The 72,089-nt window shown below is 36.3% G+C and overlaps 1 non-coding gene across 1 annotated transcript; it reads left to right on the plus strand.

The window, feature by feature from the left end:
- Positions 1-31,515: 31,515 nt before the first annotated feature.
- On the plus strand, positions 31,516-31,622 carry LOC120245421. The gene has a single exon (XR_005531776.1). It is a non-coding gene; the product is annotated as a U6 spliceosomal RNA (small nuclear RNA).
- Positions 31,623-72,089: the final 40,467 nt, after the last annotated feature.

Consider the following 72,089-nt stretch of genomic DNA (forward strand, 5'->3'; position numbering starts at 1 on the left):
CCATTGACTTCTGACAACATTCTTAAGCATTCTAGTCTGTAGCTGTACCCTCATTTTATATAGTGTTTAAGAAACTGAGGCCTAGAAGAGTCAAAGCCCAAGGCCACAGTGTTGAACAAGGGCTAACATTTAAGGGTGCTGACTCCCTGTATAGTTGTCTCCTGTGCACAGGAAAATTTGGAAAAATGCTTAGCTATTTTAATAATAATAATACAGTCTATAATAATATATTATTACTGTAGTGTGTTTATCAGTATCTGTAACATATCATTAATATTAATATATTATTATTGCAGTATGTTTATCATTATCTAAGTAATATTGTAAAAACTCCCTTGGGCCAAAAGGTGAGGGGCTTGCAAATGAGGATACCAATCATTGTTTGATCTCAAACTATATTCAGGTAAAAGGTCAGGGGTTGAGCAACCTAGCTCCTCCTGCCTGCAACAAGCCCCTGAGCTGTAAATCTTTACTGAACATTGTGATTAGAACGGTCAAACATGTTCTTCAAGCAACTGTTAAGCAACCCCCACTTCTAACCACAAAATTCTCACTTATGTACACTGGCTTCGCCCCTCTCCCTATATAAACCCTGAGCTATGGCTCGGCGGGTCACTCTTCCGAGGACTCTTTGGGTGCTCGGGAGGGGCCATCCGGCCGGACTAAAATAAACCTGAATAACCAACTCCTTTTGTGTTTGTGAGCTTTGTCCTCAGTGATTCTCCTTTGGAAAAGGTGGTCTAACAATATATTATTATTAATATTAATATATTATTATTATTTCAGTATGTTTATCATTATCTAAAAAGAAAAATCAATAAGAGAAATAAGTCTATCTTTTGTGGTTCATCTATACCATGGAATACTACATGGCAATGAGAAAGAATGAAATCTGGCCATGTGTAGCAACATGGATGGACCTTGAGGGTGTTATGCTGAGTGAAATAAGTCAGGCAGAGAAGGACAAATATCATATGTTTGCACATATAGGAGGATTAGGAGGAACTTGACTGAGGAACAAGGGGAAGAAGAAGGGGGGAAATGGTGGGGGAAAGGGAGAGAGGCAAACCATGAGAGACTCTTGAATGCGGACAAAAACTAAGAACTGATGGATGTGGGGGGGGAAGGGGGATGGGCATGGAGGAGGGCACTCGTGGGGATGAGCACTGGGTGTTATGTGGAAACTAATTTGACAATAAACTATTTGAAAAAAAATAAAATAAATCTCTATCTTTGGAACTACTGACTTGTAAGTAAACTGACTCACTTAAAAATCTGATGTGGATATTGTTTGGATCTTTTATGTTAATTTTCATTTTCTGGAAGATTTGGATGTTAAGGAGTAGAAAATGTATTAGCATATACTTATGTATGCATGAAAGAACATATTTTACATGTAAAATGACTTGATTGTAAATCTTCATTCCAGAACTCATTTAATAGCTGGGATGGGCTCTATTATGTCTATATTTAGCATTTACTAGATATCCACACAGTTTGCATTGAAAGAAAAAAATTAATTTGTATAAATGTTTTGCCAAATGTCAGAAAATCCCATATAATTTAGAATTAGCAGGTGTTATTTTCAAAGAATTTGGCAGATTAATAAAATAATGACCAAATAATATAGGCTTCAGATTTCAACAAAGCATTCACTGACAATGCCCCTCATTGCAATCTACTGCCAAGGTGGAGAAATGTGGCTCAGATAACCCAGTGAGGGTTCTGCAGTGAAATATGAGGACTCAGGAGATGGCTCACTGTCACAAAAACAGTCAACTAACACCTTTACTGCAATGATTCTCAAACTTGGCTTTATGATAGAATCATCTGGTTAGTTAAAAAAAAAATACTAATATGTGGCTCTACCCTGACTTAATTGATGTAGGATGTAGCCTATGTAGTGCAATCTTTAAACAATTTTTTAGTGGTTCTACTGTACAACCAACACTGAATGGGAGACACTATGATGCATGCAAGTTACACAACCTGCATTTTATTATCTGAGGATAAATACTTGGTAGTGAGTAGCCTATAGGGAGATTTCAGATCTAGGTTTTATGTTTGGGTGTTTAGATTTTATGCTAAGGCCAATAGAGGGTTGCTTGAATTTTATGTGATACGAATTTTAAAGAGATTGCTGTGCTGTGGTGGAGAATGGTATGGAAATGGGTCTCATGTCATGCAAGGAGGTGACTTATTAGAGTATTTCAGATCAGGTGTGTTGGCGGCCTTGAAAGGGTGATGGTAGTAGAGATGGAGAGAAGCAAATAGATTCACAAGATATCTAGAAAGATCTGGTGGCAATGCATATGAAGGTGAAAGAATGGAAGGAGTCAGGAATGACAAGCATTCTTCCCAGAATATCAAACTTCTCTTACTATAATTTAGCATTTCCTGTAAAGATCCGGGAAATTCTTCATTTCTGTGGCATCATTAGTCAAAAATCAGAGAATGCTGGTCATCACAGTTCAATTGCCCTTTTAAATTCTGTTGGTTAGAAAGAAAACTTTTGAGTTATCATTGTTACAACTGACTCTTCTACATCATGTCAAAATGAGTGGAAAATTTTTAACTTGCAGAAAAAAATTTATTGCAGGTGGACAAATGAGTCTGCATTTAAAACCAATCTCAATTAAATTATATGAGTAAAAGAAAAACATGCTTTGTTAAATTTTAAAATAAAACTAATATGTGTCTTTCAATTTGCCTTCAAAATTTCAGATTTATCTCTCTTTCAGGAATACAGTGGTGAGAAAACACAACACTTCAAAACTCCTCTAAGAACTACTTTGTAAAAATGGCAAGTTTAAGAGCAGAGTGGTTGACAAGGCTCTGGAAATCCTAAAGGAACAATTTCCAAATATATCATGAGAGTGAGAAATGAATCACAGAGATGGATGTAGTCATAGTTTTCAACTGCAATTCAGCTCCATCAGTAGATTTTTTATAAGCATTCTGAAAGAAAAAAATAATATATTTATGGTTAGAAAATGAAAATTGTACATTTCATTTTTTTGGTTCAGTATGTGGTGAAAGTGGTGTGGATGCCTCCTGCTGCTTAAAATCATTGGCTCACTGGGTTGCACCATTCATTATAACAGGCATCTGCATCCATGAGACTAATTTGTATATGAGTATATAATCCATATAAGGTAGGTTACAGCCTATGTTTAGATAATAATCTCCCTGCTATTTATAGTTACATTTGGTTTCAACTCAACTGGATGAGTATGACTTTTGTCATCCTTACAGAGGCATGTTAAACTCATGTCCCCACTATTGGGTCCTTTTATTTATATCATGTGTCATGTCTGATGCCCAAAAGATAATCAGTCAATGGCTTCCCATAAACATATCATGGGAGATAAGAGTCAGACTATTGACTCGTAGACATTAGGTGTGTTTATTTCATGATGCTATCACTATCCTAGGGTATGGAGTATCAATTTTTGAAAAGGTGTTATCTCTGTAGCTTGTGTGTGTATGTGTGGTGTCTGTGTGTGTGTGTGTGATGTGAATTTTGCTGAAAAATTCTTCAAAACTACAAAGAGCTTGTTTCTTAGGCAGTAAAAATGTACTAATCAACTAGAGCTACTTTAATGTGTAAGATACATAAGGGTTTCCTTTATTGAAATCCATTGTGTTTCTAGAAACCAGATCTTAAAGCAAATTGTTAAAATATGAACTAATCAACTGCTTCTGCATTGATTAATAGTGGGAAATTTCAACTTGTGAGAAATGTACATGTCATAGAATTATATTATGCAAACTTGGTGTATTTACTATTTATGCTGAGTCTGACAATTGTGCCCGTATATTTTTGTCTTTTTTCCTTCAAGAAAGCATCATGTACGGTAATTATGAACTCTTCATCTATATGAAATTTCAATTGATAATTAGTTTGAGTAATGACTTTGTATCGTAACACTAAAACACAGCAGAAGTGAGCTATGGATTAAATGTTGAGAGAACTGAGTAACATAATATAAAGCAACTAATGTAGACATTGCTAGTTTGTTCATAGCTATAGCTGGATTAGTCAAATCACATATAGCATCTATGTACTATGGGAAAGGCTCAGGAAAAAAAAGTTCTTATAATGAAAGGAATGCCAGAACCTCTGAAAAAACTTTAGCAAGTGGTTGAAGAGTTACAGTCATGCCTCACTGGCTCTGTGGGTGTCACTCACTACAATGAAACACATATATGGTAAAGAAGAGAAAAAGAATACAGCAGTTGGATCTTCTGAACAAAAAGGAAGAGAAAAACAGGAACTGAAGGCATCCATTGACATTGAAGGATAGTGTGGTGAACATTCTGCAGATATTCTTCTTCATTCTGTCTTTTCAGATGCACCTGAACTTAATCTCCTGGAGAATGATATTTTGGAAATGTCAGCCACTTTTTTAAAGGAAAATCTATTGTTTCACATTCTGCCTTTCTTTTTCCTGCAAATTATATACACAGACAGTCAGGAAAAGATATGTTTGGTAGGTGCTATGAATTGGGGGAGGTTATGCTCACTAAATAAACGTGTATCACAAATATTTTGAATTACTTCTGCTGAAAAAATTAGGAAAACATTCATAAAAACAATCTTCAATTTTTTAAAAAAGTCAAAGATCATTTCAGTTGTATGTTATTGATATGAAATAAATGTACATTTAAACAGTTTCCATATGAAAAATGTTAAGTAATTATACAGAAGAAACCAATAGGTCTACTGGTAGATAAGTACTTTGTCTTTGATTCCATGCATTTTTTCTTCTTACATATTTGAGATTGCTCACTTCATAAATGTTGTCACTTTGAATGTCAGTAGGAGTGATAAGATGATATTTCTGTCATTATTTGTTTCAGGGTTTTTTTTCCTTTTTTTTTTTTTAGATGGCAAAAGGTACTATTTTGCATGCAGTATAATATGTATTTATTTTAAATGTGACAGGTATCAACATGAATTTGAAGGTCATATTTATTGAATCATAATATTTTAGAGCTAGAAAGAAACGTATAGCTCAATTAATTAAACTCTTGTACTCCACTGATGAGAAGAATAAAAGATCGACTTTCCCAAAGACCAACAGCTGATTTCCTTTCTTCACTAATCTGAGTGAAGATTAGTTTTCTGGTTTTTAACATAATCATAAGCTCCAACACTGTGTAGTGGTATGTCATTTGTTCAACTTTAAACCTCTGTTTATTCATAGATCTATTTTTAGGAATCTACTTCTGGTTATGATTTCCCTATTTGCAATGACAATGATGATGATGGTAAAAATAATGAGAAGGCAATAAAGACCTATGATACAATAATCAGTTTTACCGATGTCAGTGGATTTAGAATTTCATAACCACCAAAAGATTCAGTGACACAATCTTCCTACACATGTCAGTACAGACCCACAGTTTCCTCAAATCTTCCCATCCTTGCCAACAACTCTGTTACTGCTCAGAGTGCGGTCCGCTCTGCTAAACTGAGAGCTGGAAGGCAGAATCTCAGGTACATTCCAGTTCTACAGACCCACAATCTGAATTTTAGCAAGGTCATTTCGCAAGCACAGAAGAGCTCCTGTAGAGTCTCTTGGATGAATCTCATGCACCTCCCTGATGAGAAGTTAGACTGGTCAAAGGTCAATCTCAGACTACCTCTTTAAGGTTGCAAACCTCTGTGCTTTTTGTTTTGGGGCAGGTACAGGCCACACAACCTAGACTCTTTCTGTGGCACTTCTAAAATATTTGCGATTGCCGAAAAGTGAGGGATGGTATAATTTCATGCCAGAACCTGGTGGCGGCTGTATTAATTACCATTTCATGGATATGTGGTGTGCTCTATACTTAGAAAAGAGACCTGGCCCTTAATAGAAGTGGCTTTGCACTACATAGCTGTTAAAACTTCCAGCAAATGCTACCAGATAAATTATAAGGGTGAATTAAATAGTGCCCTTTATAAATAGTCACAAAAGACCTCAGCAGCTGATTATAGTGTGGGTGTAATTTGCAGAAAGGTTTGCTGTAGGCATGAAATTATAGTAGTGCTATTGGAATATAGCCAAGAGCCTAGCCATTTCCAGTAGCTGTATCACCACTTGTTAGTATACTTATTCAGAACTGAGTCAGAAGGATGGATGAACTCTAATGAATCATCAAGTCTTCATCTAAAACACTTAATCTAGCTACTACTTTTCAAATGAGCCTTGTTTGTGCCGACCCCTGCCTGTGGGTTGTCATGATGTCCTAGAGATAAAGGCTTTCTGCCAAATGAATAAAATCTTCACACAATTTTTATTCGGAGCGAGTTCTGGAATTTTGTCTAGATCTCTGTGGTCCAGAGGGTCATCATATATGAGGAGTGGTTCTAATGAATCCCTAACTCTTTGCCCTGAGTGCTGATTTGATTTCAGAGCTCAGTGTTTCTAGCATTAATTTAGTCTATGACTCATTGGCCTTAAGTCACTTTTGACTCAGAATGAGCTGGGAAATAGCATCTTTGTATAGTTGCAGTTATTTATTTATGTATATATGTATGTATGTATATATGTATGTATGTATGTGTGTATGTACGTATTTTGAGAAAGAGAGATAGAGAGTGAATGGGGGAAGGGCAAACAGAGAGGGAAAGAGTGAGAATCCCAAGCAAGCCCCATGCTGTCAGTGCAGAGCCCAATCCAGGGCTCAAACCCACAAATTAATGAGAGATCATGACCTGAGCATAGATCAAGAGTCAGACAGTTAACTGACGAGCCACCTAGGTGACCCTATTTGCTGTTATTTAGCAATATATTGTTTGTCACTATGGTCTGCTGTGGTTTGGGGACAGTTTGCTAGGGAGCAGTTTCCCCTTCTGAAGGTTTACTTTCTCACTAAATAAGCCCGCCCATTTTCCCATTTGATTGGACCAGGGTTTTTAAAATTATGTGTGTGTGTGTGTGTGTGTGTGTGTGTGTGTGTGTGTGGCTGTGTGGGATTTCCATGTGCCTTCTATAGAAATCATAATAGGTGGATTTATACAGACCTTACTGTAGATGAGGCACTGTTTTTTTGCACTTTATAAATATGATCTAATTTAATCCTTACTCTGACCAGGATTTGGGTACTCTTATTATCTATTTTATAGATAAGGAAACTGAGGCACAGTAATGTTAAGTTCCTCCATCAAGGCCATGAAGCTAAAAAGGAGGAGCCAAAACTCAATTTGAACCCAGGTGGTGAGATGCTAACTTATACTGTAATAGGTAAGTTGACATTGCACCTGTCGTTAGTGGAGGAATAGGGGGAAAGGGCAGTGGAAACCCTAAGGAGAGGCCCTAAGGGGAATGTCTCCAACTCTCCCCATGGCCTCAAGGTGATGAGTAGTGAAACAGAGAGAGACAGGCTCTTCTTTGCATCTCCTCTGGCTGGGGAGCAGAAACGTAGGGGGAAAATCCTGGCAGACAAAATAAGGAGCTAGTCACGAATTCCTCATTCCAAGAAACACATGCCAACTCTTAGACAGGCTCAGGCGGCCACACATTTAGGGTCTCTAGCACACACAGGCAGAGGGTTTCACCACCAGTCTGCTTTCTGTGAGTGGAAAAGAGTCAGGCCGACTCTGGGGCAGTTGGCCAGACTGTGAGGAGTTAAATGGAAAGATGTAGGCTGATGGAAGCAGATCCAGAAATCCTGCTTGAGTTCTCCAGGCCCAGATGGAGGAGGTACTCGTAGGCAGAAGAGGGTGTGGCCTGGTCAGCTGTGATTTCCTGGGGGCTGGAGAGGACAGAACTCAGCCAGTCTCGCTCTCCCCGTACTTTGTGCAAAACAACCCCAACTGCGTTTGTGAGATTATATAATCTTGAGTCTTGAGAAGATAGAATTTCTTAAATCCAGAGCTTATTAAAAGTAATTTGGTACACTTCTTAGAGATAGGAGACACTACCACAGGAAATTATGCTACTGTAAGGAGAAACGTTTTTAATTATTACTGGAATAGGGTGGACTCCACTGGCATTAAAAACATTTAATATTAAAGTAAAATGTTATTGCCTGCCACTTCCTTTTCTCTTTAGATCATTAGCATAGGATTAAACATTTTTAAATGGGGTTTCAAACCCATACCAAGCAGCTGTCTTCTATTTCAAAAGACAATGCACTCATACATATGTATTATGCACTTAATTAAAACTGTTGCATTTTCATTTTTAAAAGTTCTGATGGTGTCCTGCATTTTTTAATAGTTTAGATCTCTGGACTGCCATCAGCTTGCATATTTTACATGAGGAAGGAGAGTTTGGGTAGGATAAGCATTCCTAAATTCCTACAATTGGACGGGTATGGCCAGAAATGAGCTGTACACTGGCCTGTTCCACTGTAGCTGTTCTACCATTAGGTAGTCATTTCTTTTACGTAACAAGGAGGTTATTTTTCCCTCTGAAATTTATTATAAAAATGATATATATTTATTATAAAAATGATATATATTATAAAAATAATATATATTATATTTTAGAAAGAATAAAATAAAAATTATCTATAATTCTATTTCTCTGAGATGAACGTTATTTATTCTATTACTATATATTTTATTTCTATTATTTTATTTATATAGAATCTAGACATTTAATAGAATTTGAATCATACATATTTTAAATACGTGCTTTTTAGTTTTCACTTTGTTTTATGTGGTGAATCTTTTTCCCTGCCATGAACTCATCTTCAGAACATGACTTTTCATGACTTCATGATGATGATAATGATGATGATCATTATGGCTATATTTGAACTTCTTTATAATGTATGTAGTTTAAATTATAGAGGAATAGAAATGTAACAATTATATTGGAAAGAGGAAGAAGGCTGATATGAAGTAGTATAAGATAAATTCTTAGGCATCAAAGTATGAAATAAATTGATAATATGTAGAAATAACTTAAAAAATAAAAAGAAATCATAGTCTAAGCAGCCAAGAGCTAGGAAGATTTAAAAATCTACTTTCAAACAGAGGAACATTTTTTAGAAAAGAGGAATTCAAATAGGAGGCTGGTGATTTTTATTGTAAGTTCCTCTAAAACTTGATTCTTAACCATCTGCATATATGTTTTGACTTTTTAAAAAAAGGTGTAAATTAACTCTGGCAAAGAGTTAGACATTAAGATTATCCTCAGAATCTCACACCTGAAGTTGTGGCTGCATGTGCACCTGTCCATGCAGAAGGCTGGAAGGGGAATTCTCCATCAGAAATAGCAAAAGAGGTAGTAGCCGCCAGGGGTGGTGCCTACATGCTAGCCTGAGGCCCTAGGGAGCTGAGAAGAAAGAGAATTCAGAAACTTCTCTAACCCACAGTTCTGCTTCAGGCTAATCTAGCTACGATTTCATCAGGTCAGATATAGGATCTCAAGAGAAATGAGCAAGGTCCCTGGAAATGGACAGTTCTTCCAAATCTTATCATTAGGTAGAAACAGAAGGGAGCAGTGTTCTGACCAACAAGTCTTTTCACCACTGACGTGCAAAATCCTCTCTTTATAAACTGTGTAGTGTGTCTAAGCCATTTTGCTGTGGTGTGATTTTGTTAAAATAAATATGTAGCTGGGGAGCCTGGGTGGCTTAGTCGGTTAAGCATCCGACTTTCGCTTAGGTCATGATCTCGCGGTTGGTGGGTTCCAGCCCCGCATCGGGCTCTGTGCTGACTGCCAGCTCAGAGCCTGGAACCTATTTCGGAGTCTGTGTCTCCCTCTCTCTCTGACCCTCCCCTGCTCACGCTGTCTCTCTCTCTCCTAGAAATAAATAAAAAATAAAAATAAATAAATATGTAGCTAAAAATCACATTTCCAAGATGAAATATTTGGAAAGGAAACAACATCTAGTTTTCCTCTGGTGAATTGTGGGTTAAAATTAAAAAGTGAGGCACCTGGGCTGTTCAGCTGGTTTAAGCATCCAACTTCAGCTCAGGTCGTAATCTCACAGTTTGTGAGTTTGAGCAGCGCATTGGACTCTGCGCTGACAGCTCAGAGTCTGGAGCCTGCTTTAGATTCTGTGTCTCCCTCTCTCTCTCTGTCCTTCCCCTGATCACACTCTCTTTCTCGGAAATAAATAAACATTTTAAAAAATAAAAAAGCATCTTTCATTTTTTTTCTAGAAAGAAAGCATGCCCATGCATGCATGCAAGGGGAGGAGGGAGACCATCCCAAGTAAGCTCCCCACTCAAGATGGAATGAGCCAGGGCTCGATCTTATGACCCTGGGACCATGACCTGAGCCCAAATCTAGAGTTGGATGCTCAACCAATGAGCCACCCAGGCACCCCAAAATAACAAGCATCTTAAATCTAACGGGAAAATGCATGCTACCATGCCTATATCATGTTTGTCCCTATAACCCTTCTCTCTTTTCTCTGTTCTAGTTCTGAGTTGAGTTGTGCTAACAGTTTGATTGATGTGTTTGGAAGTTTAGATTAAGAAGCCAGAAAGTTGGAGGAAGGCAACTGGTTATTTTATTGATTTTATTAATATTTTGAGGTGTTTACAGTGTGCCAGAAATTATGTCCGACAGATTTACAGTGGTTGATAAAGCACCATTCCTGTTCTCCTCATGAGACCAGCCATTGGGAGGCAGCCACAGTAAGCAATTTAGTCATGGATTGAGGAGAGTTTGGTGAACAACTCAGCCTAGTTGAAGCTTCTCATATATATATATATAATATATATATATTATATATATACTATAAAATGTTAAAATACAACCAGTTCTTATGGAAGGAGTAAAGAGGAAAAAACATGTAAAAAAGAAAAAAAAAGTTGACATTATTTTTTCCTTTTTAAAGAATTCATTAGAACCTAAAGAAACCACCTCTGGGTCACTAAACGAATTTGGTGTACATGAAACATTGAGAACAGAGGTGGAGTATTTACTCTGTTTTGGCTGAGCTTTTTAAATGGAGATTTCTCCTTTCGCCTCCTCTTCCAGGTGAATCGAATTTTCCCCCTTACCTCTCTTTTTCTCTGCTTCTTTTACTCCTTCTCCTAGTAGTTTTCTCTACTTTTTCTTTCTCCATTTTACTCTTTTTTGAATGCCTTTTTTCTCCCGGACCTCAGTCCCTTACTGTAAGCAGCAGCCATTAGTCTTAAAAGTATAATCAGTCAAACCCAGCTTTAGAAGACCCATACAGTGGGAATAATATAGCACATAGGCATTCCTGTTTGGACAGTAAAATGGGTTTTGCCTGCCCTGTGGCAGGCAAAATAGCCACCCCCAAAGATGTCAATTTTTTCTGTCCAGAACCTGCTAATGTGTCTAATTACATGGCAGAGGTGAATTTATGGCATAAAAGGAATAAGATGGCTAAGTAGCTGATCTTGAGATGTGGTGGGCCAGGATTATCCAGGTGGGCCTAATCTAATAACAGGAGGCTTTAAGCCTAAGAGGGCAGGGGGTAGAGAGAAGCCAAAGGATGGCCTCGTGGGAAGGATTCGGGCAATGCTGGTGACCTTGGAGCTGGAGAAAGAGGGTCATGAGCCAAAGTTTGTGAACCTTAAGAATATGGCTTCTGCCCTGAAGTCTCCAGAAAAGAACCTAGTTCTTTAGACACCTTGGTTGTAGCCCAGTAAGACCCATGTTGGACTTCTGACCTCCAGAACTGATAATAAAGTGGTATCGGTCAAGCTACTACATTTGTGGTAATTTGATACAGCAGAAATGGAAATTAATGCATCTGCTTTCACTTTGCAAAGAATCTGGAGAAAGGATGTATCTCTCTGGTTTGCTCCTTGTCAATGACTCATAGACCCAGTGGATCACAAGTGATTTTAGAATTCATTGAACACAGGTGTTTGGAATTTAGGGCCACCGTACCTTTTAAGAGGCAACAGATATTGAAAAGGGGCCCAAGGGGTGTACTTAGAACTGTAGATACTGAAGAGTAACCTAAAGAAAAATGTTTCCTCATTCACATGTTTCTGGAAATAGATATATATGAGCTGTGTGTACGTGTACTATGGGGAAACAGTAAATTTCCCTCTACTTTAAGTTCTTAGCTGAGACTCCTGTAATGAAAGATTAGGAAGAGAAAAACAGAAGCTTATTAACATGTATGCCAGGGTGATACCCAGAGAAAAATGAACAACTCTGTGAGCTCCAGAACCTGGGAATGTGTTCAACTACATGGCAAAGGGGAACTTCACTTATAGATTGAATAAGGCTTCTAATTAGTTGATGTTGAGATGAAGCTGAGCTGGGTTATCCAGGTGGGCCCAATCAAAGCCCTTAAACCTGGAAGAGGGTGACTTAGATTTCAGGCTGAAATACCATCATAATAGAAAAAGGGGAGCAGAGGCACCTGGGTGGCTCAGTCCGTTAAGCATCCAACTTCGGCTCAGGTCATGATCTCAGGGTATTGGGTTCAAGCCCCACATTGGGCTCTGTGCTGACAGCTAGCTCAGAGCCTGGAGCCTGCTTCAGATTTTGTGATTCCCTCTCTCTGACCCTTCATTGCTCATGTTGCCTCTCTCTCTCTCTCTCTCAGAAATAAATAAAACATTTTAAAAAAGTTAAAAAAAAAAGGGGGGGGAAGGCATGTGGGCCTCTGAGGGGTGCATGGAGGATCTTTTTAAAAAAAGATGAATGGCCTTTGGGGTGCTTGGGTCACCCAGTCTGTTAAGTTAAATCTGACTTTCGATTTTGGCTCAGGTCATGATCTCATGGTTGGTGAGATTGAGCTCTCACCCAGGTTGGGCTCTGTGCTGACAGCTTAAAGCCTGCTTGGGATTCCCTCTCTATCTTTGCCCCTCCCCCCGAGTATGCACATACTTGCATGTGCGTGCTCTCTCTCTGTCTCTCAAAATAAATAAACATTAAAAAAAAAAGATGAATTGGCTTAGAAAAATAAATGGGAGATATGCTAGTTTATGACAAAGTTTATCTGGGTGCAGTGTTGATTTTTCTTCTCTCCTCTCCTGTGATGAGTCAATCCTCCCCCAAAAAGAAAAGCCCTAGGGAGGATAATCTGTAACAACTGTGCTCCTTGAGGAGCTTCGGTCTTAGGCATATGAGGAGAGTTCAGATAAAGCTTCTTCCTGCATTTGCTCAAAATAATCAATATGCTAGAGAGGCATAACTTGGGATGGTATATCTTCAGTACACACATGCATGTGTAATTCAAATACATGTTATGATAAATAAAATAAAAATAATATCAATAGCATTACTAGTCCTTTATTCTCCTTTTTACATAATTGATTAGTCAATTATATAAACTGTAAATTTTAAAATTCCAATTAATATATTGTTAGAGTATTTGAGATTTTTTAATGCTTTGTAAATGTATTCAGCCATCCACAGTTTAGGAACTTTCAATCCCTTTATTTTCAAGAACATAAAACTGAGAAGTAAAAGCATGTAAGCAAATTTACCTAAATTGGAATAGTTTAGAGTGAAAAGATAGGACAGGAATTTGGTGTCCTTTAGATCTTTCTTGTACATAATGCTGCACTACACTGAGCATAGAAAGGTTTCAAAGAGGTTCTGTCTATTTCTTCCTCTTATATTATACTTATTGGGTTCCTAATAATAACTACCTCAAGGTGAGGAATTGCCATTTGGTGATTTTTCTGTTTTAAATAAGCATGTTCTTGGGATTTAGCCGCTTCTTAACTTGTTCATAGGTCCATTTTGGGACTGGACATGATTACTTTGCACAATATATTCTTAGACTATAGGTAATGGATGTGGTAAATCACTACCAGATCTCTTCATATTTAACTTTTCTGTTTATTTTGTTGAATATCTGCAATATTTGGATAATGTTCAGGATACCATCTTTCTTTTCTTCCATGCATATATTTCAAGGGTTCTATATAGTCTCTAAACCAGGTATTTTGTCTTAATGAGCTAAACTGGACGTTAGCCTTCCAGGACAGTAACAGAATGCATACTCGATTAGGCCTGAATCATTGAAAACACTGAATAACACATATTTGAGATTTTCTTAAACAGGTGGATAAGAACAATAGCAGGGGAAGCGGATGTATCTTAATATTCTTAATGTTTTTCGTATGCTCTATGAGCATGACTTTGGAGCAGGTTGAAGGGGGAGGGTTGGGAGTAAGATGAAAGAAGTAGTCAGCCACAGGAAGGAAAAAAACCACAATTTTATAGCATGAACTCTGAAGGCTGTGTTCAGGGTTGAGTCTTCATGGAACTTGGAATGCATGGACAGTGATAGAGATGTACCACTTGGAAAGACATGCAGGCAGTAACTGTACAATTCAAGAGAATATAGGCCCTAAATTGTTCCCTTAGAGAACAACAAGTGTTCATCTACAAAACAAAACTCATTTCAATTCCTCTTCTACATTGCCAGAAGGCTACAGAAAAGTTTCAGTACAAGCCAACTCTTTAAGTATAATAGGTTAGGGCAACATAAACCAGTGTCCCTGTACTCTCATTTTGTTCTTTATGTTTCATTTTGTTCGTGCCATTTTGGAAGACTTGTTTTGGAAGTAAAAAATTCATGCAAGCTCAACTCCTTGGATTGGGACCACAAATTTTGGACAGACTCAAGGAGTAGGTGGTGTTAAGGTACAATTGTGTCTGATTTTGAACATTCTTCATAATCTTGTCAGTAGACTTATTCAACAAACACTAATGGAACATTCACCATGTAAAGAATTATTTTAGCATCTGGGGAGATGATAATGAACAAAGCAGAAAAAGGATCTTTGTTCCCTTTAGCACAATTCTAGTTGATGGTTATAGACAATAAACAATGTAAATAGAGTATAGCAGACATTGAAGTCCTACAGAGTAAAAAATAAAGAGGGAAGAGGAATATTATATTAGAGAGAAGGTACACATTTTTGATACAGTAGCCACAGGCTTTATTCAGAAGCTGTCATTTAAATAAAGACCGGAGGGAATTGAGAGTGGGGAACAAATATCTGAGGGAAGACTTTCTGAGCAAGGAATAATCACTGAAGAATCTGGGGTTGAGGGCATGACAACAGGGAGGCCAACGTGGCTGCAACGAAGGAAGTGCGGGGAAGAGGGGATTAGAGGTTGGGGGCAGTCATATCCTGTAGGTTATTGTAAGGACGTGGGCTTGTAAACCTGGAGAGTTTACTAAGCTACACAAATTACAGCTTTAAGTTTGAAGACCTGAAGGGTCTAATACAGTAGCCTCTTGCTAAATGTGAGGATTTAAATTGAAATTAGTTAAATAAAAATAAAACTGATTTCTTAAATCACTATATTTCAAGTGTTGAATAGCCTTAGGTGGCTATTGGATATCCTATTGGGCAACACAGACCTGGAACATTTCCATTACTGCAGAAAGTTCTTCATTAATGCTATTCTAAATTAATCATACTGTTTATTTCTTTAAAAGAGAGGGAAAAAAGGATGCCCTTAAAGAATCTGACGGACAGTTTGCTAGCCTTTTAAGATAAAAATGTAGGAAGAATTGGGATTTTCTTTATAGATCTTTCTGTCTCTTAAGGAGAGCAAGATATGTAATCATAGAACTGTTATTGCAGCATGTTCAGGGGAGAGGTTTCAAAGGAAAGTGTTGTCCATTATCCTGGTGAAGAGGCTCTCCCCCTGAAAGGGAGTTATAAGTCACATAGTGGAATCGGATGTTTCAGGTGAATAGGTGAGTAGAGACTGTCTTACTTAATAACTACCAAGGTAAACCTGTATCTGTGATCCCTCATTTAATATTTATAGTAATTTTGGAGAGCAGCATTGATATCCCATGTTACAGATAAAGAATACAGAAAGTCTGAAGTGAAACAATTTTCCATGATCACCTAGCAATTTGATATGTGAGAAATTAAGTTAGATTAATCATGGGCAGAAAAAAATTCTTAAAAATATGCTAATTGAAAATAGGAGGATTTAGACTCAGGGTGTTTGGCTTTAAAAGTTGTGCTTTTACCTACTGTGCTATATTAGTATTCCATAAAAGGTTTTATATAGTGCTCAAGAGGGTGGGGAGGGGGGAAGAGTCAGGATATGTAATCAACATGAACATGTATGCACTTAACAAATTATATAAAGTAACAGACAAAATTGCCAAAGATAGATCTAAACCAACAATTAAGGTTGAAGATACCAATATAAACTTCTTAGAAAGTGATATGTATAATAAACCAATATTTATGTGGAGATACTGGGAATCTATCCAATTAAAAGGCTGAGTGATTAGAAAATCATGTACCTTATTTATAATACCTTGTCAAAATTTGGGAGACAGAGTTAAAATAGTAAATAGAAGGAATGTTTTAGCTTAAATAGTTGTTAGTAAACAAGAATACCAAGAATTCTATCAACAAGTAAACTAAGCATTCAACATGAACTGGGAAAAGCATGAATATAGAAATAAAAAAAAAAATTTTAAAAATATGAAATAATATAATATAAAATATAAAAATAATAAAAATATAAATAATAAAATTCATTTAATAAACATAAAGAGATAGCTACAAAGCAGCAACCAAAAATAGAGAAGTAAAATGAAACTAAAAACTAAGCTTTGAAAAGGTTTATGAGCTAACGCTGGTGAAGGTGAGGAAGACTGAACCATGATCTCTGTTGAACTCAGTCGTCAGTGAACCCCCAGGTTTCCAAGCTCCACTTTTCCCACTATTTACTCACCTCTTTCGTCAGCACGTGTTTCTAAAGTGTGAGAAATTTCCAGTAACTTTACACCTCTGCAGATGTTGATAGAAAAGACCGAGCCCGTGGGATTGACTTGGCTCCTAATATTTACACCTGTTTCACTTCTTCCCACTCCTCCCTCCTTTCTTCCTGCCTTTCTTTTTAAAAAGCCGCCTGTATTTGTGTTTTATTTTTCTGTTATTCGTGGTGGGCAACTTCATTGAGACCACGGGACACTCTTGAGCACTACAGAAATATTTAGAGCAATGAGTACCGTTTTTAACGGGGGTGGAGGCTATCTTAAGCTTCACTGCTTTCATTAAGGGGCATGCACTTAAGTGGGTTAAGCTTGATCAGTTTTATGACACAGCCTGGAGGCAGAATTCGCAAGCAGGTTTCTAACTTTAGTAAAGCTGGGCTTGCAGGATAGTGTCTTCTAACTGTGGACCGCTTGAAATAGTCATACAACTCCTATTTCTTAAAGGTAAAATCCTACCCTTATATAATAAGTAATCATTCTTACCTCTTGAGACTAGGGGAAAAAAATCACCCCCCCCACCACCAAAGTGGAGATAAATCTAGCCTGAAACATTATGTGTATGTTTCTAGTATAACAAAATCTTTCGAGTATTTCTTTGTTAATGTGAGTAAAGAGGCCACACTTCTCCAGCTGATCAGATATGCAGCCCCAGCTTGTGGTTTGACGAATTCCCTGTCATTTCCAGAACATAGGAGTCTATTTTCCCTTGGATGTGCTCTTATTTTCTAGGAATGAGAGAACTATTGGAAGTGCTTCTTTGTCATTAATGAAGTTGTGAAAACACCTACAATACTAATGAGCAGGGATAATGCTGGGAATCAGAAGGAATCTGCTTTCACAACTGTTAGGGTTCTTGCTTATCCCCTTCCCCATCAGCATTTTCTCACAGCTAAACTTAGGGATATTTCCTCGTACTCTAACCCCCTGCTCACTCTGACAGCCTGGGGAAACCACGTTTGCCCCTAGTCCTTAGTAACTATGACTAAAAAGAAAGTGTATCTATAGCCTTGGCCCTAACATCTATCTAGGAACTGGAATGAAATCATGATGCCATGGCCAATTGACAACTTTTGAGCTCTCTTTCACTCTTACTTCCATCTAGTTCTCTGACCTTAGCTAACACAGAGATAGTAGGATTTGGCCAGGGTCATCCCTGTCTCCTTCTCTGAGTTGGATCAAATTCACGTATCTGTTTCTCTCATTCATTTGCTAATTCAACAAATAGATATTGAACACTTCTTATTTTCTAGGCAATCTTCAATGCCTCTGAGAGACATCAATAGATTCAATAAATTTCCTGCTCATTATACATCTTTGTGAGGGAACAAAGAAATAAACAAATATAGGGGCACCTGGGTGGCTGAGTCAGTTAAGTGACCAAACGTGGCTCAGGTCATGACCTAAGAAAAATGAAATAAGGGTAAATGTATAAAGTGGCTATGTATAAATGTATAAAGCCGGGCTAAGGAATGGAAATTATGTTAGATGAGATCAAGAAAGACCTCTCCTAAGAAATCAAGCCACATCTCTGTCTAGGGAAAAAAGAGCAGTAAGACCCAGGTTCTAAGACTGATGCAAATGCTCATGGAAAGAAAAAATTAAACGTGGCTAGAGCACATTGAGTGAGATGAGATAAAGAATATTGGAAGTAGGCAAGGGACATGTTATGCAGGATCCTTATAGGCTGTGAGGTAGAGTTCCGATTCCGTTGTCATTGTGGTAAATTGTTGGATGGTTTTGAGCCAGGATGTGGATAGATCTTACCTATATTTTAAAGGATATTTGTGCACTATGTCCTGTAGCAGGACAAGAGAGTAGTTATTTAAAAGGCAATTGTGGTGGTCATAATTAAGAGAAATATTGGTGTCTCAATTAGCGTGATAAGTGATCAAGTTGCAATATGCTCCCGAAAGAGCTAGACCTTGGAATTCTTGATTCTGTTCTTTACTTATAGGACTTAACTCCCTGGGGCAATTTATGGAGATATTGGAGTTGAACGTTCTTGTTGCCCTTGCCAATGTCAACTTTTCAGTCACTTTAACCTTGCCTAGAGATATCCCCCAATTTTGCCTAGTGGTACATGGTTTACATTTAGCTTTGTACTTAACTTTTTAGACTTCAACTTTTTGATTATGCTCCTTATTATCAAATTTGCAGCCTCTTTGATTCCAAACTACAACTGTCCAATGCTTTTTCACCTGTGAGGGAGTCTCCTACTCATCCTACATTCCTAATGACCCTGAGCTTCAGAGGTCACAGTGGCTTCCTAATGATCCAATGGAAGTTGAGAACATCATAGTAAAATTTTGACCTGTGTAAAGGCTGTGAAATAGTGACTGAATGTAAAAAATAAAACTAAGTTGCTGTATGTGATTTTGCTCAAAAAGAAGAGAAATTCAAGAACTAAAAAATGCAATGACTGAAATTAAAAAATCAGTGCATGAGTTTAACAGCACATCTGGCCCAACTGAAGAGAAAATAAGTAAACTGGAATATAACCTAAAGTTCTATCTCTGAGCTTCAGCTTCCTGATAAGGGAATTGATTTCTCTGAGAATTTTTTGTTAATTAGAAAAAAATATTCAAATTTGGATCCTCAAAGTTAAACGAGTCCTCCTTGACTTTTCTTTTCTTTTTCTTTTTTTAATTATTTATTTGTTTCGAGAGAGAGAGCAAGCACAAGCAGGGTAGGGGCAGAATAGATAGGGAGAAAGGATCCCAAGCAGGCTCCATGCTGTCAGCATAGAGCCCAGTGTGGGGCTTGATCTCCCAAACTATGAGATCAAGACTTGAACAAAGGTTGGGCACTTAACCAACTGAGTCCCCTGGGGACCCCTTGATTTTTAAGAAGTCAATTTCCTAATCCCTTGAAAGTTACTTGCTAAGGAAATAAGAGTCTTAATCAATTTTCTTTTATACAGATATTTTGCCCATATACACAATTATAATACCATTATTTCCAAATTAGTGACATTAATCATTGTATTTCCAATGTCTCTGAATCATTCCAGTTTTCCTCCTCACCACTGTTAATACCACTTTTTAGGCCCTTTGATTTCTCACAAGGATCACTGCTATGAAATTCTCTTTTCCTTCCTTTTAGTTTTGCCTCAGTCTGAACCATTCTTCACATAGCTGACAAAATGATCTTCCTAAGCTGTAGGTCAGTCTGATATGTCCCTGCTTAAAACACTTTACTGGATTCTGTCCAATTATCTATAATCTCCCTCATCTTCCCTTTTATTCCCTCTCCGTACTCCCTGTTGTTACTGTGATAAGCCCTCATTTCCTCCAGTGCTAGCCATACTTTTCTCGTTAACTTACATTTCCACTATCAATCTCTGATTTGATGAATGCATAGGAATTTCTTGCTCAGATACGGTTGGTGAATGGGAAGTGGAGATGGAGATTTGAGGTATCAGAACGCATTCAGAAATTGCTGGGGTGTGATAAGCAGGGCTGGAATCCCCAGTATGGCTGTTACAGGTCTAGAGAGCAACTAGAAAATGTAAAAGCATTAATCATGCTGTCAAAAAAGAGAATGCTACTGGAAAAAGAAGGCAAACTATGAAGTAGCTGCAATTTGAGTTCAAATCTCATTAAATTTCAATGTAGGACTTAAAGAACCATGAAGACCCAAATTGCCTTTATTCTAGCTCACTAGACTGAACACACTACAGTGTTAGCATTAATAAATGTTAATAGAACAAAAACTTAATTTTGACTTTAAAGTATTTCTGCTATTCAGAAACTCTTTAAGTCACTGACTTTCAGTACAACCAACAACTATAAGTCAACAATTTGTTCACTAGTCTATTCAGCTCTTATGCAGGATGTCATTATGTCATGCAGCTTTTCAAAAATTGTGTTTTTTCTATTCTAGAAAAAGTGCCTGGTTCCCTTGTTGGAAGAGCAATTAGAGTAGATGCATTCCACATACCTTGGTAACAGATGTTATCTCACACTGCAAATTCCTGAATCATTCAAGGTAAACATGGTGTCCAGGAAAGTAAAGTATTTGAGCCAAGCTTCTGTCCAAGAGCCAGCTGTTTATGCAGTTAGAAAAAAAGATGCCATTCAGATTCTCTTATTTCAGCTACAGGATTTTGTAGCATGCTTTATAATGATATAAATATTTACTTTCAGAGAAGCAAAAAGATTGCATGCAGATTTTGCTCAGCGTTTTGTATTTCCCTTTGCCTTTCTTTGATGAAAAATGAATGTTATTTCTATTGAAATAAAGTAAATCTTGCTAGGCTTGTAGGCTTAGAAAAACTGTAAAGCCACCCCTGTAATGGAAAGAAAGAGTCTTTTCTTCCCCCACCTTGGAAAGCCTTCTAGGAGAACTTGCTTAAAGATGTCCCTTCCATTCTAATTTTCCAGTTCAGATCACTTTTACCTACTCCGGGGAAGAGAACAAAGCCTAAGAGTTGATTATATGTCATTTTGCTCTAAACTGTGGATTCTGTTACTCTAAAGAAATACATTTAAAAAAATTTTAAGCAAAAGGAAGGGAACAAAAATAGAATAATGTAGAAACAAGTGACAGCCATCTGTTAAATTTCACCAACTGCTGGTGATATTGGTTTCTTGTGTCATTCTGACTCAAAAGAGCATTTTAAAATTTAATGTAACTATTATAAATGTCTTAAACTACTTCATCTGGGCCACATGACTTAAGAAAAAATGACTTTGCAGGGTATATGCCAAGGGTAAATGTTAGACTTTCTTGCATAGAAAGGCAAGTAAATAACCATGAAAAGGGATTTTGGCAGACAAAATATGTAATTTATTAAGCGCTTTTATAAATATTCAAGCCATTTCCTCAATAAAATTTTACTTTTGTTATAGTTTACATTGACTAAGGGAATACTTCTAAAAAGAAGCAAATTTTAATTATGATTAAGTTGGTATTTATATAAAAATACTTTCCCTGGGACTAGAAAGGAACTTGTTTCTCTCCAGCTCATCCCAAAATCTCTAGGGATCTAAAGAGAACATCCATTAAGTGCTTACTTTTGTTAGACTTATGTATAACTGTCCATTCAACCTTGGTTTAACTTTGCTCGTACAATAAGCTAGCTCAGAGAAGTCTCTGGGAGGTGTATATGGCTATGCACTCCTATCCAGGATCTGTTCTGTTTTATTAGAACCTCATGTGTAAAACAACTTCTTCCATTTAGTTCTTTTGCATCACATGAAAGGAAAAATATCTGTTTACCCACAGAACAACAATTAATGTGGTTCCTAAGGTCCAAGTGAATTTTCTCATTATTCTGAGATGCTATGGGAAAATTTTTTTTAATGTTTATTTTTGAGAGAGACAGAGACAGAGTGTGAGTGGCAGAGGGACAGGGAGAGAGAAGGAGACACAGAATCCATATCAGGGTCCAGGCTCTGTGCTGAAGCTCAGAGCTTCAGCTGACACCAACTGACAACAACTGACAAATGGTGAGATCATTGCTTGAGCCAAAGTCGGATGCTTACCTGACTGAGCCCCCAGGTGCCCCTCTGCCAAGAGATTTCTGTGCCTTTCTAATAGCTTGTGTACTGTTCATATCAATTGATAGAAATAACTTCTGGTTATTAACAGTTGGAAATGAATTTCCCTTTCTGCATTCTAAGCATAATGGTCTTGTCTCTAACCCTGTAAACCCTAGAAATTGACAGAAAAGGACATGTTTTTGAGAGAGAAATGTCAAAGGCTACAGGAATATGTGTTTGTGGTTTCCAGTGGCCCTGTCTTAGAAGCTGTTTATACTCCATTCAAATCATAAGACAGGATGATTAATTTTCCCAGATAACTGGGAAAAAGAAATTAGAAAGATAAAAAACAGAAAACCTATTCTGTTCATCCAGCCATCTGCCCGGGAGGGATGTAAAAAATACTTTTTTAAATGGTGTTTTTATTACTTTGGTAAACTTGTCTCAGTGGAACTTTATCCACTTTATGTTTCATCTCCCTTCCAACCATGTCTTCCAGGTAATGCTCTATGAATGATCCCTCTCTTTTTGTCTGTCTCTCTCTCCTTCTCTCATATAGTTTATTTTGCAGGTCTTCTCCTTACTGGATATGCCAGCTACCTTGACATTGGACTCTGGTTTCTTCAGGCAGTAATTTTTCGTGCTCCCCATTATATGGGACAGAGCTAGACTCTATTTCCCAGCTCCTCAGCTCTGGATGACTACTCTGACTAGCTTAAACCCGTTAAATTAGGTAGAAGGTTATGTATCACTTCCAGAGCAAAATTGTTAAAGTAGATGTGAAATTTTCCATAATCTTGCATTTGTGACCTCTTCTAAGTGTTCCTCAGGAACATCAAAGATGGAGGAAGCCTTAATCCTTGAATGACTGTTAGAGAGTACCATGTTCCTCCCACAACCTAGGGGAAAAAAGTATAACATGGACAGAGCTTAAGCCACTGAGATTGGGGGAATGTGTATTTGTAATAGAAACTAACCTTCTTAATGCACTCTTAAAAAATCTCTCCTCCATGTACATCGACCTTTCCTGGTGTGCCTCTACCTTCCCAACCATTTCCTTTTTCTCTGCCCTATATGGAGCTCACTTTTTCTTTGTGCCTCTTTCACACTGGTCTTAACCAGAGATCCAACTTCAACACCTTATTCTTTTCACTCAGCATATTCTTTTGAGTGACTACATCCCTCTTAATATTTCCTTGTATAATCCCAAATTTCTATCCTTATCCTTATCCTTGACCTTTGCTGTTAGCTTCAGACTGTTATATGCAAGTCATTTGTAGAAAGTTCTAAATAGATACCCCCCTTAATTCCTCAAAGACTGACTAAAATCAAATCCATCATTTTACTCTTCAGATTAGCATGTTCTTTCCTGCTCTCTGACTTGGTGAATGTTATTACTACCTACCAACTTAATGAAGCAGAAATTTGGGATTTGTCTCAAACTTCTTCCTTATACCACAGTTCCACATAAGAAAACTAAAGTTTCTGCTAATTTTACCTCAGTATACTTTTTTTTGAATCAAAACGGGCCTTTCCATTCCAACTACTGTTGTCCAACATGTGACTTTCATAATCTCTCATTTATATCATTATAATAACCGGAACTGGTTTCCCTCCTATCATGGATTCATCTGCTGCAAACCTTACTTTGTTTGTTTTTTTTTAATTTTTAATTTTATTTATTTTACAAATAGTTTATTGTCAAATTGGTTTCCATATAACACCCAGTGCTCATCCCCACAAGTGCCCTCCTCCATGCCCATCTCCCCCCTCTCCTCCACATCCATCAGTCCTCAGTTTGTTTCTCAGCATTCAAGAGTCTCTCATGGTTTGCCTCTCTCCCTTTCCCCCACCATTTCCCCCCTTCTTCCCCCCATGGTCCTCAGTTAAGTTCCTCCTAATCCTCCTATACTGCAAACCTTACTTTGAACAGAAGAAAAGCTAAGTCGGTAATACTAAGGTGAGGAGAATAATACAGTGAACATATTTATATTTTAAGGGACAATTTTGAGCTTTCTAGCTATAATGTATTCATTTCTCTTCCTCTAAGGGAAAAAGGATTAGGATTCAAGCTAGTGAGAGCATTATTATCCAGATAATTACACTAAAAATTTTGGTGGTAATTTGAGTTTTTTAATCATTGAAGTCTGATTAACATATAACAAAACTCACCAATTAAGGCTTACAATTTCATGAATTAGGATTAAAGTTTCAGTCCTATCACTACCATCAGAGTCATGACTCCAAACATACTTATCAGTTCTAGAACTTCCCTTGAATCCCTTTGCCTTCAGTATCCTTGATCCACCCACTGAACTCTGGCAGAAGCTGATATTTTTTTCTTGTCAATCGTAAGAGTTCTGCCTTTCTTGAATTCATAGAATGGATTTACAGAGTATATATTCCCTTAGATATGATTTCTCTTATTTGGCGTCATGCTTTAGAGAATTAGCGATATATGTGTTGGTATTCCATTCTTCAACTTTGTTGAGTAATGTTCCTTTGAATGGGAGATACAAAATATGTTCTAGCATTCCAGTTGATGTATATTTAGGTCATCCATTTAGGCACTATTTTAAATACAGCTGCTATGAATATTTGAGTACATAACTTTCTGGGAAGTACAGGTTTTCATTTTGGGGGGCTGATAACCTAGAAGAGGGAGCTGTGGTTGTAGGGTAAATACATAGTTAAATTTACAAGGAAGAGACAAATTGTTTTATGCTCCCCCCACAATATGTGAAAACTTAAATTGCTCAACATCCTTACCAATGCTAGCTCTTAGTTTCTCACTTTTTAATTATAGACGTTTTGGTGGCCATTGTATCTCATTGTGAGTTTTAATTTGCATTTGCTTCATGACTAAGGATACTGGACATCTCCAATATGCTTATGTGTCATTTAAAATAAAATTATTGGGTGAGTATGTGTTCTCTGTACTCAAACCACAAGACCACACCTTCAGAGGAATTCTTCTTTGCCTTCAAGCATATCCTGTGTTATCAGCTTAGTATTTTTATCAGCCTATTATCTGCCTATAAAATTTTAAGAGTCCAACATCTTTCTTTGATATCTTTTCTCTCTCTTTCCAGAACCTTGGGCCCAGAGTGTCCACCACCCATAGGGGTTTATTCATAACTTTGAAACCTAATGAATTTTGCCCAGGTTGAATTTTGAAGGAACAGGGAATCAGAATTGCTCTGTGTATAGGAACATGAATACATTTCATGATAAAGTTAATACTCTTTTCCTTTCATCCGTACTTTTTTGGAATGAAGGGTTATGTAGTATGTTCCTTAACAAAAAGGAAATGAACTAATTTATCAGGGAAGTAAGTTATTTTGTGGCTAATATCTAAAAGGAAATTAATCATTTTCACTCCTATGTGGAACAGGAGAAACTTAATAGAGGACCATGGGGGCGGGGCAGGGGAAAAATAGTTGAGGAGAGGAAGGGAGGCAAGCCATAAGAGACTCTTAAATACTGAGAAGAAACTGAGGGTTCGTGGGGGTGGAGAAGAGGGCAAGATCTTTAAGTGGTTAGTTAGGTAGTTGAGTCTGACTGTGGCTTTTGGGATAAACCCGTACAAGACAAAATAATAAATCTAAAGGGGTAGATGTATAATGCCCATTAAAGAATGACCAAGAGGGACACCTGGCTGGCTCCGTTGGTTAAGCATCTGACTCTAGATTTTGGCTCAGATCATGATCTCCTGATTCTTGAGATCAAGCCCCATGTCAGGCTCTGTGCTGACAGCACAGAACCTGCTTGAGATTCTCTTTTTCTCTCTGATTCCCTCTCTCTCAAGATAAATAAACTAAAAAAAAAAAAGACCAAGAAATTTTTTGAAGAGTGCATAAAATCATATCTGATAATTTTCAATGGAATTAAACAATTTCTAGTAGTCTGGCATATCTTTCAGGTACTGGTGTTTTATGTTTTTATATTTTTATTTTTCCTGGTTATTCCATTTTGGGAGCATTTACAGTTTTACTGTCTTTTGGGGGGGAGTTAGGGGAGTGTGGTGGGGTTTTTTTGTTTGCTTTTACCATTGGTATGATTCAACCTCAGCTATACACTTTATACCTTAAAACATGGTCAGTTTTACATCCAAGTACTAAACTCAACTTTCCAGTGTAAATTCTCTTGAGACATACTTAAGAAATTATCACTTTAAAAAAGATTCCTTGTGCTAATTACCATTTCTCATTTGCATGAAGAGCATGAGGTAAACTTGATACCAAAAGAATGTGTTGGTAGTCCAGTTAAATAGCAGCAATAAGAACAATGTCTAAAACTCACACATAATTATTTCCATATTGGTCAAATTTATAATCTATCCTTTGATCAAATCATTCTCCTAGGAACTAGTTTTTATTGCATCTTGGTGTCTTGGATAATCAAACAAGATGGTATTAATGCTGGCTCTCAGCTATCCTTTGACGATTTGCTGTCAGTTGTTGAGAATTCTTGGAAAAATTCTGTCTTCATAATTCTGAAAACTGTCTTCTGATGGTCAACTTATAACCATTAGGAAAATAATAGCAACAACCATACGCTGTTTCAAATGTATTATTTAAGTGACCATGAATTCACTATTAGAAACCCTTATCACTAGGGTTTTTTTTTTTTTATTTTTTGTTTTATTTATTTCTAGGAGAGAGAGAGACAGCGTGAGCAGGGGAGGGTCATAGAGAGAGGGAGTCACAGACAGAAACAGGCTCCAGGCTCTGAGCTGGCAGTCAGCACAGAGCCCAACGCGGGGCTCGAACCCACGAACCGCGAGATCATGACCTAAGCGAAAGTCAGACACTTAACCGACTAAGCCACCCAGGCGCCCCCTTATCACTAGGTTTTTATATGGAGTCTAAATTTCAGGCTATATGACTATTCCTATCAATTGTATTTATTTAGCATTTACCATGTTAACTGTTACCTCATTAGATTCCCATAGAAGCTATGGGATGAATGCTGTTATATTGATTAATAAAGATTATAAAGATGTCAAGACCACATGCAACACGTTTGCATAGCTACTAAGAGACTTCTGCTTTTGTCAGATACCAAAGCTCACAGCCTTAATCATTATGAACACCGACACTCCTATGTGGTTCTAATGCTCTAAGCAGAACTCCAAACTGAACCAACAGATAATGTATGCTGACTATGCGTCAGTCACTGTGAATGGCACTAAGGATACAAAAGTCCCTGCCTTGGAATATTCAATCTAAACACAATTGGGGAATGTCCCATTAAAATTGTTCTGAGAAGGGGTGTCTGGGTGGCTCAGTCCATTAAGCCTCCGACTTCACCTCAAGTTATCATCTCATAGTTTGTGAATTTGAGCCCCACAATGAACTCTGTGCTGACAGCTCAGAGCCTGGAGCCTGCTTCGGATTCTGTGTCTCCTTCTCTCTCTGCCAACCACCCCTCCTCTCAAATAAAGATTAAGAAAGTGTTCTGAGGAAAACGCTGATTTTTAAGACACTGGCAATTATAGTTATTGAGCATCATTAACGTTAAAATAGAGTCCTTCCTAGGTCTCAATACTGTGAAGAAAGAAGAAAAGGAAAGGAAGAAAAACTTGACAAATTGGTAGACATGTTTAGAGAGTGCTTGAGGGACACCTGTGTGGCTCAGTTGGTTAAGCGTCTGACTTTGGCTCAGGTCATGATCTTGCGGTCCTTGGGTTTGAGCCCTGCGTTGGGCTCTGTGCTGACAGCTTGGAGCCTGGGGCCTGTGTTAGATTCTCTGTCTCCCTCTCTCTGTCCCTCCGTCACTCATGCTCTGTCTCTCTCTGAAAAATGAATAAATGTTAAAAAAAAAAAATTAAAGGTTTTGTTTTCTCTTGTTAAGAAAACTGTTTAAAGAGAAGATAGGGAAACATTTTTGTCAACTTCCAGTATCTAAATAATACATTGCAACTATACATTTATACCTTCTTATAACACTGTAAGTACATTTATAATTTCCATTTTAAAAATAAAGAATGGACCCAAATACGTAGAAAATAAGTGGTAAATTGAATTGCAGATCATATTCCGTGTGGCAGCTTCATTTAAAAATTGTGCTGGTAAAATCTTCTTTTCCCAATGTTTTTTGATGTCATATATTCAATTCGCCTTTCTTTTTTTTTATATCCAGTTTGATGTTTTAATGATACCTATATGTCTTAGATGAGAGTTCCTTGGAAGCAGAATGTGTGATGGGGATTTAGCGAATGTGATTTGTTTGGAAAGTGATATCAGACCCACATGAGAGGGAGAAGCAGGAAAAAGCAAAGGAAAAAGCCTTGACTGTGATGGTGGGGGAATCTCAGGAACTCAAATTATACCATAGTTAAATCTTTGAGGCAAGAGTTAACACCTTGTTAACCAGTGCAGGTCAAACTTGGAAGGGTAGTTTCCCAAGCAAGTGGCAACCATGAGGCAGTAATAGCCGATTCCCAAAGCAGGTGGGATGTGGGTGCACCAGTGTGCTGGAGGGCACCTACACTGTCCAAGGTGCATGTGGATTGTAGAGCTCACACAGTCTCTAAAGCTGTGCTAAATAGCAGTTGAGTTTCTCTGAATTTACATTTCCTATCCCATAGGGTCATTAAGAGCAGGAAGTGATTGCTAATGACTCAGTCGAGGATTGCCTAGAAGCTGAGTAATTAGCGAGCCGGAGAAGGTACTGTGTTGAAAGATGCAGGTCAGTTTTTGCATGATGGGTCAGTGAGTTGTGTGGAATTACACCCAATACTTTAATTTTCTAGTCCTTTAGTGTAAACTTATTAAGAAAATGCTGCATCTATGATTGCAATGATAAAATCCATATAAATTCTATTTTTACATAATTTGTTTATTCCTAATGGTTTGTAGTGTGTACCTACCGGGAAGTGTGAGCAATCATCTAGGGGATTTCCAACTGGAAAGGATTGCTTCAAGCCCATGGGATGTTCAGACCCTTCTGTCATTTGCTTTTGTTTATCTTTGAAGCAGGAATGAGGACTAGTATGTGGCATGCTTTATTAAGATAAATTGCTTACACAATTCTTTAATTTCATTCAAGAAATGTGAATTGAATCAAATATGTTGGGTTGGGATGAAGAATGCTAAATTCTACAACATGATTCTTTTAGATAAATACACGTCATACATTCTTGATTATATTGCTGTATTTTGTAAAAGGATTTTTTCCTAATAAGGCATTTTTGCTTGAGGAAACTCCAAAAGCAGGGTGCTTTTTTTTTTTTTTTAATTGTTCCTGAGTTGCTTCTCTATAGTTACATTTACACTGACAACTGAAATAACAGAGTCCGATTCTGAGACAACTGGCTGAATGTTAAATGCAGTGTGTCTCTGCCACCCTTGTCCATATGAAGGGGTATCAGTATTTTTTTTTGAAACAGTACGTCACTTTGGGTTTTATCCTATGATTATCTAAATTGGGGTCTAAGTTTAGCTAAGACAATGACAGCCATAACAACCCACAGTTTAGTAAAGCCAGGGGGAACTTTAAAAGAAAAGTCACAGATGAAAGAGGTTGAGCTTGCCTCACATGTTTACTCTTTCATGATTTTGTTGACCAGCCACATTTTTGAGGAAAATGAGGGGTATTTCAACCAGAATAGAATACATGATCATAATTCAGAAAGAGAATATGGAACGACAGTAAAAAGAATTAGAAAGACTGTTGAAGGCAAATAAAAATCCTAGTATACAAAGTATAATATTTGAAAAATATTTAAGTAGTTGGCTTCCCTTCTTAGCAAAGGTAAATTTAATAAAATCAGATTACTAATAACAACCAATAAAGTTTTATTTTGTGCATCTTTTAAGAAACCAGAACATATTTATAGACATTGGGAGGCAGTAAGTGCATCCTTTTGACCATAGCACCACGTCTTAAAGACCTCACATTTCTTTGAATCTCAGGAAACATTGAAAATATAGTTTCAATGTATTTCTTCACTAAATATTAAGAATGCTTTGAAAAGAACTATATATACTTTGATACATCATTTGGGACCTAAAAAATGAAGAAGTTGTAGAGAAGTCTGTCGTGAAGGATAACAGGAATATGCATTGGCAACAAAAAAAAGGTAAGAATAAGTTTTATACTTTTATTCTTTGGAGGTAATGGAAAACAGTTAATCTCTGAGTGATATTGTTTTTCCTCTTAAAATGTGGCAAATTAAAAAAAGTGCTATGTTAATATCAGATTTAACGTACTCTTCATACGAGAAAAATTCAGTGTTTGAATGTTTTACCACATCTGTACTGACTTCCTAAAATGAATATGGCATCATTTTGTCTGCCCAGAATCATTAGACCATAAGTCATTTGAAGAATGAATATTTTTGAATTAGCTGAAGAGTTATCCCTTTACATATTGTAATGATTTGCTTCAAATTTTAGCTATTGAGAAATTTTTTCAAAGTATGTTATGTATGTATATTCTTAGAGTGCTGAGTGTGAGGAGTATGATTTAGGTATTAGGCATCATGGTGAGAGCAAAGATCATGGGTTTTGGCGCTGACGGGTTAAGTTCTAGTTTTACCATTTAGCAAACTTTTTTTTAAGATGCTTAAATTTCTGATTTTTTTAAGAAAAATAAAATTTTCTGTCTCTTGGAATTGTTCTGAAAATTAAACTTGGGCTTATACAGTGCTCCTGGTACTGATCCATTCCTGAGATGATTCAGTCTCCTTGTGAACATCAGTTGAGAAATTAGGATTATGTGACCACATATAACACTGTTTCTTTGGGATTCCTTTATCTGATTGAACTTTTTCTCACTCCTTTATTCTCTCCTCCAATTTGCTCCCTGTAATCTACTGGGAGCCCTGAAGGACAACTTCAAAAAAAAAAGCCAACTAAAAATTTATCAAAACACTATACAAATTGTGTACAACTGTAGTGTTAAATACAGTAGACACTACCACATTTTAATTTTAATAACAATTAAGAATCCAATTCTTTAGCTTTGTATTTCATGTGCTTCATAGCCACAGTAGCAAGTAGCTACTATATTCGATGGTACAGAGAGATAGTCCCATCATCACAGAAGGCTCTAATGGATTGGGCTGATCTACCATGTTTAAAGTTCTGTATTTCTGTTGTGGAATTTTCAAGATGAGTGGAATGTGGCTCTTGCCTTGATGTAACTTAAGCCCAGTGTAAAGAAACAAGTTATTTTGGGGAGATGTTTGGAAAATGTGAAAACTCAGTGGTGTAGATGACTATTTGAAAAACAGGGGAGTTAAAATAAACAGCTCAGGATTAAAAAAGGAAAGAAAGAACAGAGATGAACCCTAAAGCATAATTAACACTTTTGATCTTCCCAGTGCATGAAGGATAATAGGATGTACTAACTTGGGTCTACTGTGCTCGCTTAGGTAGTGCATATACTAAAATTGGAACAATACAGAGAGGATTAGCATGGTCCCTGAGCAAGGATAACACACAAATTTGTGAAGTGCTCCATATTTTATCAGCATGCCATTTGCAGCAACTGGATGGAAATGGAAGGTATTATGCTGAGTGAAATAAGTCAGAGAAGGACAGATATCATACTTGCACTCATATGTGGATCTTGAGAAACTTAACAGAAGACCCTGGGGGAAGGGAAGGGGAGAAATAGTTACAAACAGACAGGAAGGGAGGCAAACCACAAAAGACTGTTAAATACAGAGAACAAACTGAGGGTGGATGAGGGGCTGGGGCAGAGGGCAAAATGGGTGATGGGCATTGAGGAGGGCACTTGGGATGAGCACTGGGTGTTGTAGGTAAGCCAATTTGACAATAAATTATACTGATTAAAAAAACCCCACTTGGTTCTACTTGCAGAAGGAGAGAGGAGAAGATACATGTTTGTGTCCTTATTTGTATTAGATTTTTACTTTTTCTTGCATTTGAGAATTTTTACTATTAATATTGAATATTTTAATAATATTAAATAGGTTTTTATTTTAAAAGAATCCTGATATTTGTAATATTTAAAATTTTGTCCCTCTCTCAATCTCTAAATTAATCTCCTGGCATCTGTTTTTATTCCTGTCATTTTTAATTCTACTTTGCTGAAAGATCTTTCTTGTTCTAAAACTAATATATTCTTCAGAGTTTGAGTGCCTTCCATTCGTATATCATCTCAGATAGTACCTCCTATTTCATTCCCCCCCTTCACCTCTGTTTTAAAATATATTTTCTTTCCTTTTCAGCCCATTACCCTAGGTAAGAGTCCTATATCAAACCCATCTGAATGTTTTTGCCTCTTGACTTCCTTTTCAAATTTCCTAGAACTGTGGCCCCCATTTGCCTCTCAGTTCTTCCCTGAAAATTTACTTTCCAACCCTGAAATTTGACTTTTCAGTCACTCTTAGGATGATTTTTTGCCCCCACCATGGTCTCCAATGAACATTGCCAACAATTACTATTGCCAGTGCTATCAGATCCTTCACAGTCCACTTACTTCTTGGATAAAACGTTGACCACTCCATTCGCCTATGCTGATGACTTCTGAATGTGTCTCTAACCCAGAGCTTTATCTATGCCATAAGGATGTAGGCATTCCAAACTTTGCTTTAACACAAACTTACCATCTTGCCAAAAACCCCCACTTCCTGCTCCTCCAGTAGTTTTCTCTCATTCAGTTGCACCACCATCTATTCATTTGCCCAATCTAGAGGCTTATAAAACCATCTTCTACACCCCAAATATATTTGATTTACCAGTGGCTGATACCTCCTTAAAGCCCCCTTTCAGCCCCTGCCCCCAGTCAGGGATTTAGAGCAGGAGTAAACTTGTCCCCAAATCTCTGTCCTTCAGTTCTCTCGCTCTCTCCAATTCATTCTTCACACTGCCTCCAGGGTGATCTTTCTCAAATTTAAATCTGCTATATCATTGTTTTCTTTTCTATTTCCTTTATTTTTAACTTTTCTGCTAAATCTCTCTGGTAGATTCTCTCCCTTCTTATAAGAAATACTGCCTGGATGATTGTTTTTGTATTAAACAAAGCAAAATACAAAACTGCCAATGTTTTAGCAACACTCTGGAAATCTCGAGAAAAGGGGTCATGGTGTGAGACTTTAGTTACTTTTTAAAAAATTTTTAACGTTTTTATTTATTATTGAGAAACAGAGACAGAGCATGAATATCGGAGGGGCAGAGAGAGGGAGAGACACAGAATCTGAAGGAGGCTCCAGGCTCTGAGCTGTCAGCACAGAGCCCAACCGGCAGGAACCAATGAACTGCAAGATCATGACCTGAGCCAAAGTCGGATGCTTAACTGACTGAGCCACCCAGCACCCCTGGTCGAACTCCTTTCACCATCAATCTGTCACTACTGTTTGTCCCAACATGCCAGGTCCTGGAGATGGCACTACTCGGTTAAATTGTCAATACCAATTCCTTTATATAATATTCAGTGATTAAATAAGTTTACAAAACCATGACTAAATGTTACAAAAAAATAATTAAAACTCCAGGTAGAACAGTGAGAAAATCCAGGAAAATTAAAAAGATTTGTTGGATTTATTATTTCAAATCTTTCTGCCTTCTTTGTTTTTTAACAAGCGTTAATCTTCATCTCTTAGGCCAGCCTTTTAGATGACTAAAAGGTGGACTTCCAACACACTGACTCAGCAGCTCTGCTACCCTATGAATAAATGAAACAAATCAATGTAGTCAGATGTTTCCATTGGCCTTTGTGCAGATGCTGAATCCTGCCTCTGGCGGGACCTGAATGTGGACTCCCAGAGATTACAGGTGCTAAAATCCACATCTAAAAATGCAATAAGAATCAGGGTTGGCAGGCATTATCCTGGATGATGCGAAAATTATTTTAATTTACCTGTTAAAAACCATGTGAATAATAGGACACTGCTCTTAAAAGAATTCAATGAATATTTCATCGCCATTGTGAGTGGAAAACTCACTCTTGATGCAGGCAGGACTATTTTCCATAGACAGTTGCCTCAGTGGCCTAATCACATTAATATTATCAGTGAGAAGGCTTAATATTATTCTCCAATTAGGCTTAGACAGTTTCCAATATTCTGTCAGATCATTTATGCCAAATAACTCCATATGGAAAATGGATTAGTTTAAAAATTTAAGGATAAGTTTTGCAGCTCATTTGTATTTGTTTTGGGAGATGGGCAGGGACAGCTATTGTAATAAAACTACATGGTCACTAAGCCCATTTGTCTTAAAAACTGTTCATAAAAAATATCTCAAAAATGCCTTTATAGATGGAGAATGATCCCAAAAGTAGTATATAAAACATGGGTTTATTTCTTTGTTCACAATGTGAATTAAGTCTTTCATCTCATAAACATGTCTCCTAATTGACCCTAATGTGCATACCTTTAGTACATAATACTAATGACCTTGAGCCATATCCTAGAACTGACTGTTCTTAGATTTTCAAAGCATTTCTTCAGTATAGTTTCAACGTTACGGTTAATTTAATTGCAATCAGCTTTTTATAATTCCAAAATGAATGTCCTCTGAATTGTAACCTTTACAGCAAGCATATTTTATTGAATCACAGAGCCAAAAAAGACCTTTGAAATCACGTAGCTTATTAATTTGTGAAGCTGTTTATAGATCAGCATCATCGGGGGAAATTTTTTTAAAAAGAATGCAAATCTGTAGGATTTGCCTCAAACCAATTAAAACCTGAAGATTAGACTTTTTAGGAAATTCCTTAGATATTGCTGATACTGAACAGCCAGCTTCAGAAGAATAAATTCATTCTTTCCAGTTTATAAATAAGAAAACTGAAGCAGGCCAAGGAAAGCAAAGTAACTTACCCAAATAATATAGTAGATCTGAGCAAGATCCTGACTCCTAGCTCCCAACACAGAGTAATTTCCAAGAATAAAAATAGAGAATTTCTTATATAAAGAAACACAGGAATTATTTAAAACAGGGAAAATGTATGAGTTTTGGTGATTTCATGTGATCATTCTCCTCTAGGAATAAATTTTTCTGCTTCTATCTTAGATGCTGTTGAACCAGGCTGAGCAAATTAAATGTTTGCTTGAGATTTGCTGTCCTAGACTGAGGCCATGGTAATAAATGTGTTACTTGTAACAAGTGCAAAGCCTATTACCGTCGATAATAATGTGTTTTATAATTTATTTTTCCATATTCCTCTAAGAAACTCAATAGACTTTGCTTCAGCATTGAGCGCTGTAGTTTTATATGGTGGATTTTCAAATGACATTGAAATGCAGCATTAAATTCTAAAAATACATTCACTTAGTCCATAATACAACACTGCTAAGACCTGAGCAATCACTTTTGATGCTGCTGCAAAACTACAATGATGCTAAATTCTTGCCGAGTCAATGGGTTCAGCTACAGCAGCCATTACATGAATCATAAATCATGAAAAAGGGCTCATATAATACTTTGCATTTGTTTTGATCTCCAAGGAGTCATGCATTAAAGTAAAAGCTAAAATCTATACTGATCTGTAATAATTTCTGCCTTTTGATATCCTTCATTTTTTACCCTGTGCCTCACTGATGATAATAAGCACTCTGAAACATTTAGTAGGGCTCAGAATTTAGCTCTAAGTGCTTTCGGTAGATTGGTGCTATAGATCCTTAAAGAATGATGTGTGTACAATAGTAATTATTTACTCTCTTGCTGAATTGAAATTATAGTTCTTTCTTCGGGAAGCCACTGCTATTCCTTTGTTTACTGCTCCTAGCAAGTATCATTAGACTTGCATAAAGCAGGCAATCCTTGTGTTTTTGCCATTGTGAGCACCTTCACCAGTCAGTGTACTTTCTTGCTCCTGGATGAAAAGTACAGGAATCTGTCTTTGACCAGTCATCAGTATGCTTTGAAGCTTCATAAGGCTCATCATCACGTAATGTGCCAAAGAAGTGTAGGAGCTTTTGACAGTGCCAATGCTGTTCCTAAAGAGCACATTCAGATTCAGTGTGACCACTGCAAAATGAGAGGTAGAAATAGAATATCTCCAAGGAGCTTTTAGTTTGAAAGGTCTGTATAATTTTGAAAATAAAAGGTTGGGACACATCTGTCCTGGTCCTTGTTGATTGTCTTGAGTTTGCAGTTGTCAGCCACTTCTGTCATCTTCAGATTGTTCTTAAAAAGAATGAAGATTTCCTAATTAATGGAGGTTTAGTCTTAATTAGGTAGTAAAAAGAATAATCAGAACACTGATTGGCTAAGCATGGCAGTTGATCATGTTAGGGGTGAACGTTATCTGTGTAACAACAAACCTTGCCTGATGAAACTCATCACTACCTCATGTACCTCTCACACCACTCAGGTTCTCCGGTATTGTCTACCATCCTTAGGAGGCAGAAATAAGGCAGAGGTCAGATGTTCTATAGCTGGGGTGTTAGTTTCTTTTCTTGTCTTCCTATCTTATTGTAGGAAAAATGGGCAAAAGTAACTATAGAAAGAATTCTATCTACCTTAGTTTACTCTGAGATGTCCTAGAGTTAAGTAGAAATGACTGTTCGAATTATTTGAGGGCTATGGCCCAATTTTATTGGTTATGTTTTAAGGTATATTTTTGTTTACTATGTATGTAAAAATTATGTAAATATGTGTAAGCTAAGCAATGACAATTCACCTGTATACTCTGTCAAAATCTTGTTTCAAGAAAGTGGTTATTATTCTCTTTGCAATCATCTTTGTAATCTTCCTGAATTCCATTCTGTATTTTTTTCTGCTCAAAAGAAATAATTTTCTGTTTAACATTCCTTTGCTTCGCTTTTTGACTTTTATGATAAGTTGTTGTGTACCAAAACAACATAATGTTTAAGTTTTCATGGTTCTAGGAGAGAATTACTTTGTACAAACCAACTATGATTTGCCTTTTAACTTTATTAGAGGCTGTGCTCCAGAAATTCATTCTTACTGTTTTTTAAGGGCGTAGTACATTCATGCTTGTTATCATACATCAATACAATATGAACGTAGAGCAACTTATTGATTCTTTTGCAAATGCACATTCAGATTGTTTCCACAAGTATTCAGCCCTCCAGAAGTACTTTTGTCTCAGTTCACATGTGTTGGAGTTCTTTAGGTAAATAATCTCATGTGGAATTACTGGATTCCAGGATTAGCTTTGTTTATTTTAAACAAAAATTTTTCTTAATGTTTTATTTATTTCTGAGAGAGGGAGAAAGAGACAACGTAAGCAGGGGAGGGGCAGAGAGAGAGGGAGATACAGAATCTGAAACAGTCTGAGCTAGCTGTCAGCACAGAGCTCAATGTGGGGCTCGAACCCACGAACTGTGAGATCATGATCTGAGCTGAAGTTGGACGCCTAACCGACTGAGCCACCCAGGTGCCCCAGGATTAGCTTTGTTTAGAGTATTTCCATTCATCTTGCAAAATGCTTGAAGTAAGTAGTATTCCTTACATCATTTTATACCCATCCCATTTGTTTTGGTTTTCACCCACACCTGACAATGTCCCACTTTCCTATGTGCCATTTCTCTGGGTATCAAACTATTTAATGGTTATTTTAATTTGCATTTCTCAGACTAATTGTTTTTTAAAATTTATTTATTTTGAGAGCCACAGAGACCGTGAGAGTGGGGAAGGGGCAGAGAGAGAGAATCCTAAGCAGGTTTCCTGCTGTCAGCACAGAGCCTGACGTGGGGCTCAAACTTATGAAACTGAGATATTACCTGAGCTGAAAGCAAGAGTTGGATGCTTAACCTACCGAGCCACCCAGTCACTCCTCTCAGACTAATTTTTAATTTTGGTTTATTATTAAAGTATAGTTGACACAGAGTTATATTAGTTTCAGGTGTACAACATAGTGAATCTGCAAGTCAATGTACATTATACTATGCTTACCATAAGTATAGCTCCCATATACTATGATCACTGTAAGTATAGCTCCCATCTGCTTCCTAATTTGGAGGCTGAGCATAATTTCATGTGTTTACTTCATGTTTAGAATTACTCTTCTGTAATGTGCTTTACATGGCTTTTGCCATCTTTTCTATTGTGTTATGTGTGTTCTTAATACAATGGTAAACTTTTCTTTATATATTTTGGATATTAACTCATCTCCCCACCCCCCATTTTTAGTTTGTTTTATTTTACTTGTGGTATCTTCTGATACCATAAAACATTACTAATTTCTTTGTGTGTGTTATTTTGTATCTTACTTAAGAGACCCTTCCCTAACTGGTAACATAAAGATATTGTTCTATATTGCCTATTATTAGTTTTATAGATTTATATTGTCTTTAAATGTTCTACACTTTTTTATATATGGTGTGAGAGAGTAATTTAATTTGATGATTGCATGCCATAAAAATGTAGTGTCAGTACCATTTATTGAAAATTCTATCCTTTCTCCATTGCCCTGTAATATTCTATCATAAAGCAATTAGCAAATATATATGGGCTTTCTGTTGGAAGAGGAGATGAGAGTTCTGTTCAACTAGTTTATATTTAAGTAATACCGGGTTATCTTAATCTAAATTTATAATACTTCGTAGTGTTTGGTAAGGTAATTCTTCTACACTTTTGTCTTCCTTAAGAGTATCTTACCTATTCTGGGTCTTTGTACTTCCATACAATTTTTGATTTAGCTTTTCAATTTCCACCAAAATAATAGTTCGATCAGTGTCAGTTAACATTCGTAACTATTGGTCAGTTTGGGAAGAATTGATAGACCTACAATGTTGATGTTCTGGATTCATTGTTCATGTTTTATTTCCTATATATCTTTTTATTTATTTATTTTTTTAAAATATTTTTTATTTATTTCTAGGAGAGAGAGAGAGACAGCGTGAGCAGGGGAGGGTCAGAGAGAGAGGGAGATACAGACTCTGAAATTGGCTCCAGGCTCTGAGCTGGCAGTCAGCACAGAGCCCGACGCGGGGCTCGAACCCACGAACCGCGAGATCATGACCTAAGCGAAAGTCGGACGCTTAACCGACTAAGCCACCCAGGCGCCCCTCCTATATATCTTTTTAAATGTCTTCCAATGAATTAGATTTATAAAGACCTTGTAATCTTTGTAAACTTTGATGATGTATATTGTTGTCAGTAAGTGACATCTTTGAAAAGTGACTTTGAAATTTTAGAATTGTTTGATTTAGAGTGCAATTTAGCAGATAGTACAGAGTTTCCATATACCCTACCCCTACTCCACAGTTTCTCTTGTTAACTTTTACGTTAGTATGGCACATTTTTTTTACAACTAATGAACTGATAGTGATACAGTAAGGTTAACTATAGTAAAAATGCATTCATATTTCCTAACTTTATTTTTTACTTTTGATAGTGATAGAAAATGAGAATCTTAGGCAAATGTGGGGCTCCATCTCATGAATTGAGCTGAAATCAAGTCAGACACCCAAATGGCTGAGTCACCCAAGTGCTCTAGTTTTTCTTAGTTTTTACTAAAAGTCTTTTTTTTAATTTTAGGATACCATCTACAATATCATTACATTACATTTGGTCACCACTCTTTAGTCTCTTTTTGCTTTGGGAGTTTGTCAGATTTTCTTTGTGTTTGATAATCTTCACTCTTTGAAGAATTACTTAATAGTCAGGTATTTTGGAAACAGTTCTTCACTTGGAATTTTCTTTCTGTCTCATGATTTGACAGAGGCTATGGATTTGGGGAAGGAAAAACACAGAAGTAAGGTAGTATTTTCATCATGTCATATCAAGGGTACTTACTATCTACATGATTTATGACTATTGCTATTGGCTTTAATCACTTAGTTAAAGTAGTGTTTATCCAGCTAGTCCACTACTGTAAAGCTACTGTGCATTTCCACCAACCCTTTTTCTGTACTTTTGGAGGAAAGTCACTGTATGCAATCTATACTACAAAATAGAGAGTTATGGGGTGCCTGGGTGGCTCAGTCAGTTAAGCGTCTGACTTTGGCTCGGGTCATGATCTCACAGTTTGTGGGTTTGAGCCCCAGATCAAGCTCTGTGCTGACAGCTAAGAGCCTGGAGCATCCTTTGGATTCTGTGTCTCTCTCTCTGCCCCTTCCCCATCCATGCTCTGTTTCCCTCAGTCTCAATAATAAAAATAAACATTAAAAAATGTTTAAAAAATACAGTTATGATCTCTCCAATATTACATTTTTATTTCATTTTCTGGTGAATAGAAGTTACTATGTCCTCACTATGCCTGAGGACAATGGTTAATAGAAGTGTTGATACTGGATTTCATTATATGTTTCCTAATCTGTCTGCATTTAGTTCATAGTGAAGCCTGGTTAATTGTGCCCGAGGATCTTGGAGGAATAATGGATTTTCATTTTATTTTATTTTGCAATGTTTATTTTTGAGAAAGAGAGACCGAGTGTGAATGGGGGAGGAACAGAGAGAGAAAGGGAAAATCTGAAGCAGGCTCTAGTCTCTGAGCTGTCAGCACAGAGCCCAACATGGGGCTCAAACTCACAGAGCATGAGATTATGACCTGAGCCGAAGTCGGACAGTTAACTGACTGAGCCACACCGGTACCCCTGGAAAGACAGATTTTTAAAACCAAATAAGAGGGGTGCCTGGGTGGCTAAGTCTGTTAAGCGTTTGACTTTGGCTCAGGTTATGATCTCGCAGTCCATGAGTTCAAGCCCTGTGTCAGGCTTTGTGCTGACGGCTCAGAGCCTGGAGCCTGCTTCAGATTTTGTGTGTGTGTATCTCTCTCTATCCCTCTCCAGCTTGCACTCTGTCTCTGTCTCTGTCTCTCTCTCAAAAATAAATAAACAATTAAAAATAAATTGAAACCAAATATGATAGGTTGTATTCTGTTGCAGTAATCAAAACTTCTTTCCTGAAGTTTAGCTTTATTACCATCAACTTCTTGCCAAGTGACTTAAAACATAAGCACACATCAATTTAATGATACCAGAGTATAGACATCTCTGTGTTCATCAAACTGTCTCCTCTCTTGCCTCCTATGTATTACCTAGTCTCCCCTTTTTTTTTGTCCCTGGAAATTCTTATTGTGCTTTCTTCTCAAGTTCCCATTCTCTTGCTTCTGAAATGTAAAATCTGTTCTAGACCCTCTTCTTTCTGTACACTTTCTCCTCTATGTATTTCCATTACCCTCTTACGTCGATTTTGGCCACTCTATTTCTTTTATCTTTGAACTCTTTCCAAACCCCTATGCCCATGTTCTACTGCCTGTAAGATAATTGATTGATGCTGTTTGCAGACTTGTCCAGGGTAGGAAACCTTTTTTTCCCTCCTCCAAAGCAGGCCTTCTTCCTTTCACTTATGTACATGAGTCCCACTCTACTTCTCCCAGTTACCAGGCTCAAAACCTTGTCTCATTTTCATACATGGAAAAAACCCCTTAATATGCAGATGATGGTAGTGGTCTAGACACGGAAGATGAAATGATGAATGGCACATGACGGGCCTCCATGGACAGCCCCCAGAGAAGTGCCCATCTCTTTCTTTTCATATAAAAAGTTCAAAGATCTGCAGATTTGTACTACATTCCTATTAATTTAATTTCTTCTCTTCAATTCCTAGTATCTCTACTAAGATCCAAACCTCCCTACCATTTCCTCCAAATGTAATCTACATGCTGGAAACGTGTCGTTTCTTCAGTACAGCTCTAAATATTTTGATCTCACTAAACCAGGTGCCTTTAAATTCTGAATCTGACATAAAGCCCTGCTCTGAATTTTTTGTTTTTTTCTGGGCATGTTGTCATTGCAGTAAAAGGTAAGTTAAAGTGAGTATTTACCAGAGATAAGAATTTTTTCCCCCAGAAAATAAAGGATCACCTTTTTTAGGTTTTCTTTAGATTTAGGGTTATTTTTTTTTAATAGGTTCAGTAATGCTCCAATTAGCTCACAGTGTTTAACTGTCTAATCCAAGTAAGGAAAACCAGAACTGTTTTTTTAACCTGCTCCTGACCTATTGTACTCTCATGGAGAAGTCTGCTTTTTCTTGTTTGCTTGCCTATAAAACAGTAATCATAAACTGTTTAATTCTTGACTATCAACAGGTGAATTATAATCATTGTAGATAACCTTGACTTTATGTCCTTATTGGCTTAATTACAGAATAGTGGAAACTATCTTTAATTGAAATTATATACCAACTCTTGGCTGCTTTCAATCTTTCTCCATCCAGCTCACTGCACTTAAAGAGAGCTTTTGGATTTAAAAAACATAATAAATTATTTTTTTCACATTGTTTGCAATCTCTGAACAATTACTTCTTGGATACTACTTTTGAGCTAGCAACTCCTTATTAAACGAGAATACCACATTAGTTATCTATAGCTTGGAGTCAGAAGCAAGGATGACCGAGATTGAGAAAGAAAAATTTAATGTTTTCTAATCTCCTATAGTAGTATTTCTTTGTTAAATGGAAATGCTTAGATATTTAATGTACATATATTTTTAATTTTTTAAATGTTTATATATTTTTGAGAGAGAGAAAGAAAGAACATAAGCAAGGGAGGGGCAGAGAGAGAGAGAGGGAGACATAGAATCTGAAGCAGGCTACAGGCTGTGCACTGTCAGTGCAAGGCCCGACATGGGGCTTAAACTCACGAACCATGAGATCATGTCCTGAGAACAAGTCTGACGCTTAACTGACTAAGCCATCCAGGTACTCCTTTAATACATTTTTTTTTAATGTTTGTTTATTTTTGAGAGAGTCCACAAGCAGGGAAGGGGCAGAGAGAGGGGGCGGACAGAGGATCCAAAGTGGGCTTTCTGCTGTCAGTGGGCTTTCTGCTGTCGATTCAGGGCTCAAATCAAGAACTGTGAGATCATGACCTGAGTTGAAGTTGGTCACTCAGCTGACTGAGCCACCTAGGTGATCAAATGTTTCAATATTTAATGATATACCTGTCAAACAATAGTTACCTAGGGTAATTTCTGAATTCAGTTTGGATCTGGATTATGCCTCTCTTATTTCTATGACCTTGGGTATAATACTTATTCTCTCTGCTTCTGTGTTGTCATGCATAGAATGGGCAGTAAATAGGATTGCACTTAGTCCACATGTCTGATGTACCTTCTAACACATGGAATAAACAGATGTAAATGAATGTAAACTATTAAACCAGAGGTTCTCAAAGTATGATCCAAAACTGCTGCAGCATCATTATCTGAGAGCTTGTTTAGAAATGTCAAATCTTAGGTCTCCTTCCAGACCACTAACTAGGAGACTTGTGGGGGGGGGCGGTGCTTAACAATCAGGTTAACCAGTGCTCTGAGAGTCTCATGCTATAGTCAGGGAACTGATGCAATAAAAGTATGAATGAATATAAAACATTAGACTGTAATTACAGGATGAAGCAGGGAATGATCCTACCTTAGATGGCTGAAGAAAATTGGAGATAGTCGCTACATTTGAGATGGTAAATTGTCCTTAATCTTGGAGGCAATTCAAAATAGTTACTCATTTGGAAAACATTAGATTCTGTCCAGAAGAACAAGGTGAGGATGTGACTGACATCACCATGTCATATTTAGGGAACTAGAAGTTCTTCAGAAAGTGCAGATCAAATAACAGGAGGAAGAATTTATTCCGTTGAAAATATCTGTGTCAGTTGCCAAATTACAAAATCCCTTAAAATCAGGAAGTCAGATTTGTTTTACTATGTACTAAAATTTGTGGCAGTTAATGGTGCTGTAGTGGAACCATATCATCCAGTGGGAATAACTGAAATCTCAGGGTGGAGTGAGGGGTCTCTAAAAATGTTAGGATTCTTAAATCTGTAAACAAAAAGGAGATCAAGAAAAAGGTAAAGTTTACAGTCTAACTCTTAGGAAAAGTGTAAATTCATTGAACTCTGTAGTCTATTTCTACCTTCTAGTCACCAAGAAACACTTAAATACGTATTCCGAACTGTGTGGATTGGAAATGACCTACTTTTGAAGTACTCCTTTCTTGAATCAATTATGTGAAGGTCAGAAGAAGGGGAAGGGGATGGGAGGGAAGCATAAATGCTACCAACAAAGGAGGGTGTGTGTTTCAGCCAGAGCACCGTGCTCGGCCTCCACGGGCAAATTCGTGATTGCCTGAGGCAAAACAATTCTATTTCATTCCTGGCACACTGCTCTATGCTCTGCCTTGCTTACTCTGAGGATTTTAGAGTTAGGAAAATGTGATCCTAGAAACATCTGAATATAATATTCTGGCTTCAAGACACGAACTCTGTTACTTAAATTGTCAACTTGTGTATATGCGTGAGGACAGAAGGGTTCAGTAGGCCTCTGCCCTATTGTGTTAACATGATCACCTTCTAAAGGGGGAAGAAATGCAGTTAATTTAGTTTTGTTTTAAATAATCTGCTCTCTTCCTTTTTTTTTGTTATGTATCTTTCTAATCAGAGTAGGATAGTTAGCAGGGTCATAAGACCTTCAAGATTTTCTTGTTAAGGCTTTTGGACTTAAAAATATTTCTGTGGTCCGTATCAAATACCAAGACATTGATCTATGGGTGGTGAGGGGATGATTCATGTACTGAAATTGCATTTGCCTGTTGATTTTTATTAATATGCTTTTTAAAATAACTGTTTTTAATTCCCATGCTATCGGGAGTCTTCTTTCCAGATTTTTCTTTTATATGACACAGTGGAAACTTAAAATTCCTTTGAACAAACTTTCCTATGTCTTCAAGCACTCTACACCTCTCACATTGATCAAAACTCCTCTCCGCAGATTACACTGTCTTCCTCAGATGCCCATCTTGAGGAGAATGCCCTTTCCTCACAGCATGTGCCACAGATTTTCAAAACATAGATGGCATCCCCTGATTCCTTAAGATAGCTTTCAAACCACTACTATTCTTAATGTTAATAATTATTTTAAATTTAATACACATTTTTAAATTTTTTTAAAAATAAAAAAAATTATTTCTGAGACAGAGAGAGAGAGAGAGAATTATTTCTGAGACAGACAGAGAGAGAGAGAGAGAGAGAGAGAGACAGTGAGCAGGGGAGGATAAGAGAGAGGGAGACACAGAATCTGAAACAGGCTCCAGGCTCTGAGCTAGCTGTCAGCACAGAGCCCGACGTGGGGCTCGAACCCACGAATCATGATATACGATTTTAATCACTTAATAAGTGATTAAAACAGGTGAACACTCTTACTCTGTAGGAAGTCAATAGCTAATATCTAAAACTGAAAAAAAATGATATACACATGATGTTTATAAATCTGAGGGCAAATTTCAAAAGAAGCAACTTGGAATTGAAATTATTGCCTTTTCAGGTGCCTGGGTGGCTCAGTTAGCTAACTACCTGACTCTTGATTTCAGCTCAGGTGAAATCAAGCCCCATTTCAGGCTCTGCCCTGACACCCTGGAGTCTGCTTGGGATTCTCTCTCTCTCTCTCTCTCTCTCTCTCTCTCTCCCCGCTCCTCCCCCACTGTCAAGCATTCATGTGGAAACCTGCATGTCCTCTCTTTAAAATAAATAAACTGGAGCACCTGGGTGGTTAAACATACTACTCTTGGTTTCAGCTCAGGTCATGATCTCACAGTTCAAGAGTTCAAGGCCTGCATCTATCTCTGCACTGGCAGCATGGAGCCTGCTTGGGATTCTTTCTCTCTCCCTCTCTGCCCCTCCCCTTCTCACACCGTCTCTCTAAAAATAAAAAATTTAAATAAACACTTTTTAAAAATAAAGAAAAATGCCTCTAGGGCCTAGAATTGGGCTGTGTTTTAGAGACTACTGGGTTTTTGTAACAAACTTTGTAGAACTATTTACATTTTACTATTACATTTACTATCACATTTTAAAAGTATATCCATGTATCACTGCAATAAAAATGTGTATTAAATTTAGGGGCACCTGGGTGGCTCAGTCGGTTAAGCATCTGACTTCAGCTCAGAATAATGAACTACTTACATATCTTCAAATCTGCCTCACTCTATAGTACTTCTGCACATGCCTATGCCTGTTCTCCCTTGACCTACACCACTTGTCCAGTCACCTGGTAGAAAACACTTGTAAAAAGTACCTTTATCCACTTTTTTTTTTTTTTTTTTTGGTCTTAGACCTTCTGCATAACTGTCATGATGCCCCTGAATCCTTATTGTCTTTACATATCACATATCTGTTCTCCATCATACTGTACACCTTCCAGAGTAGGGTCCACTTAAAAACTTTTCTAAGAATATTCCATCCTTGATAGCAAGTAGGAATTCAATAGTTATTGAACAAAGGCACAAAGTAAATAATGAAGAAATGTGTAGGTTTTTCTGTTGTCGTTTTGTTGTTCTTATTTTGTTTAATAGTCCAGTTCAGATGAATGACATGGTGGTTAAGAGTAGAAACAGGAGACTATGATTACCTGACTATAAGTCTGGGCTCAGCTACATGTATATTACCTGTGAGATTTGGGAAAGTTCTATAGTCTAAAGTGGTTCAGCAGCCTAAACTGTAAAATGGGGACATTCATGGTACTTATATCTAAGGGTTGTTAAAAAGATTAAGTTGTATCCTTTTAAAATTCTTGGACACTTTTTGACACCCAATTAACTTACATTATTGCTATTATTGTTAACTTACATTAATAATGTTTACATTTACAAAATTTTACAAAAATAAAATTTTTACATTGAAGACATTAAAAATTTAGCTAATCTAAGGAAGATCAAATATTGTAGAAATCATCTAACTTAATGAGGTATTTCATAATATCTCTTGTTGGAAGGTAAGAAAAATAGTTATCACAATATCTATACCACTGAAATGAGATATTCCAGGTTCCTATAATCTGAATTTGTTTATTTATGTTATATAGACATTTCCTCTGTATTATTTTATGGGTATTATATTATAACTACCTAATACATAAACATTACTGCAGCAAATCAAAATTAAATCCATATTGTTCTTACTGGAGATCACATTACACCAGCCCATGAGAGAATGACCCAGCCAGCCCATCTCATCCAGGGCAGTTCAGATGCACAGACAACTGATGAGGTTTTGAAAAATGAGAAAAGGATAGAAGGTTGAGAATGTAAAACAAGGATTGTGGTGCATGGTTAGAAACAGGTGGGATTGATTTAGAATGCCTTCCAGAAGGAGATGCTGATTAAATAGATAAGTTGTTTTATAGTCCAGATCTGGTTGTAGCATGTCTTTAAAAATAATTCTTTTAAAAGAATCCATAATCTGATGCAAAAATGAGCTGGCAGCCCATTCAAATGGAAAGCTGTAGTTAATAAAAGTAATTTTTTCTGCTTTACACACAACAGAATTTACACCAATATATTTTTATGGCTATTCAACTAAAAATAAAATCAAGATGGGGACTGTAGTTACATTTTTCTTTAGTAGAATCTGAATTTTTAGATTCTAAGTTCTATAGCTGTATTCCTGCCATCTGGTGGTTGAAAATATTGATGTTCTTGCAGTCTGCGAAGCTATATTCTTTGTACACACATATTAATATGCATTGCCTCCCACAGAGTAATTTGCCATAAGTGAAACTGGCATGCATTTCAGTACATTGCACATGGAAAAAATGGAATGTATTTCCTTTTTTGACTTTTTCAATCAAAATTTATGATGACCTATTAAATTATTTGCACACAAAAGTTTATTGTGTTGAATTCTATAAATGACATTGTTTTGGAATGAAGCTTATTTTTTCATTTCAACAGGATCTAAAGATATTTTCTTCCACTCTCTCCGACCCAGTGCATTTTTAGAATGCCAAGGAATTTTTAGAGAGCTTTAGAATTATTAATTTTGGTTAATGTCTTTTCAAGAATAGGCAAGTAAATTGAATGCAAAATGAAAAAGTAAAGTGCAGTTGTCAGTGGAGTTGAAGACCACCATTCGATTGGTTTGTGAGCATCTGGACCTTCATTTCTGTAAAGAACAGTTTTTTGTACTCCTTTCAAACCATGCAAAATATGTAATGAAACAGGAGTGAGTGTAGCAAGAGAATGGGGAACCAGAGAGAGCAGATGCTTACATAGTTATAGTGGAAATAAAGGGAAGATATCCCAGGCAATGTAATCCATCACAGGATCGCTTCTCCCTAGGGTCAGGGTCAAACTTAATTGTTGACTCCCTTTAAGACCTTGACTCTAGGTCACGACTGCCCTGAAAACCTCCCACTCTTACTAGTTAGCAGGAATCTCTACTAACCTGTCACTGTCAGAGAACTGTCAACACTGTGGGTGTGTGTGTGTGGGGGGGGATTCTTCCTCTTAGAATGGGGTTGGTCTTAGGTGGCTTATTTGTCTGATTAAGTCTTTGCAGCTGTGTGTGCAAGAGGGGCGGTTCTGCCTAGATAAGAATATTTTCAATATTAACTGAAGTTTTACTCGATATTCCCTCTGAAGACTCTGAGATTTTTCTATTTTTCTATTTTGTTAGGAAAAAGACAGGGAATTTGGAAACATGCTATTTGGATAGGATACCAGGCCTACTTTTCTCTCCTGTTAATTGACTTCACTTAATAATTTTGATCTCAGTAGATTTATCTGTAAAATGGGGATGATGACAAAATACAACCCACCTGAACCAGAGGCTTTTTAGTTATCAATAAATATATTATAAAGAATTTATAAAATAGACTGCTAAAAAAACTGTAATATTCAGCTTTGCTCTAATTCTATTTGCTTCTTCCTATCCCTGCTTCTAGCCAGTTCAAAAAAAGGACAAAATAGTACTTAATAGGTGAGGAATATTGTATGTAAGAGCAACTGTCCACAAGGGGGCAGTTGATGACAAAAACTAAGTGAATGGGGAGCTCGACAATGTGAGTTAAGAAGACTAAGCGTGGGGCCATCTACAAAGAGCTACCACCGTCCACTGTCAAACTCAGGTTGAAAGTTTGTAATTAAAGATTAAATTCTTTTAGACCTTGATGACACTTCTTTCAGAAAGTTCCTACCAAGGTGAAAACACTTTAACAGAGGTTATCAGTTAGTTGGTCAGAGGCCAAGCACCATATGTGGTAGGAAGAGGAGAAAGGATGCCTTCTCTTTCACATCTACCTTTGTCTTCCCAATGGATTTTCCCAAGGCTGAGAGCAATTTGCATGATATAATTTTTCTCAAGAAAGTACATGCCTTCACTAAGACATAATTAACTATTCAGCATGGGTATAAATACTCATTTGTTTTCCTTCGCTATTTTCTAGGGTTTCCCAAAGTTTGATGTTTTTAAGTATTTTTGAATGTATACTGTGTGTAGTTATCACTGTGGTAACCTTATAAATAAAAATATCTCCTACATACAATATATCTAAAAACATTCTGTGAATAACCTTGATATATTGGTGATAGCTCAGGGAATTTTCCATTCCTATTTGAGAAATCAGGGTGATTTTTTTTCTGTCTAAAATTACTCCCCGCCAAATATATTTTGTTCACAACCATAAAAATGATGTTTAGAATGGTGACAGGTTGTGATCACAATTTTCTCTGTGCCAAGGATGAATTTATAAAAATACCATTCTTGCAAGATTGCCAATCATTTTATATTCCTTTCTTAATGTATTTTAAGATCTAAGTCTATAAAACAGAAAAGATAAGGAAACAACTACATCTTAAATGATATTCTTTATGTAGCAAAATCTTCACAGAGCTTGAAAATAAAAGAGCACAAGAAATTTTAATTATGATCCTTAAATACCATGAAAATATCTGTTTGTTCATTCATTGTTAGCACCAAGCCAGTAGTTATATTGGGTGCTAAAGTCTTTGAATGATATACGTAACTATTCAATATGGATCCTGCCTTTAAGTAACTCATATATTTCAAGGAACTGTATGAGTATAGGCAGTATGATAAGTATAGTATGACAAGTACTTGAAGGGTAAGGTACAATCAGAAAGAATGACAAATTCTTGAGAATAAGAATGAAAAAGAGCTGTGTAGAATAGGATAAAAAAAGGAGCCGATTCTTGAATGAAGACAATAGACATTTTACTAATTAAATAGATATGGTGGGTAGAGGTGTGTGTAAGAATTGGCATTTTGGAGAGATGAGTTGACATAAGAATTATATATGACATAAACTAATATTTAAGTAATAGATTACAAAAGAATAAAATCTGACTAATATGACATAATATGTCTAATGACCCACTTACTTCCCCCACTAGAGTAATTGCTATAATTACAAAGAATGTATTGCAAAATGGAATCCTTAAGTATTTTGCTTGTCTAGTTTGGATCTAATATTTTAAAGCATCAGCAAATTATAAATGACATATGCATATGAAAGAATGTGTTTGAATGATAAGGAAGCCTAAGAGAATTTATGAACCTTATATTCCCTCATCAAACAATGTGGCTATAAAACTGATAAAATACATGAATGTTCCAGTGTTTCAAAATTTTTGAGCTACATTTTTTAGAATTTTATTTAGGTAAGCATGGATAATATGATAAAGTTTTTACAGATTATACTAATTATCAAATAATTGTAAATCTTACTGCATAAAGGATTAAAACAAGTCTATTAATAGAATTATTTGTAATAGTAAATTACTAAAAGCAACCTAGATACTTAATAATAGCAGAATTACTAAATCAATTCAAGTACATCCATATGTCGCAAATACTATGCAGTATATTTAAGCCCATTAACTGGAGACATTGAATGAAGAATATGTTTTACAATATACCAAAATTTAAAAATGTAATGCCATATGTACTATGTGGAAGAGGCATTTGTTTTTTGAAACCAAATCCTATTGAAGATTCTATAACTTTATAATGTGCCTCAGTTTTGTACAATTAAGTAGCCAGTTATTAATCTTTGGGAAAATGCTTAGAAGTAAATATGATGCATGTATAATAACTGATGCAATTCAGAAATTTGTGTAAATATGTTACATACAATGTGCTATATAATGTAATAAAATTATATGATATATAACATATACTATATACAATATATGTTTTCTATTATTTAACCCTTGTAATATAGTATAGTTAGAGAAGTATTTTTAATATATAACGTATATATTAAAATCTGACACTGAATCAGAAAAGAAAGAGCTTAAAAGAGTAATTTTATAGAGAGGGGATTCAGCAGATAACTTGGCTCCAGAGAGGTGTCCTTTGGCTCCCAATACTCTCTCTGGCATGTCACTAAAATATTCGTGTTTGTCATACCTAGATATGCAGTTATGGTTGCCTTTAGTTTGTTCTTCATATATTGGCTGAAATTATTGTAACATGCATTAACTACTATCATAAAACCATACTATCATAAAACACAAAATAGAATGAAAAGTTGCTACTTGAGTTTATCATCTAAAGTAAATGAATTTTTTTTTTTTTTTTTGTCTTTCTTACCTATATCAACAACTCTTGGAGTAACTGAGAGCATTAATTACTTCTATTCAAGTACCTAACAAAGGCATTTTCATTTCATTAATTCATCCATTTATTCTGATAGCTCATAAATGTAACCATTGTTTCTCCTCCTTTAGTTATCTTGTAAATCATGGAATTAGTTTATACTCTGAACATGTATTTTATAAAGAGGGCTTAATATATGCATTATTCTTGGTAGTGTCCTTCAAGAATAGCATCATTATAGAGTAAAGCAAGTTAAAAATCTGAAGAGGCAGTTATACTTGGCTGCAACATTAACCTGAGTATATGTTGATCACCAAGAAAGGACTGAGAATGATAAACGTATGCCAAATTATGAAATATAAGTTGTACCTTAGAGATAATCTAATTTAACTTCAAAATGTTCTTTTTATAGATAAGTAAGTTAAAACCCTAAAGCTATATGAAACTTTTTCAACTAATCAGTAGCAAAATTAAGACTAGATTGTAATCATATTTAACAATTTCCACATCCACATTTTTTCTTTTTTCTTTTTTTTCTTAAATAGTTTGTCAAGTTGGTTTCCATATAACACCCAGTGCTCATCCCCACAAGTGCCCTCCTCCATGCCCATCACCCCCCTTTCCCTCTCCCTCTGCCCCATCAGCCCTCAGTTTGTTCTCAGCATTCAAGAGTCTCTCATGGTTTGCCTCACTCCCTCTCCCCAAATATTTTTCCCCTTCTTCTCCTCTATGGTCCTCTGTTCGTTCCTCCTCATCCAGCTATATGTGCAAACATATGGTATCTGTTCTTCTCTGCCTGACTTATTTCACTCAGCATAACACCCTCAAGGTCCATCCATGTTGCTACACATGGCCAGATTTCAGACTTTCTCGTTGCCACGTGGTATTCCATTGTATAGATGAAACACATCTTCTTGATCCATTTTTCTGTTGATGGACGCTTAGGCTCTTTCCATGTTTTGGCTATTGTTGAGAGTGCTGTTATGAACGTTGGGGTACATGGGCCCCTATGCATCAGCACTCCTGTATCCTTTGAGTAAATTCCTAGCAGTGCTATTGCGTGGTCATGGGGGAGTTCTATTGTTCATTTTTTGAGGAATCTCCACACTGTTTTCTAGAGGGGCTGCATCATTTTACATTCCCACCAAGAGTGTAGGAGGGTGCCGTTTCTCCACATCCTCACCAGCATCTAGAGTCTTCTGATTTGTTCATTGTAGCCACTCTGACCGGCGTGAAGTGGTATCTCAGTGTGGTTTGGATTTGTATTTCCCTGATGAGGAGGGATGCTGAGCATCGTTTCATGTGTCTGTTGGCCATCTGGATGTCCTCTTTGGAGATGTGTCTGTTCATGTCTTCTGCCCGTTTCTTCACTGGATTATTTGTTTTTCAGGTCACATCCACATTTTTTCTACTTGGTAACATTAGCTCCAATTATTCTTGAATTTTTTATATTTGCTTGAAAATATTAATAATTTATTTTTTAGTCTTCTAATGAAGACTTTACAAATCCAGATGCAAATTTATTCATTAAAATAAAAAGGAAATCTTACTGAAAACTGTTCTGTTTTGGGTCATTTAGATGGGAGTATAATAGAATATAGAAAGCTATATTCATAATTCCTTGGTTAGAGATCAATTTAGATACATTAACCAGAGACAATAAATGAAGAATATGTTCCATGGGGGGAATTAAAATAAAAATATCAGTTTGGTAGTTATTATGTAGGATAGGAATTTATAGTTTTTAAACAAATCATACATTTTCTTATTTTGAGGGTTCTATGGCTCTGTAATCTGTCCCAGTTATTTAAAAACATTATTGCATTTTATTTAATTCCAAATACTATAATTCAACATGTAATCAACACAAAATTAATGTGTTTTATACTTTTTCTTTCTTTTAATTGAATAAAATTGACATACTTTTGTGTAAATTTAAGGAATACAGCATGAATGTTAATTCAAAACATTTATATTGTAATATGATTGAAACTATAACAGTATTTATCACCTTACATAATGATACTATAGTATTATATATATTCATTATGCTGTGCATTAGATCTCAATGGTCTATTTACTGTTCATTACAGGTTGGTACTTGTAAACATCATTAATCTTATCCACCTCCCCCATCTTCTGGTAACCACCATTTTACTGCATTTTTTTAAGAGTCTATTTTTAAGACTACATATAAGTGATATCCACCAGTATTTGTCTTTCTCTGTTTGACTTATGCTTAGTATAATGTGCTCAAGGTCCTTCCATGTTAAATATGGCAGAGTATCTTTTCTCAAGGTTGAATAATTTTCCTTGTGTATATGTACTACATCTTTTTTATCCACTCATCCATTGATGAACATTTGGATTGTTTCCATATCTCGGCTATTGCAAATAATGCTATGTGCAATATGGGAGTGCATACAACTTGTCAAACTCCTGTTTCCACTTTCTTTGGGTATATACCCAGAAGTAGAATTGCTGGATCATAAGGTATATTTATTTTTAATATTTTGAGGAACTTTCACATAGTTAATTATAGTGGTTGGACTCATTTACATTCCCACTAGCAACTTTTAAGTGTTTGCCTCTCACCACATCCTCCTCGCCAGTCCCTGCTGTCTCTTGTCTTCTTGATAATAGCTATTATGGGCTTAATTTGATCATTCATGATGATTATTGACATTGAGCAACTTTTTGTTTGATATTTTGGTGTCCTCTTTGGAAAATGGCCTATACTGTCTTAAACTGGATTGCTTATTGTTTTTGTTATTAAGTTGAATGAGTTATTTCTGTATTTTTAAGAATTATCTGACATAAAATTTACAAAAGTTTTCTTCAATTTTGTAGGTTATTTTTCATTTTGTTGATATTCTCTTTTGCTGTTCAGCGGTTTTTGAGTTTGATGCCGTTTGGTTTGATTTTTATTTGTGCGGTTTATGCTTTTAGGGGCCCCCAAATAATTGCCTAGACTAATATCAATGAACTTCTCTGTTTTCTTCTAGGAGTTCTATGGTAACAAGTTTTACATTTATGTCTTTGATGCATTTTGAGTATTGTTTTGTGCTTTCTATGAAATGAGAGTCCAATTCATTATTCTGCAGGGGTTTCTCCAGTTTTGCCAGTATCATCTGTGAAAGAAACTGTCCTTTTCTCGTTGGGTACTTGTCTCCCTTTTCAAATAGTAGTCCATTATATATGTTGGGATTTAATTCTGGGCTCCCTATTTAGTTCCATTAGTTAATGTGTGTATTTTCATGTCATTATTATACTGTTTTTATTACTATGGCTTTGAGGTACAATTTGAAATTCATAAAATTCATAAGTTCGAGGCCTTTTGTAATTCTACACCAATTTTAGGGTTGTTTCTTCTTGATTTATTTATGTTGTTTTTTTTTTTTTTAAAGAGGGCAAGCACAAATTGGGAAGAGGGGTGGGTGGAGGGAGCGAGGGAGGGAAACTTAAGCAGGCTCCACGTGGAGCCTGACGCAGGACTCAATCCCATGACCCTGGGATCATGACCTAAGCCAAAATCAAGAGTCAGGCCCTCAATAGACAAAGCCATCCAGGCACCCCTATTTCTTCTATTTCTACAAAGAATGCCTTATTCATTTTGGTGGGAATTGCATTGAATATGAAGATGGCTTTGGGTAGTATGACCATTTTAACAATATTAAGTATTGTGATGAATGCAGGATGTCTTTTCATTTGTGTCTTCTTTGATTTTTATTAGCAAAGTCATAGTTTTCATTGCACACATTTTTAAATTCCTTGTCCAACTTTATTGTTTTATTGTCTCTTAATGCTATTGTGAATGGGATAGTTTGCTTTACTTGTAGATGCTTCATCATCCATGTAAAGGAATGCAACTGATTTCTGTATGTGTATTTCCATTTTCATTTGTTTCAAGGTTTTCTTTATTGCACTTCTGATTTCTGTGACAAATTGAATGTTTACTAGCCTATTGTTTAATCCCCAAACATTGGTGAATTTTCCATTTTTCATCTTGTAATTTATTTCTAATTTCACACCTTTGTGGTCAGAAAAATGGTTGATCTGGTTTCATTCTTTTTAAATTTGTTAAGGCTTGTTTATGGCTTAAAATATGATCTATCCTGGAAAGAGTTCTATGTGTACCTGAGAAGGATATATATTCCTTTAGCTGGAATGTTCTGCATATCTCTGTTAAATCCATTTTTTCTAATGCATTTTTCAATTTCAGTGATTCCTCGTTGATTTTCCATCTATGACCTATCCATTGCTGATAGTGGAATATTGAAATCCCTTACTATTACTGTATACTTACCTATTTCTCCCTTAAAATCTGTTACTATTTGTTTAATAGATTTTAGTGCCTTAGTATTGACAGGCTCTGTGTTTAAAATTATTACATCTTCTTGACGTCGACCTTTTCATTATAATGACTTTCTTTATCTCTTCTTACCCTTTTTGGTTTGAAGTCCATTTTTTCTGATATAATGATGTCTACCCCCCCCCCCCCCGTTCTTGGTGTATATTTGCTTGGAATATCATCTTACATTTTTTCACTTTGAGCTTATGTATGTCTTTAGAGCTGAAAAGGGTCTCCTGTAAGCATATACACTTGACTCTTGAACAACATGGGAGAAGAAGCACCAACCTCTCATACTGTCAAAAATCCATGTATAATTTTGACCCTCCTAAACTGTAACTAATAGCTTACTATTGACTGGAAGCCTACTGATAATGTAAAGAGTCAATTAATATATTGTATGTTATATAAATCATATATTGTATTCTTACAATAAAGTATGCTAGAGAAAAGAAAGTGTTATTAAGGAAATCATAAGAGAAAGAATATATATAGTACTGTACTGTATTTATCAATATTGTAAGTTTACATTATTAGTTTACAAGATGAATCAGCTGTCAGTACCCACATTAATATGAAGATACAAAATATTATATATAGATGTTATACATATTGCTAGTATTAGACATAAAGAATGAAAAGACAATGTGAAAAAATTATATTACAGATGAAATAATTCATGAATTGATAATGCAGAAGCAGCAATATGATTGTATTATGGTAGCCTGGTGTAATAGATATGATTGATTCATGGTAGCCTAGCCTATACACTAAAGAATGATTTGTTATAAAAAATTTTATAGCGTAGAGTATCACAGTCATATTCGTAATAAAGTATTAGAAACATTGTTATGTAAAAAAAAAAACCCACTTACCTACGACGTTAGGCTAAGACTGTTTCTCCAATCATGAGAAAGAGGCATATTGTATGATAATGTAATTCTGTGCAAAAAGTTATAAAACACAAAACTGACACAAAATTAATTTTATATTAACTATCACTTACCTTATGCCTATGTAAGGATAAGCTATGTACTTCCATGAAGGTCTTATATGAACTACATGATGAAAACTTAGGCAATGATGATGACGAAATGTCACATACAGTTGTTACTGTACAGTTTTCAGATATTCATGTGAAGATACATACACAATAGATAACTTTATCAGCTGTACAGCATGATGATTATCTACTATTCATTAAGTGAAAGTGGATCATCATGAAGTTGTTCATCCTTGTCATTTTCATGTTGAGTAGGCTGAGGAGGAGGAGGAAAAAGAAGAGTAGTGGGTAGTCTTGCTGTCTCGGGGGGCAGAGGTGAAAGAGGTAGAAGGAGAGAGAGGAACACTGGGTGGAATTTTATGTAATTTTCTGAGTTTTTGGCTTTTTAATTTTTCTAAACATGTTCTATCCATTACCAATCCTTCTTCTGCCATTTACCTTAGTTTCAGTGCCTGTATCCTAGAAGGATTTGATGTTGTATAAGAAGTTCAAAGCTGTCTTGATAATTAGAACCTTCGGCCAGGTTGTCTAAAGTCAATTTGTTTTCTGGTACTGTTTTCTTCTATGACTTCTTCCTGAACATGTGTCATGGTTTGAAAGCATTCATTTCCAGCGAGTCGTCCATTAATTCCTCTGGTGTGTTGTCTATTAGCTCTTAGGTTTCTCCAAGAACCATACCTTGAAACTCTTCACATATCACCTTTTTTTTTTCCGTATTAACAATCCTTTAATGATTTCCTTCATTAGCTCTGTCCATACATCTTGTGAAGTCCTGCATAACACCTGGACATAGTTATCTCCAAGAGGAGTTTATTGTGTCAGGCTTAATGGCTTTCACAGCTTTTTGTATGACAATGATGACATCTTCACTGGTGTAATCCTTCCAGACTTTGCTGATATTGTTTTCTATTAGGGTTCTCTTCTTTAGCATTGAGAGTCCTTTCTATCGAAAATTGTGCATAATGAGCCTTACAGGTTCTTATGACTCCCTTATGTAAAGAAGCTAAATTAGAGACATTGTGTTTGGGGGCAAGCAGACCACTTGACACTTTGATGTTGAACTCATAGGGTACTGGGTGGCCAGGAGCATTGTGAAATATCAAAATAACTTTAAAAGGAAGCCACTTATTGGCAAAGTCTTCCTGACCTCAGGGAGAAAGCATGGGTGGAACAGCCAGAGTCTTATCTAGGCCTTCTTGTTGTGCAAGCAGAAGACTGGCAGCTAGTATTTATCTTCTTCCTTCTAGGCATGGGTTAGCAGCTTTATAGACAAGGGCAGTCCTGATCATAAACCTGATGTTGTTTGCTTAAAACAGTAAAGTTATCCTATCCTTTCCTACCTTGAATCCTAGTGCTCGTTTCCCTCTCACTAAATGTCCTTTGTGGCATTTTCTTTTCCAGAATAGGGTACTTTGTCTGCACTAAAAACCTGTTTGGTCAGATACCCTTTCTTCTCAATGATTTTCTTAATGACATCGAGGAATTCAACTGTTGCCTCTTGGCCGACTGCAGCTGCTTCTCCTGATATCTTGACATTTTTAATGCCAAACTTTTTCGTAAATTCCCCAACCATCCTCTGTAGGCATTACCTTTAGCTCCTTCACCTTCCTTTTCCTTTAAATTGTAATACAGTCACTTCACTTTTCTCCAATTCTACTAGAGTCTATAGGTATGCCTCTCTTAAAGCAATCTTGCACATTCAATATAAGATAAAAAACACACATATTTTAAAAGAAGCACTGCTTTTCATGTCTACGGATGTAACTGAAGTGGTAGTTTCACAAATTTTCTTATTTTTCAATGCTCCTTGCACTCGACTGACATTTTGAGATGGCAGGCCCCACAGCTACAGACCTTAATATATGATACAGGTCAGTTAATTCAATGTTTCTTGTGATGTCATGACTTTTTTCCTGCTTCTTGGGAGTTCTTGGAGCATCACTAGTGGCACTTGGTATGTGTCCCATGGTGTTATATAAGGTATACAGTACTGCACTAAACACGAAAATACATGAGAATCATGAGATTACTGTGTACTGATAGGAAATTGACAAGAGAGACAAACTGCTCTTGAGAAGATGATTGACATCAGACAGTATTTTAAGTGAATACTTGAAATACTTGAGCTCACTGCGACAGCAATAGGAGGGGCTACACAATTACAGTAGTAAGTATACACTAGTAATGGTAGTATTAGGTACTACAGTTAATTTTATGCAGTTATGATTTAATAATGCATCTTTACGTTTGTTTACATTTCTCTCCAGCATGAATGGCATGTATGGTCTGTAAGTTCGTGTAAGTTTTAATGAATTTTACCATTTTATAATGTGTGTATATTTTATGGTGGTAAATGACAAAATAGACTAGTATCTACATATATATTATGCATTCCTGTCATATCTACCATTTACTATTTTGGGAGGGGCTGTTATTTCTAGCCTATGTGGTTCATCTGTGAGTTTTCTGAATCTCCAAAAAATGTTTCTAGTATATTTGTTGCATGAATATCCACATAGAAGTGAACCCATGCAGTTCAAACCCATGTTGTTCAAAAATCAACTGTGGCTGGTTTGGTTTTTCTCCATCCAGTCACTCTGTCTCTTTTGGTCTGTGAATTTATGCATTTACATTTAGGGTAATTATTGATAAGTCTGTATTTGGTATTTTAGTTTTTATTTGCTAGTTATTTTGTTTCTCTACTTTTATTCTTCCATTTCTGTCCGTCTTTGCAAGTTGGTCGTTTTCCATAGTGATTTGTTCAGTTCCCCCCCACCCCCAACCTTATGATTTGTATCTCTGATCTACATTTTTGCTTTGTGGCTATCAAGGTTTACATAAAACATCTCCTAGATGAAATAATTATTTTTCCGATGATAGCAATTTATCTTCACGTGCCTATAAGAATGCCATTTTTATTGTGCCCCTTTTATTTTTTGATGTCACAAATTATCTTTTTATGCTGTAATTTAATTACCCATTGGTAATAACTGTTGTTATTTTTAATGCCTTTTTATTTAATCTTTAAACTATAATTAAAAGATTAAGACAATTCTAAAAAAGTTACAGCTTTCTAATAAGACTGTATATTTATCATCTTATTCAGAGCTTTGTGGCCTTTTGCCTTTTTATTTCAGTTTGAAGACCTCCTTTTAACAATTTTTAGGCAGATCTAAATGCGGTAAACTCCCTCCATTTCTGTTTGTTTGGAAAAACCGTTATTTCTTCTTCAAACCTGAAAGATAACTTTGCTGAATAGAGTATTCTTGGCTGGCAATTTTAGTCTTTCAACATTTTGAATATGTCACTACATTGTCTCCTGGCTTATAGAATTTTTGCTGAAAAATCAGCTGGTGGCGTTATGTGGGTTCCTTTGTAGGCTAATATACTTTTTTCCTGGGATGATTTTAAAGTTCTTTAACATTGCCTTTTGGTGGTTTTAATACAATTTGTCTTGGAGATGGTCTTTTGCACTGAGATAATAAGATGTTCTATTAACTTTGTGGATTTGTATATCGATTTCCTTTCCCAGGATTAAGAAGTTCTCAGCTATTGTTTCTTGTTTTTTTTAAAGTATATTTATTTTGAGAGAGAGAAAGCACAAGCAGGGGAGGGGTAGAGAAAGAGGAAGAGAGAGAGAGAATCCCAAGTAGACTCTGCACTGTCAGCATGAAGCTTGATGCAGGGCTTGAGAACATGAGCCATGAGATCATGTCCTGAGCTGAAACCAAAAATCAGATGCTTAACAATGGAGCCCTCCAGGTGCCTTCAAAAGAAGGTGCCTTCTTTTTTTGAAAAAGTTTTAAAAGCTTTATTTATTTCTGAGAGGGACAGACAGCATGGGAGGGTCAGAGAGAGAGGGAGTCACAGACTCTGAGACAGGCTCCAGGCTCTGAGCTGGCAGTCAGCACAGAGCCCAACGCGGGGCTCGAACCCACGAACCGCGAGATCATGACCCAAGCGAAAGTCGGACGCTTAACCGACTAAGCCACCCAGGAGCCCCTAGACTTTAAAAAAAAAATTTTTTTTAATCTCTTTACTTCTCCAGCTGTTCACTAAGTTTTATTCCTGAGATAATGGTATTACCTTCTCATTGAAATTTGCTATTTTGAATTCTTCATCAGTTAGATTATAATCTAACCCTGTATCTTGGGGTTCAGTTGCTGGAAAGTTACCATTTTCTGCTCACAAAACCAATTTACCCTGATTTTTCGTAGTGTTTGATGAAGAATACCTCTGCCACTGCATTTCAAGTACTAACACCTTTCTTATTTAGGTAAGGTTTTGTTTACCTTGATTCTAGCAATTCAACATGTTGGCAATTAAGAACCTTCCTTTTGTTTTCCAGGTAGTGGCACTAGAGCACTAATTTCTGGTTTCTCCTGGCAGAACTGACTCAATGCTGAGGTTGGGAATGTACTCATAAAAAAAAAAAAATCTGGCAGGGAAAAAGGGGTATGGCAGCAGACTGGAGTGAGGTGAGTGCTTAGCACTGGGGCTTTGTGAATGTCCACAGCCTGGTAGTGTGGATCCTTTGGGGGGGTCGGGGGAGGCAGGGGTCATGAGTAGTTCTCTTGCCAGAATCCCAGGACAGATAGCAAGAAACGCTTTCCTTCAGTTGGTTGTCTTCCTTCTTCCCTTTCCATTATCAACCCCATAGTCACTGACATCTCTTCCCAAAGAGAGCAATGGCATTCTCTAGTTGCAGGGCAGACCCCCCACTCGTGCCCTCCACCCTCCATCTCCTCTGCCAGCGCTCCAGTGCTGAGTACTGTGGGGACCTGCCACAGTCACCACTCTCCTCTCTCCACAGCCACCTTTGAGATCCAGTCCACCTTCTTTGGGGTCTACCGATGAGTGGAGTCTCAGATGTCCTGGTGTGCTGCACAGAGGTGCCTTTTTTGGTTTAGAAAGTTTGATTAGTTGTAAATTGAAGGGAAGAGAAAAAAGAAAAAAGAACTCATGATACCATGATACTGACATCATTCCGTTCCAGGTCTTAAAAACATATGTTTCTCCTCCATAAATACTGTCTTGCTCGACTGAATAAATATTTAATATTGAAAAATATGAAACAGTGGTATATTTTATTTCCCCCTGGCTACTACTTAGAGTCTTATTCTTCTAGTTTCCAGTTAGGAGTGGTCATATTTTGCAGCAAAGAGTTAGATAAAGTATGACTGACTACTTACAGAAATTAAATCTCTAACAAGGATAAATTTCTGAATACGTTATTCTGTCTCTATGAAGAGGTAAGCTAAATAGAGGAGAGAGATGGAGATAAAGAATTGAGAGTAATTGAGCTGAGTTTCATGAGGTTATTCAAGGAAAACATGGGAAGATCAGAAAGTGATATGTGAAGGCACTTAGAGGAAGCCAGAAATCAGTCATCTAGGGAGAATGAGCACCATAAGATAACAGTGCCTTCTGGTCATGAATAAATAGTACTTCAAGAATGGATTGGCTTAAAATATAAAATGTCAAAAAGAAACCACATAGGATTAAACTGAAGGTTAAGTATCATTTAGGTAGTTAGGATGTTACTCTTGACCCTGTCTTTGACAAAGACAGATTGCAGTGCTTTTAACACTATTTGAAATATGGGAATAGTTCCTATTCTCCAAAAAAAGTTTGACTGGAAAAGGAGAATTTGTTTGGGAATCTAGGATAGCAGGAAATATTTGTAGTTTTAAAAAGGGAGACTTTGGGGCACCTGGGTGCCTCCATCAGTTGAGTGTCCAACTATTGGTTTTGGCTCAGGTCATGATCTCATGGTTGGTGGGATCAAGCCCATGTAGACTTCTCACTAACATCATGGAGCCTGCTTGAGATTCCCTCTCTTTCTCTCTCCCTCTCTCTCTGCTCTTCTCCTGCTGGCACAGGTATTTGTACATGTGTGCTCTCTCTCTCTTTTAAGTAAATAAATAAACTTTTAAAAAGGGGGTGGGGGAGAGTTTTATGCAGTTAAAAGCAGAAGAAAAGAGGGGCTCCTGGGTGGCTCAGTCGGTTAACCATCCGACTTCAGCTCAGGTCATGATCTCATGGTTCGTGGGTTCGAGCCCCGTATCGGGCTCTGTGCTGACAGCTAGTTCAGAGCCTGGAGACTGCTTCTGATTCTGTGTCTCCCTCTGTCTCTGACCCTCCCCTATTCATGCTCAAATGAACATGCTTAGATGAAGGTAACTAGAATAAGAATAAAAGGTTTGTGGAGAGTACTCTAGATTCTGACTAATTGCTTTAAGGAAAGGGGATTTGATGCTGATTAGTCAATACACAGAATTCTGAATCGATTACAGGATGATTCAAAAGAGCACCACATATTTGTATCTGTCTGACTCTCCCTGGCAATGCTTGGCAGCCTAAAAGTAGAGAGGAGATAGATTTCTCCAGAGATAGGATTATTAGGATATTTGTGAAAAGACAAAAAGGCCACAGTGTTATTAGTAGATTGGATAAAGGAGGCTCTTGAGACAAACTGAATGAAACCGTAGGTATTCAAGTGCCGAACTACAGATTGATTCAGGAAACCTTTGGCGTTTATGGAGTTGCTCCCAGCTTATTTTCTGGTGTAGGTTTAACTCTGTCAAAATTCTCGTCAGTACTCACTTTGATCTCAAAGATTTTAACTCTGTTTTCTATAAACATAGGCCAAAGGGAGTGGGGAAAAAAAAATCAACCTGAAAGTCAATAGTTCAAAACTGCCCCTATTCTATGTATGTGGTTGACATAAAATGATGATGCAGGGGAATTCCATCATACAGATATTCATAATAGAAATGTAAAGCTTGATGGAATCATAATGAAACTTTACTAGAAAGTACAAAGTCTAAACCCTAATCACCCACCCCATACAAAAGTTAAAAGTAGTCTTAGTTCAAGACACAAAATAATATTTGATATATTTTGTTTTTCTACAATATTTTTTTTTATTTACAGAATCAGAAGAAGTGGTGAGATAAGATCATCTTTAAAATACTCAGTTTATTTTAGCTTTAAAGGTGGCCTACATCTAGCTGGAAATGTTATTTTCCATCTCCAGTTATTTATTTTTGTTTCACTCAATGCTATTTACAGATTACCTCAAATAGATTAATAAATGCATCTTTTGAATGAAAAAATAATTCATTTATTAACTTTTGGATTATCTCATTATTATGAAATGTATTATGCTATGATCTTAGAGTACAAAAAGGAAAGGAATATCTATTTATTTCCTTCAGAATTTAACACTTGGGACTTTTGGCTTTTGATCTCTGGAGTTCTTGTGATGACTGACATTCAGTTTTGAGTTAGGACAGATAGACATTGAGTTCTTATATATTTATCTTTATTAATTTAATCCTAAATGTGCCCATGAAGCCTTATGGATTAAAGATAATCATTATTCACCTAGAAGTCAAATAGTGATTGCGTAATTCCCCACACTTGGATTTTAACCTCTGGACAATGAAATGAAAACCAAGTATAAAAGAAAATTTAAAAATCTCTATCATAGGAGAGAAAACGTAAAATAGATTTTCTCTGCTTTTATACAAGAGAAAGGGATAACTCCTTCCCCTATCCTCCCAAAAGAGGAAAAGTATTTTTTGCTCCTTGGAGATGAATGAGAATTATCCTGTGTTCTCACTCTAATCTTTTGGAATGTAAATATCTCTCTCCGAAGGCCAGATAAGATCCAATGTCTCTGGATTTTATGACCAAAGATGTTGCTAAGGTCATAGACTTCATTTCCCCTTCAAAAGTAAATTAATACCTCTAGAATTAGGTCATTATCTCTGGAATTTTCTAGACCATCTATACAGGGCCAATTAACTTCCCAAGTTTTGCTGTTAGCTGATGATACCCAATTTCAGTAAAATTCGTTAAAAAGCTCTAGCTCTCCAGAAACACAGAAATCTCCTATTCCCTCACAATCGATGAACTAGGAATTTCTTGGAAAGAGGTCATAGGAAGATATTGATAATCCATAAGTGGAGTAAGAAGGACAGACAAATAATAGGCCATCTGTAGATACCGATGTTCATTTAGTCAGGATGTAGGCTCTAGTGACTACTTGACATGCTTGGATGTCAGACCCTAGGATAAAATCGTGACATGAAAGAGGTCAGAGTCTGGTATAGAAATTCATAAAAGAAATTTTGAGTTATGTACAGAAAGCAGTTTTTAAGAAAATATACCAAGTTGAAAAAGGTACCATCAAAAAACCATGAAGGATATGTGAGATAAAGGTTTAATTCTTTATTATAAAAGTTCTAAATTATATACCTACACATGAGTATTTATTCTTGGAGCACTTGTGGACCCTTGCTGAAAATTCATGGCTCTCTTCCAGACAATTTTCTTGTGGGGCTGCCTGGGTGGCTCAATCAGGTTAAGTATCCAACTCTTGATTTTGGCTCAGGTCATGATCTCACGGTTCGTGAGTTGAAGCCCAGCATTAGGCTCCATGTTATGGTGGAGAGCCTGCTTGGGATTTTCTCTTTCTGTCTCCCCCTCTCTCTCTGCCTCTCCTCTGCTTATGCACTGTCTTTCTGTCTGTCTGTCTGTCTCTCTCAAAATAAATACACTTAGAAACTTTTCTTGTGTTATTTCTTTGATAACTTCTTTCCCTCTATATTTTCCAATACCATTAAAAGAAAATTTCCCATCAAATCAATATTAGATTTGTTGGATTCATTCTCTGCTTCCTCTTGTATTTTCTCTATTTTTACTCCCCCCCCCCCCCATGCTCTGGAAGATTTCCCTGACTACTGTTAAAATATTATTTTTAAATCTACAAATAAAAATTAAAATAACAAAAACTCATTTTTATTGGTCATAGCTTTTTATTTGTATTTTGAATGTGATATCTTCACTCATATATGAGGATATTAGTCAGAATATTTTTTCTTTTTTAAAACTTAGATTTCATCCAAGATGATTTTTTCCCAAGTGTCTTGTTTCTCTACTCATTCATATCAAACCTTTTTTCAAATGTTGTATGACTCTTTATTATCTGTCCACATTTAACAATGAAAAGTGTGACTGGAGGCTCTGAAAAGTAGTTCAGGCTTACTAAGAAACAATTTCACTTTTGAGGGAATAGTACAGATGGCGGATCACCAAATGCCAGAGGAAGGGAATCTCAACTTTGCAGGGCTAACTTCCACATAAGTTTCCCTGATTTCGTTCCGGACTTTGTTTTTGGACTCCTGATAGTTTTTATTTAGATGTAAACATATGAGTATAGGTAATGTATTAAGGTATTATTGGAGGAAAGGAGTTTCTTCCTTGTAGACTTCCAGTTCAAATTTTTAATGCCCCAGTCCTCACCCAGGTCCCTTTTCAATTTATACTCTCTGAGTTTACTTTGTGGAGACCTTCCAGTTGCAGCTCCCATTTAAAATATCCGAAGTGGAGGTTTCCTCCTGTCTGCTTCATCAGCTAACACCCTTCCCTCTGCCATTTGTCTTTTGCCTCTTTGTTTAAACTCTCCTAAAGCTTCTTTCCCTATTGTTGTGTTGCTGTGGACACATATGTTTATTCCTTTTCTATCATTATCTGTCAACTGGATGTAAACACATGCACTAGGTTTCAAGCTAGGTACTAAGGTCAAGGTCTAACCTCTATAGTGAAACAGATGAGTTCTATGGGATTCTTAGGAAGTTGAGTGAGGAGAGCGCTGAAATAAGAAGGAAGCCAGATCCATGTTATCTTATCCTTAAAGAAAATATCACATGTCTTGAGAAACAAACAAATAACAACTAACCCAAACAGGCAGTAAATGGGATGAAAAGATATATAAAACTATTAATTTTTAGTTAACAATGTAATTTGACTATTTAACAACTGAATATGAGTGAAGCAAGCCAATAAATAGGCTAACCAATCACTATAGAAATATGAAAGTTATGAGAATCTTACAGATAATCTCCATCCCTGGAAAGAAATTGCTTTGGATTCAGTTTCTGTGATGATTCCATTTACTTCCTTGCTGGCTGTACCAATTCCTTGGATACACTTAAATGCTACAAGTATTTCCTTGATAATCCCAAATCAGACAGACCAGAGCACAATAATCAGAACTGGGGTTGGTCCACATTTTGGAGAATATATTTCTTTTTAGTGTTTATGAAAAATCTTTAGATAGGGATAGTGCTCTTATGGCCTCAAAAATATTATTACCGTTTCGAATGGACAATAGATGGTACATTCAGACAATTCCTATGCTTTATTTTAGAGGTTTTATGGTTTCAGGCCTCACATTTAAGTCGTTAATCCATTTTAAGTTTATTTTTGTGTATAGCATTAGAAAGTGGTCCAGTTTTATTCTTTAGTGTTAGTTGTCCAATTTTCCCAGTACCATTTATTAAAGAGATTCTTTCCACCATTGTATATTCTTGCCTCCTTTGGCAGAGATTAATTGACCCATATAAGCATGGGTTTGTGTATAAGTACCCTGTCCTGTTTCTTTGAGTTATGTGTCTCTGTTTGAGCCAGTACTATACTCTTTTGATTACTACAGTTTTGTAGTATACCTTGAAATTTGGGAGGCTGTTGCCACTAGCCTGTTTTCCTTTCTCAATATTGCTTTGGCTATTTGATGTCTTTTGTAGTTGCATACAAATTTTAGCATCATTCATTCTAAGTTTGTGAAATAATACTGTTTGTATTTTGATAAAGACTGCATTAAACCTTTAGATTGCTTTGGGTAGTAAGGATAGTTTACCAATATTAATTCTTCCAACTCATGACCATGGGCTATATTTCCATTTGTTTGTGTCGTCTGCAGTTTCTTTCATTGATGTTTTATAGCAGAAGAATTCTTAAATATAAGTATTTGATCTATTTTGAGTTATTTTTCACATATGGTGTGAGATAGGGATACAAAATTATTCTTTTGTTTGTGGCTATCTTGATATCCTAGCACCATTTGTTTAAAATAATTTTCCCCCATTTAGTTCACTTAACTTCTTTGTCAAAAAAATGTCATTAGTATAGTATTCTAGATTCTAGTGTATAAATTTAGAAATCTGACATCAATTTTATATTCCATCCTTTATGCTTGGTTATTTTATATCTGGAAACTTCTAGAAAAATAGATTAAATGCTTTGAATTTTACTGTCACTACTTCAGTATAGGAATTTTTAAACTCCTATGCTAGGAGTTTATTCTGACATTCAAGTGGTGGCAGTTTTAAAACATATCCAAAAAACTTTGACACTCTTCCAACACAGAGATAGGATCTATGTCCTATCTTCTTGAACCTGGTCTTGATTTAGTGACTTGTTTATAACTGATGGATCCATTTGAAATGATGTTGTGTGACCTTTCAAGAGTAGGTTGTAAAGATGATGCAACTTCCACATTGCCTTCTGAAGCACTCATAATGGTGGCTTGAGACACATAAAAACTTGACTATCTTGTAACTTCTATGTTGAAAGTGGCTACATAGAGAGACCAGATGTATTTCTTAGGAATTCAGCTGAGGTCAGGAGTGCAAGATAGCATCAGTTTCCAGACGTATGAGTGAAGATGGTTTCAAATAATTCCCCATCATTCAGTCACCCTTAGCCATTGATTGCTCCCAGCTGAGGGCCCAGATACTGTACAGGAGAGATAAGCCATTCTCACTGTTCCCTGTTCAAATTTTATTTATTTATTGGTTTTTATTGAAATCCTACTTAGTTAACATACAGAGTAATGTTAGTTTGGGGTGAACAATACAGTGATTCAACACTTTCATACAAGCCAGTGCTCACCACAAGTGTACTCCTTAATTTCCATCACCTATTTATACCTCCTCTCCTCACAACCTCTCCTCTGGTAACTGTCTGTGTTCTCTACATTTAAAAGTCAGTTTCTTGGTTTGCCTCTCTCTCTCTCTCTCTTTTCCCCTCTGCTCATTTGTCTTAAGGCAGTTTTTTTCTTGTTTTTGTTTTAATTTTAGAAAAAGAAGGAGCATAAATAGGAGAGAAGGGCAGAGGGTGAGAGAGAATCTTAAGCAGGTTCCATGCTCTGCACAGAGCCTGATATGGGGCTTGATCCCACTACCCTCGAATCAGGACTTGTGCCAAAATCAAGAGTCAGATGCTCAACCAACTGAGCCACCCAGGTGCGCCTCATTTGTTTTGTTTTCTTAAATTCCACATATGAGTGAAATCATATGACAATTGTCTTGCTCTGATTGACTGGTTTCACTTAACATAATACTCTCTAGCTCCATCCATGTCATTATAAATGGCAAGAGTTCTTTAATTTTTTATGGCTGAGTAATTTCCATTGTATATATATCACATCTTTATCCATTTATCAGTCGATGGATATTTGGGCTGTTTCCATAGTTTGGCTATTGTAGATAATGCTGCTATAAACATTGGGATGCATGTATCCCTTTAAATTGAAACTTCTTTCTAGATATATCTCTTGAGGCAAGGGAAACAAAAACAAAATCAACTATTTGGATTTAATCAAAATAAAGTCTTCTTCACAGTAAAGGAAACAATGAACAAAACTAAAAGGCAACATATTTGCGAATGACATATCTGATAAAGAGTTAGTCTCCAAAAGATATACAGAACTTATACAACTCAACACCCCCAAAATTAATAATCTAATTAAAAATGGGCAGAAGACATGAATAGACATTTTTCCAAAGAAGATACCCAGATGGCCAACAAACACATGAAAAGATGCTCAATCTCACTGATCATCAGGGAAATACAAATCAAAACCACACTGAGATACCACCTCACACCTTTAAGAATGGCTAAAATCAATGACATAAGAAACAGGTATTGGGAAGGATGTGAAGAAAGCGGAACTCTCTTTCCATTGGTATAGCCACTCTGGATAACAGTATGGAAGTTCCTAAAAAAGTTAAGAATAGAACTACTCTACGATTCAGAAATTGTACTAGTAGGTATTTACCTGTCCAAATTTTAAACTGTGAAATTGTGAGGATGATTAAAGATTGATAGCAGCTAAATTTTAGGGTGTATAGCAGTAATAATCATTGTTTCTATTAATATAAATAATGTAATATTTAACATAATTGAACTTCTGTGATATCCATTACTGCATTATCATTGATGAGTGTTTTTTCTCTCTACCATATTTAGAAACTAGAAAGATACACAAACACACATATACATATTATACATAGACACACATATATATATTTATACATATTATATATGTATATGTATACATAATATCACATATTTCACATTTTCAATCCCATCTGTATTTTAAAAATTGTGAACATAGATCTTTGTTTTTTTCCTCGAGTGGTTGAAATCTAGGAGTTGGTAAATGAGGAGCTAGGCAATTCTTTTATTCACAAGGCTTTGAGGCTGACTGGTAAATTAATTACAACGCTTTCTGTTGACAATACACTGGGGGAATTTATTTAGATCTACTCTCAGGGCTGACTTCCCAAGAGAATACAAGTCAATTATGGTTCTAACTCTTCCTGTCTCATTAGCTATTTGAATAATAATATATATGAATGATGGCCCAGGAGACTAGAATTAGGAACTATTTGTCTCAGTCCCAAATGAGCTGCTTAGTCAGATAATCCTAAATGTCCATTATTACGTTAAGCTGTGCCATGACTGACTCTGTGATGTTCTACTTAATTCCAGAAAAACTGATGAGATATATAGCTTTATTTCTTTTAATAAACATCTAACTGTACTAGACGTTTGTAGCTTAGCAAGTTAATTTTCAAATCACCAAAACTATTTCTAAATCAAGAGATCTATGTGATGTGTCAGTTTTGCTCATTTTCAACTTAGAAAAAAATACCTACTGTGTTTTAAAAAAATAGAATTTTAAAGATTTTTTTCAAAATAACTATTTTTATGTAATCAAAAAACACCTAGTGCAAAATTGGGTCATTGTGTTAATCTGGTGGCCAGCTATACTTTGATGCATGGAATGATAAGATGCAGACCAATCTATAAAATTCCACAGATGATAATGACCTAGGTCATTACTTAAGTGAGTTGTTTAAGAGAAATTATTACTTTAAAATTGTTTTCCAGGAGGGCACTTGCTTGGATGAGCCCTGGGTGTTATATGTAAGTGATGAATCACTAAATTCTACTCCTGAAACCATTATTACACTATATGATAGCTAACTTGGATGTAAATAAAACCAAAAAAAAAAAAACAAACAAAAAAAGAAAACAAAACATACAGAAAAACTGTTTTCCAAATGCTTGAAAGAAGGGTAAAGGACAGTACCCTGTCCTGTCCTTTGTCCTTCAGTATGGCTGAAATAATATAAAAATGAAAAACATAAACCATGCAGTAATGATATGAATAGCAGTCCCAGAAAAAAAAAAAAATAGGATGGCTCTTCTATAAGTTGTAATTTTAAGTATCTGTAAAAGTGAAACTAAGAAACAAAATGAGTTAGCCTCTGAATTCATCTTTATAACACTATAGAGAAGATCAGATAAAAAGTTAAAAAAAATCAGCACTGTTTTCTATTCCCAACGGTGCTGTTTCCTATGTGATTACTACTCCATTTGGGTCATGTATTTTAGCCAAGCTGAAGACATCCTTCCTTACTTGTGGCAAAAGTTCTCTCTCCTATGAAATGTAGATCCTCATTAGTTGGAACATTAACGGTTCATCTCAGAAACTTCAGAATTTATAGATAACATGAACTTAATCATCCTCTCGTTCTACCTAAATTCTGTATTACTAAATTCTTTCTATCATGTGTTAACACAAAATGTTCTTATAGAAACACTAGTACTCTGAAGGTCATGGATGCTTCATATATGCTACGTACTTTTTCTTACATAGTTTCTGATATACGTGATACTGGATTTTATGATAGATTGCCCCATGCATGTGAAATGACTAGATTATAGCTGAGTCAGCTATTTATATCGGTTTCTTTATTAATAAATTGGCATTATCACACTAGCACTTACCTGTGTTGACTAATACTGAACAACATAGAAACTATAAAATTAAGCATGTCTGTTGCACTTGCAGTGACCAAATGAAAACCTAACTTTAACAAGCATATCTAATTTTAAGCATAAAGATCCTAACTAAAATGGAGATAGATTTATGTGAGACAAGATTAGTAGCATCATTTTATGATACAATATGTTTAACTCCTCTTTCTGGCAGCCTGTTTTTAAATACTGTCTGTAAACACATTGGGTTTATTTCAATTATTTTAATTTTATTTTTTTAGGTTTTAATGTTTATTTAGAGAGAGAGAGCATGCTAACAGGAAAGGGGCGGGGGGGGGGGGCAGAGGATCCCAAGCAGGCTCCACCTTGTCAGTACAAAGTCCAATAT

The sequence above is a fragment of the Hyaena hyaena genome, unplaced genomic scaffold, assembly GCF_003009895.1.
Source record: "Hyaena hyaena isolate Hyena2069 unplaced genomic scaffold, ASM300989v1 scaffold_415, whole genome shotgun sequence".
In the NCBI taxonomy this organism is placed as follows: domain Eukaryota; kingdom Metazoa; phylum Chordata; class Mammalia; order Carnivora; family Hyaenidae; genus Hyaena; species Hyaena hyaena.